A 72,089-nucleotide genomic window follows, 5' to 3' on the forward strand; every position below is an offset into this window, starting at 1 on the left:
GGACTAAAGGTTTTACCTTTTCATTCCTCAAAGCTGCATGAACACAGACAAGCATTTGGAGACCACTTAAAGTTACCACTTAAGGCAAAAATGAAAAAAGGTAAAGACATCCTTGAGTTGATCTTAGTTTCCTTGACTGCATGAATTACAACAATATGAAAATATTTTGCCATTGCATTCTTCTAGGGTGTTTTTTTTCTAAATTTCACAGTCTCATCTAAAATATTAAAAAGCATGGAATAGGAGACAACAGACAAAATAGGTTTTCTATTTTGGCATTTTATCATACAAATATGCCTTAATCATTGATAAAATTGCAAAGGGTTTACTTCTTTGAGTAAATACCTGCTGGTACTGATATACCAAAAAGGTGAGAAAGTTAAGCAAAAATAAGCTATATTTTATTTTCCCTTCTTTACATGATTTCATTCTCTCCTCTTCCAGCTTTTATTTCCCATAATGAGGCAATAACAACCTTCTGCAAGAACTGTTATACTGAGAAAGTCCTTGTATACATGCACCATCACGATGTTATAAAATTCAACTGCCCTGCAAACATCTCTCTTGGCTCCCTGGTTTCCCTGACCTTTTAACCAAATACATAATTTTAAAAAGTGGGAAATTGGCATGCTTTAAAGCAAAATCCCAGCTTTCTGCATCATTTAAGCACTCTTAGGGGGAAAATGCTGGGTGTCTGCAGCCCAGTACTTCCTCTGGAAGCATGACCATATATCCAAAAAAACAAAACAAAAAAGTCAGAGGCAATGATTGTATGGTAACAGTGAACCATAAACTACCCAACCACATTTAACCTATTGTATGGTAGAAATGCATTCCAGGCAGTTTGGATATATATTCATGGGAAGCTAGGCAAGTGATTTGAGTAAAATATGGTTAAGTTAATCATATGATAGCCATACAAGCACAGCCAAAAATATGCTTAAAGTAGTATGGAGTATTTTGAGGAGCGTGAAAGTGTTGGTGGGAATCAGCCTCACCAGTTTTCCTTTTAGTAAATGAGTACTTTGTGACTGGCCATAACCATTGCAGTAGACATTTCCAAATTTCAGCCATCTCAAAAACATCAGAGGACCATGGGAAAGGTTTTCCCAGCATGGAAATATACGGAAAGTTTAATGTTATATACCTACCTGTCATGAAGCTGTTGGAAATGGGCTAGGATTGCAATTAAAGCTCTGTATTCTTCAGTTGTTTTTTCCATGCTAATGTCATGCCACATATTTAACAGGCAGAGGTAAATAATACAGATAAAGATGGTTGATATGTATTCATTCAATTGCTGGTAGAGATACAGAAAATGGTTAGGTCATTTGCAGTAGGGTCAGAATCGATACATACGTGGACTGGGATTTCAAATTGCCCAGAACACACTTTTACACTTCTCAAAATTGCCCAATATAAAGGATTTTTTTATGTGCACATTCTGGTTCTGAATTTGGAAGGGTCAAAAGATAGATAGCTCATTCCAAGCATGGTTTCTCTGCAATAAGGCCACTAAAACACTCGATTTAAAGATAACACAAACAAAGATTGAGTGAAGCATTTGGCTTCACTTCTGAAGATCACTGAAGCTAAAATGTAGCCTTCCCAGTAAACCTCACAAAGATGAAAGAACCATGAGAAAGGACTATTCCCACCCCACCCCTCAGAATTGTACAGGGAGACGCAATGTGATTTGTTTGAGATGAGAGCAAAATTGGAAGGAAGAAGGGGAAAAACAAAACACCTTTTGGCAGAGTGAGAGTGGTATCAGTACATATGGTGTGTTTGTGAGAAGCAGATGGTTTAGAGGAAAATTTGAGAGGGCCCTCTTCAGATGGTGCTCCAACAGTTAAGTCCTATTGCCCAGGCATCTGAAAATGGAGGACTGGCTAAAAAGGAGACAATCTGGAATAAAAATCTAGACTGGGGTTCCATCAGACTACAGCTAGTAAGGCATGACCAAGGAACTTTCTGCAGAAAGGAAGTAGATCCCATTAAGGAATTTCAAGAAAGCATGCGGAAACACCCCCACCCCCACCCCCACCCCCACCCCCACCCCCACCCCCACCTGCAATTGAAATCATTATTTGTATACGTCTGTCTGTGAGGATGAGAATGGCTTTAATAGAAGCAATGGCGGGAAGTTCACTTGTGTTGATTAATCTTAATTCCTTCCCCCCACCCCCTCCGTGGCTGTTTCAGCCAACTGGTTTGGATGCATATGCAACTCCTTTGTTCACTTTTATTAGCTGTACGGGGAGTCCGGTTGCTAATGCGCATGTAAGCTGAGGACACTCACAGCTGTTGAGAACCTATAATTCATCCGTCCCTGTGCGGAGACCCAAACGCACCTGCTGCCTTTAGGGCAGGGCTGCCTTTCAGCTCCTTTCCCGCCGCTCCAGTAAGTGGCGCTGTGGCCTTTTCCATCGCTCCAAAAATGGCGACCGAGAGGCGGAAGTGAAGCAATAGGGCTGGGCCGTGCCGCGCTTCCCTCGACAGATGGCTCTTGTGTTCCATCATGACCTCTCCTTACGCCTCCCGGTTGCTAAGCGGCGGCTGAATTGAAAGCGAATCGGAGGCGCGAAAGGGCTCCGGGCCGGCGGGACTGGAAAAGAAGGAGCTGCCCTCTGGCGTGGCTCTTGGCATCCGATATAGGAAGCCAGCCTCGGACGTTACCAGCTGTGCCTTCTTCTGGAGCAGACAGCCCGGGAGCCACCCCTTGGCTCTGTAACTGCTGGCCCGACTGAAAATGGGCGCAAAGTCTGACCAGCTCCTCATTGTGGTCTCTATCTTGGAAGGTAACGTTTAGAGCAGCTCTCAGAGCAGGGTGTGTATGTAGCGAGGACTTGGTGGGAAAAGCGATCGCACCCGTTCTCCTCTCTGTGAATACCGCCTAAATCAACCTGGTTGCTCCCAGATGTCTGGCATTTTAAACTCTTAGGAGCCCCTGCGCATCTCAGAGCCACCCGGTTGGAGAAGGCTGTTAGGCTTTAAATCTGCAAGGGTGGAAAAGCAATCACAATCCACAGTTGGTGCTGCTGCAGTGTGGCAATAAAAGAATTGGACTTTTCTCTTCTGAAGTGTATAGAAGCCTTCCAGTGTGATGAAATATTTTGAAGCATCTGCACCAACTGCAGATATTCCATATATTTGCACGAATGGCAAGATCTTATGGTACCTCATTTGAATCAGCCAAGCAAATACTAAAGAGTTATTTCTTCAGCTCAATACTGCCCTGAAATATGTGTTATCTAATATAATAGGAGGGACACTGCAAAAATATCTTATACATTGTATGTTTTGTCCAGAATCACTTCAGAGTTGGGCAGCCTTATATAGTTAGTAAAATAACAACAAACAATTTCCTACACAGCATCTAACAGCAATAATTTTTTCTCACTCATATATTTGAGCTGAAAGTTGTTAAATGGTTTTAGTCCTCATTTATTTATTTTCATGTTAGTGGCAAAGTTCTGGCTAGTAGGTTTCTGGCTGAAAGAACTTGTATAAAAATAAGCCCAGGGTAGAATATACTGGAAAAGAAGAATATGAAAACAGGACAAAAAAGGAAAGAATACCCATATAATCTTTTCAGATGATTAAGTCTATGGTAGCAAGAATAGTGGTTGGTTGCATTGTTCACAGTGTAATTCAGACTTCCTGCTTAAGTACTAGTGTAATTGATGTCTCTAGTGTATGGGAGATTATTGTGGAACAGGAAAACATTACTCAAACAATATGCTAATCCTGTGTCGCTCTACAAATTGGTAAGAAATAAACATGGCCTGAGTTGCATCATTTAAACTTTTAGGCAGATATGGATTTGTCCATTTTTAGTTGTAGTCACTACAATAGAGTTAAGCATCAGGAATTCTTGTTACATTATGGGTTCCCACAATCAAGTAAACGCAAGCTTCACATTGTAGTTTGTGTAACTGCAAATGCTTTACAAATACTTTATTTTCTGGTTATACATTACTCAGACTTTTCAAACAATAAGGTGATTTTACAGATTGTTGGTGGTTGATCTGTAGTGCACTTATGTGCAATAGAGCTGCATCTGACTTTACACTGCATTATGTAATCTTATAGTTTAAGTGCTGTTTAAAATTTGAAATGTAATTATTGGAAAAACAAAAACACAACCACAGGTTAACCTTCATACTATATGAAATCTGTGTTAATATATGTAGAATAAAATATATTTGGTGTTAACTGCATTTGTCCTTGCTTTTTATTTCCTTTACCAGTAGGTCCCATATGTATCAGAATAAACAATCCATGTTTACTCAGGAATAAATTCTTTGGAGCCCTAAATATATATAAAATTGCAGCCGTCGTATGCGTGTGCCATCATATCATTTCAGAATTTCATAGATTATGAAACTTGGCTTGGCAGACAGTTTGGGTTTTTGCACAAGGGAATGGCAGAAGAATCTGTCTGATCTGTTTCTGTACATGTGCTCTACAGAATAAGAGATGATGGGTACAATAGCTGTAGCAGAAGGGCACCTTTGGCAGACCAGGGAGAGAATGCCTCTTCCCTCTGCTCCATAGATTACATACTTGATTTGTGTGTAGCCTGAAGATGTGCTGCCTTGCTTCCTAGCTTCAGTTAGTGGCTGATAAAACTGGAGAGAAATTTTAATCACATTCCTGATTGACATATTGGAAGACCCATAACAAATAGGTATAACGCCATGCTTACATTGGTTGTTCTTACAGTTCTGTTGTTGTCTGATACTGTGTTATCAGGCAGGGTTTGTATTCCAGAATAAACAAAAGTAGATTTTTTTTCTCCTGCAGGACTCTTAAAGAGACTATTGGACATGAGTATGGGCCAGTCTAGCTGAGGGATTGGGGGTACAGTTACAAACCTGTATTGGTTTTGAGATAATGTGAAGTGGTCCATGCTGTGAGTTATTCTGTCAGTGTTTTCCTTAACAGAGAGATGGAGTGGTTTTCTTTCTCTCTGTATTGGCCATATCTCTTGGAACTATTGTGTAATCTGAAGCCTTTAAAGATGTGACTGCTATAAACCCAGTCCCTGATTGCATTTGCACATCACTCTGAATTAGAATTCTGGCTTACTATGAATGAATTTGATCTCTCCCACTTCTGCTGGTGGGAGTAATGAAACGACCCATGGAAGCTTTGAGGTTGGTGTAGCAGTGTGCACAGGCAGGAAAGATGTACACTGGGAATTCCTTTTATTTGATAAGACAGAAACAAGACAGAATTTCCTGTTAACGTGTTACAGCATGCTAAACAAAATACACGAGGAATGTCTATGTTTGCTCAGAAGTAACAGAGAAATGGACTATTTATGCTGCATGTTACCTGTTCCCTTTAAGCCAGAATTTGGCTTAGCATAATGTACAAATACAAGCATTACATTTTTGAAGAAATTATCTGTCTGAGTTACTGTCCACTGCAGATACAATCAAGCACTGCTATGATTGGGATAAGCTATTTTTAATTTATTTGAAACCAGTCCCTGGAAGATGCAGTTATGTGGTGGTTAAGAACAGCTTTTGAATATTTGAGTCAGATTTGGTAATACGTTTTGTGATTGATGAAACAGGTTTTCAGTTTTTCTATTTAAGAGCTTCTTAAATGTATGTTTCTCTTTTTCTAGGGCGTTATTTCCCAAAACGTCCAAAGCGTATGCTTGTGGTAGAAGCAAGGTTTGATGGTGAACATTTAGCTACAGATCCTGTAGAACATACTGATCAACCAGAATTTGCCACAGAGTTAGCTTGGGAACTTGATAGGAAAGCGCTTCACCAACACAGGTTATTTCTCAAAATGTTATGAATGGGTTAATTGAATTTACTTGCTTTAGGTTTCTAGAATTTTCCTAACGATTATAGTGAGTTAATCTGTGACAGTGCTATAAAATTCAGAGACAAATTTTCAGAGAGATAAAGTTCAGTTGTTTCCCAAAGGAAAAAATGTTATTTTTTAAAAATGTATTTTCCATGGATAGATAGATTTAGTAATGGAAGATGTGATTGTTAACTGTTGTATTTATCTGAAATAAAGATAAAGTTTCTGCTCCCAGTTTTATTTTTTTTTTAAATGGGAAGATTGTCTTAGATTTGCCTAGAACAAAGTAATAGAGGGATCTGTTTTCTTCTATCTAATCTTCCTTTGGGGAAATATTATTTTAAATACATGGTTGTCTTTATTTTGAATAAAAATGGTAGTAAAATTTCCTCATTCTTGTGAGAGAGTACTTTTAATTGGTATGATTGTTTTTTATATAATATGAAGAATATTAAAATGATTTCATGCATACTTGCATTGTCCAAAAGCAAAGAATCAAAATCTGATATGTACACTAACAATTCTTGCATTGGATTCATTTTTTGTACAGATTACAACGTACACCCATCAAGTTGCAGTGTTTTGCTCTGGATTCTCCATCTGCACTTAAAGAGACTATAGGTTATATTGTGCTAGATTTAAGAACAGCTCAAGAAAAAAAGCAGGTACTTATTTTTATTTTATTTATTACTAAATTTATACACCACCCATCTCACTATAAAAGTGACTTTGGGCAGCTTACAAATAAAAAAAAGTCTGTTTATATCATGATAAAATAGGTTCCCTTTCAGGTATTCCAGATTAAGTTCTTTTAATTTGGATTAAGTATTGAATAACACATATTCAGACCTGTTTCTGTTTGCACAGAGTTGATACGTATGTGTTTGGATTATACAATTTAAGATTACTGGTCAGCTTTCAAATAACTTAATCCTTCATAAAGGAAAAAAAAATCCTGTAGACAGTGGTCATGTCAGAATGAATGCTAGGCAAAAACTTGACTTTCTATCATTTAGCTTTTTGAGTGATAGAAATTTTCTCAATGCAGGAACGTAGGATTCCACCTGCAGTTATGAAGGAGTATAGAAAACACATTGCCTGATTTTTCAGTGAAACTGAGCTTTAGGTTAGCTAAATTACATACGGCTATGTTCATACAATATGCTATGTAGTGGTTTAACCATGATTTACTGAAAACCATAGTCAGCTAAGTTGCACAATACATTAAACTATTAACCATGGAATTCAAACTATGCTGGATTTACAGGCTAAACTACAAGCAAAAACAGAGATAAGCAAATAATTTGGTGTGGTATGTTGAATGATTTGTAAACCATATTTATTTATGGTTTAGATTAGTGGGTAAGATCAGGCAAATGTGGCTTATTCTACAAACCAAAGCATACATTGAGTGTGATATGTAAGTGTGGTCATTGATCAACTTTACTAAACTTTTTTCCTATAAGAGAACTTTAAGATCTAATGTTACAGTCTACTCAGTGCTACCTTGGAAGAGACAATCTGCTCTCAGCAAAGTTTTCATGTTAATGGAAATACAAGCTGATGAGAATATTATTAAGCTTATGGAAAAATAGGGTAAACCATGAATAAAACATTTCTGGATCCCTTCCTCTCCACTGCTGAATTCAATTGATCTCTAATTTAAGACCAAAATAATGTCTTCATGTGGCTTAACTGTTTGTTGGCTTTGGGAAGTTGAACTAAAAACTGACTGTACATAGAATAGACTAAAATCTGCCTATACATATCTTAAGTTATTTTGGTATGCAGTTATTGTAATGAGAGTGGTATGACCACTTAGAATTATTTGTTAATTTTAATTTTTTGATCTCTTAAAATACCATTCCTTTTTAACTGTTTATCTTCTTGTTGTACTGTAAATGTATTTTCTTTGCTTTCCATTATTGCTTCTTCATTGTAAACATATTATTTCTTATCTCTTTTTAAATAAAATGGCTGCAGCCACCAAAATGGTATCCTTTACTTAGCAACAGATACACAAAATTTAAACCTGAATTACAACTAAGTCTGATGTTAGAAACTGATACCAAAGCATCTGTGGATGGTTTTAAAGCAAGGGAAGCACCCCCCAGAGAATTAGCAGGTTAGTAGTAAAATAGATGCTGCTTCTTTCATGGAAAACAGCAGTCTGTGAATTATGATAAATCCATGAAGATTCTAAGCCCAAAAACTGTTGGCAAATCTGTCATACAAATGTCTTATAAATTTGTTTCTATTTTATTGTTATTGTTTCCCATAAACACATTATTTTGGTGCCTAAAATGAACTTCTCAGTGTCATGTAGTTGCACTCTAGTTTATTTAATTTAAATATATGTCTGCCCAATTTTTTTATTTATTTAATTTTACTTGACTGCAGATGGTAGAACTCCAGATTAGTTTAAGTAGTTCTGACAAGCCAGAAGTCTGCTCGCTCCTATTTGAAAAGTTTGAGACCTGAATTCTGACTGTTTATAAGCTGTATTATATTCAGAAAATGAAGCAGTCTTATTTTTTAATTTTTATTTAAAAGTTTGTGTAGAGTTATATTTCTTTGTAAAATATGTTAAACTGATGTATTTATTTTGTTCTTGTGGTAAATACATTTCATTTTTGATAATGCTGGAATGTTAAACTCAGAACAGATCCCTTTCTGCTTCTTTTAATGGCAATTCTGGTTGTCTCTTCCTATATGTCAAAATCAGACAAATTTCTTTTAAAAATTAAGATTTTAATTACATTTTAGAATTAATTGGAGCTCCATATCTACCATTTTTTCTGTGTTGGAATTTTTAATTTTTGTTTTCTTCATAACAATCTTTATAATAGTTTCTCTTTTAAATAAAAGAATCATAATGCTGCTATGTTTTTGGACCATCGTTTGGTGTGTGTGCAGTTACTCTGCTTAAGCTTTATTCAATATTATGGTTTTACTCTTCATATTTTTTTATATTATTCTCTGTCCTAAAGCTTCTTTACATTCTGCTGTGAAGATCAGCAAAGTATAATCTCAGTGTGGTACTGTATTTCATATGGTGGAATTTCTTTTCATCTGTATGCTAACATTGTTTTCTTGCACTATTTGGGTTGTGTTAAATTTGTTTGATTTATGGGAAGTTTGTGTAGCATAAAGCCCGTTTATAAAACCCAGGCATTGTGCCCACTGTCTATGAGCAATGCTGTAACTTCTGTTTGTACTGATGAATAATTGTTGATCTTCAGTTAAACTGGTATGATATTTTGCTGCAGTTCTTGGTAGTTTACAGGAATGAATGTGTGGAAAAGCTTTACAATATAAAAAAATGTGATTTTTAGGAATCACTTTGAATACCAGATTATGCCTAAATTATTCCAGGTTGGTAAAGAACTGACTAATTAGGAATGCAGATTTATTAAAAGGCAGGGTTTAAAAATATGTAAACACCCACACACATACATACACATACACATAAACACACAACTGTGTGATAAATTTATACAGTTGTTCTTTATCTACTAGGAAATGTTTTAGTTGCCTTAAGGCACACCCTTTGTAGATTGCAGTGACCAAATTGATATTAGATATGTTCACAGCATAAAAGTCTGTTAGGATCTGCTAATGATTCTGTTATCTGTTCAACTTTCTGCTCAAAATATTTTCAGAAAGCATGATTGAATTAATTCCTTTTTTTAAAGTACCTCTTCAGATTCCTGGATTGGACCCCAAAAATCTTGTAGCAGTGCTGAATGAAGAGGAAGGATATCATCAAATTGGACCAGCAGAATATTGTCGTGACTACTTTGTTTTGTCTGTTACTGTTGCATTTGCTACACAGTTAGAACAGGTAATACTATTAATTCAGATTTTAAACTGCTGAGCTCTAGTGGTCATTGCAAACTCTATTTGGCTACGCAGAAGATCCTATAAAGTGGTGCATGATAACTTTGTGGTATTTTCAGACCTGTGATTGCATACACTGTTTGAAAATGATTGGGAAGAAATATTTTTGGACCTTATTGCTTAGCACCTCTCTCTGCTCATTAAAGCAGCCCATTTCAGCTTTCCATATAGCTCTGAAGAAAACTTGTGGCTGCTTTGTGTCACATTAACGTTAATTGCTTCCTTAAATGAGCCACATCATTTTTTTCCCCCAAGCTTGCACAGAAGCCTGGAAAAAGACAAGCTGCTTTAATGAGTGGCAGAGAGGGACTGAGTTGTGCAAGTTCTGAATCACTTCTTCAAATTATGTTTGCAGTATGCATGGCCCTATTGTTTGTGTGTACTGTGTGTGTGTATGTCTTCGTTTCTTGAACAAAAAATCTAAATGAACTGCATCCTGTCCTGATGGGAGTAGCTAAAAAAATGAGCAGGCACTAATAGTTACTCTTATCTCTGAGTCCTTTGATTTCATTTATATGTGCTAAATATTTAAATACCTAAATAAATTTAGTAGAACACGGAAGAACCTTTATAGTGGAAGTGCAAATGAACATTCATAGTTTCAAATGATCAGTCTGAGGATGCGTAGTCTATTTGTGTTGTTCTCTATGTTCATAATAGCTAATACCTACCACAGTGAAAATTCCAGAACGACAGCCTGAATTCTTCTTTTACTATTCACTGCTGGGTAATGACGTTACCAATGAACCATTTAATGACCTGATGAATCCAAACTTTGAACCAGAAAGGGCATCTGTTAGAATACGCAGCAGCATTGAAGTTCTAAGAGTTTATTTTTTGGCTCACCCCAAGTTGCAGGTAAACAACTTTGACTATTTTTGTTGATACTTTAAACTTTAATAGTTTGTTCCAGAATCTGAAATAATCCTATGGATTAATCATAATATAATCTGGCATGCATGCAAAAGTTTTGGTCCTACAGAAAACCAGTATTATAATTCAATAGGGTCGTGCACCATCAGAGTTACAGAACTTCTCGTTATACTTTCATGGCAAGCAGTACTTCCCTCTGCTTGTGGGGTAGTAGAGCTTTAAGTAGAGCTGATCCAGCAACTGCATGTAATGATTAAGCCTTGCACAGTTTAGTAATATGATGAATCTCTGGATCAATTTGAAATTTTGCTTACCTTTGTATGGGTTGTGAGTTATGACTTATGTTCTATAGCATGATCAGTTGAAGCTATTGCTAAATTTTGACTTATTAGTCAATAAGTCAACTTAGTATTAGGGATTTTGGAAAATCAGAAAATAAGACCATCTGGGGAAAATCAGATTCTGAGGAATCCTTGATTGCATAAGAAGTTAATCTAAGATGCATTACAAATACTTGTATGTCATTTTTAAAGAACTTGATCTTTACATTTGGAGGTGATTATGTAAATTGTTTAAATAATTACTAATCAATATGATGTATTTATCTTTTTTTTTCCATAATACTCTTTTGAATTCTAGATTCATCTTTGCTGTGGGGACCAATCTCTTGGAAGTACTGAAATTCTTTTAACTAGCTTACTAAAGAAAGGAAATATGGAAATTTACCAGCATCCAGTAGCTATAGAAGGAGCATTTATTCTTATTCCACCTAATAGAGCTCGGCAAAAACTGCCACCCATTCCTATGGATATGGCACCTACTGTTGGGGTATCGGTATCACTTCAAAAAGATGGCAGAGTTTGTCAGGTGCAGCTCACTTGTTCTTCCTCAGTTTTTGTTACTATTTAAAATGTAGAATACAATAAAAAATTATATTGATTATCACTGTTACATGAACATGAAAATGAAATTAACGTTAATTATAAACATTGCATTTTATTCAGCCGATAGTCCAATCAGCTACCAAGGCTGAGGCTGAAAATGTGAAAAAAGGTTTGTCTCCAAAACACGATAAAGAAATGAGACCTGAAAATGGTTCCCAAAATACCCTACCTCAGGCCCACCATTCTCCTCCTGCAAAAGAGGATGCTACAGAAAGTGAAGTGGAAAGTATTCAATATGACAAGAATCCAAAATTACAGAAAAAAGGTAAGAATTGCACAGATCCTGTTTCTTGTAACTTAGTTATTATCTCTCCCCCCAAGTTATTCTTGCCATGTATCTTGTTTTATGATTGGATGGCAGCCTGACAGAAAGAAAAAAGTTACTTTGCACAATGATTTAATCCAATTTAAGATATTCTAAAAGCTCTGAGTAGATGGAAAGAATCAGCAGGTGATTATAATCTGCCTATGGAGTTCTTTTCATGTTTAGCTTGAGATCATCAGTTTACGGCTGTAGGTTTCATATTTCATCTTAAATTGCTAGTATAAAAACACTAGTTCTGTGTAAACAGAGTACAGTAACTTATGGGTGCTTTATATGATTTTGCCAATATGTGGAGATCTCTTGAAATGTGGAAATATATTTTGGAAATATTAGTCTGCCAGGTATATTAACCTTAATCACATGAATTGTCTTCAAGATGCCACATGGAATCTTTTCTACTAGTGTATAATTGTGTGTGTGTGTGTGTATCGGTTGAGAACTGAGTTTTAAAAAGGTAAAACTAGAGTAATAGCAGAGTAACTTACACTTATTTGAAACTGTTGAAACTGCATATCAGAGATTGAGAAGTCTGGAGGAAACTGCTTAAAAACCTATTTATTGGAACAGATGCTAACACTTTTTTAAAAGTGAATTTTGTGTTTATATTTGCAGCTTTGAAAACCCAACTGCCTGCTTCTCAGACTCAACATCTCAGTACTTCTGAATCTACTACAGGACAAAAAATTGCTGTTCCTGCAGCATCCCATCATTTTTGCTTTTCAGTAGATTTAAGAACTGTCCATAATCTGGATGCTGGGTTTCCTGTCAATTGTATATTAAGGTATGAAAGCTTTAGATTGTAATTCATTGGGAAGGCATGATCCGGTTTTGCTATATAAAAAAATGCAAAATCTTAAATGTAGATCTAGACCTTAAGTAAATATGTGTAAAATGATAACTTTTATGAGTTACTTTGTTTAGAGGATATTCTGCTTTTGTTAATATGTATTAAAACCTGAAATACACTGTTTCCCCTTGGAAACAATGTTGAGATTGTTCATACCCATTGCTTTTTGATATATTGTAACAGATGAATATTTTTGGATACTAACGTGTCTTCTGAGATTCATGAACATTTTGAGATTAAAAAGCAGTAAATTGGCCAGCCAAGATGCTAAACTGGAGATTTGCTCCTTAACAATGGGATGATGCATAGGGAAATCATAAGAATAACATTCTAGTCATAGCTGATTGCATTTCTCTTTGAGTCATAGGCCAAAGACTATTCTGATCTGGACTTCTCATACTGTGGCTGAGTTTACTAAGCTAAATCATAATGTGCTTTGCTAGATTCTGTTCTAGAATATTATATGAGCCATTATTAGTAGTAAACTATAATTTATACCTTAGGTTAGTTACTAGTCAAGGGGCTAATTGTGGCTGATAAAGAATGCAGGTCTTTTCATTTCTTTTTGTAAACAGTTTTCCTGAAAATTCCTTTTATTTTATGGTACTTTTTACAACTGAAAATATTGCTGTAGGCACTTCTATATGCAGCTGTTTCCAGATAGAGGGCATCACTAAGTAGTACTTGGAAGTATTAATTAATTTTTGTCTGGATCCCTTTTGAGATTCCGTTGTTTGTGATGTGATTTGGGATATGACTATTCCATTAGACGTTGAATACCACTTGGGATACAAATACAGGGAAGAATAGTTTTTATAGGAGAGAAGAAAAGTCCAAAGGAAACATATATCCCTTGAAGTCTTTAACATTAGGCTGAATGATGATGTGCATATTCAAAACATCACAATATATTTCCAGTACAAACTTTAGTTTGATCCTGTTTTCAACCTGATAGAAAATGTGGAACAGATGGTGATGCCATCAGATGATGTGCTAGAATTTATATGTCAACAGTTTAGAAATAGCCATCAACAGCAAGAAGAGCTTTTAGTACCCACTGCAATAGGAATGATAGGCTTTAATCCCACCCCATTTAGAGGGGAGATGACATCCCTTCAAAATGGTGCCACGTTGCAATTTGATATAGAAAAAGCATCACTGTCATATAGATTGATTTTATATATCTAACTCAACCATGGTTTGCATATTTTTATCCAGTTCACAAATGAAATTTGTGCTCAGTATTCACTCAATATGAATGTTGAAGGATTGTTCATGTTGTTCCAAGAATCTATTTTGTAGCATGTTGTGATTGGAGATCAAAATTATTCTTTTAAACATGCAGAATAATAAACTCATTAAACCTTTTTTAAAATATATGTTTGAAACTACATTTGTATTGGAAAATCAAATGTTAAATAAAACGTTTACTGATATTTCATTTTTGGCAAATGTGTAGTGAGGTTACTATTACTTCAATCTCCCTGACAATTTTTATAATAAATATTGAATTTTGCAATTTTCAAGTTCAAACATGTTATTAAGCCATTAGTACGGTGAGCTTGAAGTATATTTGCTAAAAAATGCTTAAAATTACCAATAATCAGTTTGATTTGCCATATTTTTTTCTTCCTCCATAGGTATTCATATCCATTTTTTGGCAGTGCTGCACCCATTATGACAAATCCTCCTGTGGAAGTAAGAAAAAATGTGGAAGTATTTCTTCCACAGTCTTACTGTGCATTTGATTTTGCAACTATGCCCCATCAACTTCAAGATACCTTTTACAGGTAGCTTATGTACTGAGATACTGTTTTAATAAATATGTTCATTTTTATGCAAATTAAGTTTCCAGTATAAAAAGTTTACAGCTTAAATTCTGTTCACATAATAAGGGTTGAGGGTGGGACCTCTCACTCCCAATTAACACTGACTTCTGCCCTGCAGAAAGGAAGTGAACCAGCTCAATATGTGCTGCCCGCTCCCAGCCGATGGGGCCATGGTAGTATTTAGTAGTATCTTCATTCCTGACTGGAGAGTATCCTTAGTACATATATCTTACCACTGCTTCGCTAGGCAGAATCAAATAATTTTTCCTTGTACCACCTAGGAGGCAGTAGGGTTAGGGGACTTTCTGATCATATCAGAATTCTCTTAACTGGCTGGAGTTGCCATTCCCAGAGTTAGGCCCTTCAAGCACAGCCTTACTAGGAGGCATGACTACCCATCCAAGTAGCTAGCTAGCTAGCTAGCTTGCTTGCTTGCTTATTTATTTAAAAAGTTTATATAGCTGCCATCTCACAAACAAGCGACTCTGCATGGCATACAAAAGAGCTAAAAACAATAAATATATTAAAAGATATAAAAAACCAAACTAAAAGAATAATAGATGAAGGATGTTAAAAATAAGCCATCTCACTAGTTTACCTGTCCCCTGGTGTCCCCAGGCCTGCTGGCATAACCAGGTCTTGAGGGACCTCCGGAAGCTCAACAATGACGAGGCCAATCTCACCTCAGGGGGTGAAGATTCCCCAGCGTGGGGGCCACAGCAAAAAAGGTCTGCCGCCAAATGTAGCTCCCTAGGTGGCAGACCCTCCACCATGCCCTCTCTGCTGGATCTGGTAGGACAGGCAGATGAAATTGGGGAGAGGCAGTCCCCCCATTCCTCCTCACCCCAAGAAGTATCTTCATCAGTTGCATAGAAGGTGGCATGGGCCACATGGGCTGCTTCCTTTGGCTGGTACATTTGTTAATACTTCTGGGAAGCCAAGTGATCAGATGGGTTGGAGCAGCATAGTGGAGAATATTTCTCCTATCATGAGATTGATGGGACCACCCTCCATCTGGATTTCTGTTGCTAGATCAGACAGGTAGTCTTCACTGATCTTCCTCTGATCCCGGTGTTCCTTCAACTCCCTGGGGGTCTGAAAGGCAATTCCCTCTTCTTCCCCGGAAGCCAGCTCCATGACTGAACACATGGTAGGCAGATGATTGAACAGGACATTGGCTCAGTCCTTTCAGCATGAATCCTGGAGAGTGGATCCTATACCTCCAATGCTAATGAGATCACCATGAGGTTTGTCAAACTTTAAATAGACCTCTTTGCATTGGTAGTCAACTGCAAGCTATACTAGTTCATCTCCTGATTCTTCATAGAAGAAGCATCAGCCTTGGATGCTCTAAACACAAATGATCAAAATATCTACTATACATCTTCCTATTGCTCCTCCTCCTAACATACCTGGAGAAGGCAGAAATCATCCTGATGACTTCCAACTGGCCCAGAAGGCTTTTATATTTAGCTACTGCAGCTGTTCATAGGCTCTTCTCACAAGGCTAGACCTCGTAAACCATGGATGCCATTTTACCTAGATCAAGTTTGCTTACAGCAGTTAGGCTGGAGGTTGATTACAAGCATTGTGGACCTTAGGCTACAATACAGCCTCCATCCAAACTATTTCAGGCTCCTGTACATGGTCAAATTGTCTGGATCCTCAAAATCATTAAGCATACTTTTTGCTGTACTTTTGCCCACGGCCATTGCAATTTCTCAAATGGCTTTTTTTAAAAGCAAGCCTTAAGTAGTTCTTTGAGAATTCAAGAAACCACTCTTTTCTGCATAGGTTATCTCAGGCTTCAAGGACTAACTTAAACACACCCTCGCATCAAGAGATTCTTACACGGAGCTTCAGGCTCCTTAGCAAAAGCTTCCCAGTCATACAATTCAGTGCAGGTAAATAAAAATCTCTATTGTCTAGTGGAACAAAGCCACTTTAAGCAGTTAATTTTTCTCTGTTAACACATTGTGGAGACCATTCTTATAGCCATGGCAGTTTAATTCTGGCACTTCTTTCTCCTGCTGTTCCAACAGTTTAACGGACATTTGGCTTTGTACTTCTACGTCTTGGAGAGAGTAGGCTTTGGTTGTTGACATATCAATACTGCTATTCTACTCTGTGGTGCTCTTACTAATACTGCTTATCAGCCCTTTAACTGGCTTAGAGGTAATTCTTTTTTGTAGCCACTAACAAGCACAAATTTTTTAAAAAGGTCATGCTTGCTGGAGCAATGGGAGGAGTATCCCAGCTATGGAAATTCATGGTGGAAAGAAGGACTTTGTGTTACGTCCAGCATTCCAATCTTTGCCATTGTCAGGGAAAGGATTTCTGTATTTTGTCATGTAGTGACTCAGGTTAAACAATTGAAGCCTGTAAAACTAGTGATGCTTATTTTAAACTGAGTGTACTTTTAGGAAATAATACTTGTCAATCGAAAAAGTAAATATATCAGGGTGTGTTTATGAACTCTGACAGTTGTTGTGACAATGCAAACTATGTTACAGGGAGCTCTCAGGTGTCAATAGCTAAACATTTAGGAATGGAAAAATTAAAGTAACGACTACATTGTAGCTCCAACCTAGAATTTTTTTCCTATTTTTAGAATCATAAAAGGTACAAGGGCAGATGAAGTCTAAAAATATAGTTCTTTTATTTTTTAGGATAAAAAAATTGCCCTAGCAATTGGGTAAATCACAACTATGAGTATCCTTGCACTTCAAGTGATTGTACTTTTAATGCATGCTTGCATTTATTTGTGCTTATCCATTTATACCAAAAGCTAAACAATATAATTAAAATATTTTCCCTCCACCTTATGGACAAAATATAGTTGTTTACTGCATTCTTGTTTTTCCTCTTACATATAACTGGGTTGGAGTCCTTATGGCATTCACCTTAACTCCATGCAAAGTGGCACAGAAAGAAAAAAAGATTCGTACTTCCACTGAGTCAAGTAGGAGAAGACAAACAAAAAAGTAGTTTCCTGTAAATTACCTATTTTCTTCCTGTATTTCAGGTTACCATTGCTGGTGGAACTGTGGCACAAAGATAAAACAGCCAAAGACTTGCTTCTAGGAGTTGCAAGACTCCAACTATCAAAAGTTTTGGCCATGGAAAAAACACGTTTTCTAGGAAGAAATGGGGAGCAATGCTGGCGTCAGACCTTCAGTGAAACTATTCCTTTTACAGCAGCACAAGGGTAAGTGTTTTGAAAAATTGGTGTTCTTATAGTAAAGCCAGGGACGTGGTGGCGCTGCGGGTTTAACCGCTGAGCTGCCGATCGGAAGGTCAGCGGTTCGAAACCGCGCAGCGGGGTGAGCTCCCGTTGCTCATCCCAGCTCCTGCTCACCTAGCAGTTCGAAAACATGCAAATGTGAGTAGATCAATAGGTACCGCTTCGGCGGGAAGGTAACGGCGTTCCGAGTCATCATGCTGGCCACACGACCCAGAAGTGTCTACGGACAATGCCGGCTCTAAGGCTTAGAAACGGAGATGAGCACCGCCCCCTAGAGTCGGACACGACTGGACTTTACGTCAAGGGAAACCTTTACCTTTACCTATAGTAAAGCCAACTCTTTTTAATACCATAGACCAGTGTTTCTTAATCTCAGCAACTTTAAGATGTGTGGACTTCAACTCCCATGCTGGCTGGGGGAATTCTGGGAGATGAACTCCACACATCTTAAAGTTGCTGAGGTTGAGAAACACTGCCATAGACATATTCTCAATTGTTATTTGAACTACAGGTAGTCCTCACTTAACAACCGCCCTGTTTAGCAACGGTTTGAAGTTATGATGTGGTGCTGAAAAAGTAACTTCATGAGCGGTCCTCACACTTAAGACTGTTGCAGCATCACCATCGCAGATCAAGATTTGGGCACTTCCCAACTGGCTGGCGTTTATGACCATCGCAGCATCCTGCAGTCACATGATTGCCATTTGCGTGCTTCACAGCTGGCTCCCAATAAGCAGGATCAATGGAGAAGCTGGCAGTAAAATTGTAAGTTGCAGTCACGTGATCTCTCCCTTAACATCTGTGGGTGATTCACATAAGGACCGTGGCGGAAGTCACGCAATGTCTCACTTATCAACTGCAGTGCCGACATAGTTGCTGGTGCCAATTGTGGTCATTAAGAGAGGACTACCTGTAATTAAAATGCAATTAAGTTTTATGTAGATTAGACTGAAGATTTTACTTTTCTGTTTTCCAACCTTAGAAATCTGTTTCTTCAATATCTGTGTTCTAATTGTGTAGATGAGAATACTGTCCAAGGAGATGAAAGAAACAGTAGTATAGGAAGCATATCACTAGCATGTTACACTTCTTACAGAGCTTACAGAATGTGTAGCTGAATTTGCAAAAAGGTGTGTGCATAAAGCTTCCAAATATGGTCTTTTTAGGATTCTAAAAAACATTGTCCCTGATGCAGAAAATACACAATTACAGCATAGTGTGTTTGTTTTAAATAATGTAATATTTATTAAATTATTACATTATTTAATACTCATTTAATTATATGCACATCAGATTAATATAATTTAATAACAAGATGACACATTAACACTTTATATATCTTTTTCATTTTAGAGAAATATATTTGAATTCCAAAATATATTTGACCATTCAGATTTGATATTCCAGTATTATTAATAAGTTAAACCATGGATTACAGTGTAGCCAAATATTACAGCCACTAGATGGCACTGCTTCAAATATAATTGGCTTTAGCCATTTATTTCAAACCTCTGATACAGGAAAATAATTATTTCCCCCAATTCTCTAATGCAATGAAGTGGCTATAGTCCTCTGGTCTGTAAGTTGACCTAATTCAAATATCATATTTATATTTGTTTTTCCTTTTGTATCTAGAAACTCACTTGATATTTTATTTTATTTGCATATAGAAGTATTAGATACTAATGAAAATAAGGGGAAATTTGCTCTGGGGGAAAAATGTAAACTGCAGATAAACAATGTACTAAGTGAGGATTTAATTTTTTTAAAATTTCTGACTCAACCAAAAAAGTTAAAAGAGCTTATAATTAATCAAGATTTGTCCAACCGATATCCATACTTGCCAGATTTTATAGGATGTCACAAAAATTTGGTTTGGATTTTTAAACTATGGTTTTCCTAGTTGTGCAGGAAAGCAAAGAGTAATTTACAGAAGGCGAAAACCTTTGTTCTTAAAAACAATAGTTATTAGAGCTTTTATATGGACTAATTAAATTAGGCTGAGTAGCCATATACAGTTGAAGCATCCAAGGTGAAGAAATAGTAGCAGAATTTGAGGAGATACTTGATACATTATCAAAAGCCTAGCCCATGTATAGGATTAATAGTTATCATCTCAATCTCCTGATGGAGCTGGACCAGAGAATCTGATACAAAATAAATCTCTGTTTTTTTGTTTAAGTGTAACATATCTTGCAAGACTTACTGGCCTTTCAGCATGCACCAAGTTATCTCAGTTCCTTAAAAATCATTTTGTTATGTCAGGATGTAGGAACCTAAGCTCTTAGAAGAGTCTGGGCAAACTTCGGCAACCTTAAGAATGGCAAAATAAAACAACAGAATAAAAAAATAACAACAAAAATATACTTGCAGGATTAAGAGGGAAATCCTGTTTAATGTCAAAATGTGATAGTGCAGTTTTACAATTTTAAAAAGTTTCTCTCTCTCTCTATTGTTTCTGCAACAGCTTGCTTTTATAGCTGAATGAAAAAAGAAACGTGTTATTGCTTTATAGGCCAAGCAACAAGATTGCAGATCTTTCATATATAGTGACTCTAGAAGATTATGGACTTGTGAAAATGCATGAAGTTCTGGTGTCTGATTCTTCTCAGGTAAATGAATATGTATCATTTCAGGCTGAGAGAGAAAGCATTTCATTAGAAATCATCTGAAAGTATTTCCATGTTTAGTGTTTAGGAGCTGATGAGCTACTAGTAGTTCCTAAAGTACAGCCTGAAGTCCATACTGAACCACGAGAAACTATGGAATATAAAGCAGCACTTGAACTAGAAATGTGGAAGGAACTACAAGAAGATCTTTTTGAAAATCAGGTTATTTCATAATTTTTATAGCTGTATATAAGTTGTGGATCTATTTAGATAAGTTTAAAAAAAGTAATATTAAGTCCAGTCCTTTAGCTACATCATATATCTGGGTTTGCTATATGGTTGGGCAACCACAATGAAATGGATACCTCACGTGGTTTGAAACTTTTTAGTATAAAAGATCAGGCTGATACATAAAAGTTAGCAAAGTAGCACAAGCAAATAGGAAAACACTGGTCCCGACAGTGACCCAACGCAGAGCGCAACTCTAGAAGCTGAAGGCTCTTAATGTAGTATGCCCATAAAGAAAGATTCAGGGAACATCAGAATGTTTCAAAGGGCTTTCAATACTTAAAGGTAGAGTAATAATGAAGTATAGATAGAGAGCACAGAGGAAAGCCAGTGTGGTGTGTTGGACTAGGACTTGGGAGAGAGATTCAAGACTATCTTCAGGCATTGTAGTTCACTGGGTGACATCACACATCCATGCACTAAAGCAGCAGGCTGCTTTTCATATTGAACATCCTGCAGATTCTTCTGCCAGACACTATCTCTCAATTCAAACTATCCCACAGGATTTGTTGTGGGAAAAATAGGAGATACTTTCATGCATGCCAAACAACATTTTTCTCTCTCGGGCGAAAAGCAGGGTATAAATCTAACAATTAAATAAACTTAGACATACCCAAGGTGTGGTAAAACAAAGAGATCCATGATGTAGTTCTGGGGCATGAATAAGAGCTTTTGAGGTCACCGACCACTTGATTAATGTGGAGTAAAATTACAAAAGCCATTCTTCCAAGAGAGAAATAGGCAGAATACATAATACAAAATTGCCACAGTGGATATCCAAATGATTTTTACCTGATAATACTTCAGGATTTGACCAGGTTTTAAATGATCTAATTTACATTATTCTCATGAATTGCTTAACCAGAGTGGGGACTTAGAGGACAACTTCTCTTACAGATCATGGTTTTTCACTGTATAGTAAGTTGGAAAGTGCAGAATATTACCGTTAAGAACTTTTTGATCCCAGCTGCTGTAAATCTCCTATTCATGCACTCCTATTCATTCTTTTTGTGAAACAATATAATCTATATATTAAACTAAGTACCAGGATGAAGCCAGGAAAAATACAAATTATAAAATGTCCATGCACATGCTGTTCTAACTGAACTTGTCAGTAAAGATCTCATTAGGTTTAGTTTTTCATCTAGAGGAACTATCCATTGATAATGGGACTTATATATCTAAGTATTCCTTGTTATATCTGATAACAGACTGTATACAAATTTATAATTGGAAACAAAGATCCACAGATTAATGATAGAATTGTGTAAGTTGTCTTTTTTCTTTCAAAATAAAATAAAACAGTGCTTTTTGTAGTTGAAGAAGAAGGAGATGGCTCGTATGCAGGCACTGGCAGAAGAGTGGAGAAAAAGGGATAGAGAAAGAGAAGCCTTGGTAAAGAAAAAAGTAAGTCTTTTCACTTTAGAATACTCATATGTCATTGTCTGATAAGACCATTCACCACAGTGAACTTTAAATACTTACCAAAAGCAGTACCAGAAATATTCTGCAACTGATAAATTGCATAAAAAAATACTATAGGTAGCTCATTTGAGAAATACAACAGAATTTATTACTTTGCACAGGTTAAGCTGCATTATTTTTTTCTTCCTCTTAAACATATAAAAAAGACAGCTGACACAAGTCTCATAAAATCAATGTTATACATGTGCATTATCCATAAAGTCTTTTAGCAATAACAGAGGTGCAAGGAATCCATTTCTGTTGTACAATCATCCATTTCTGTGTAGTAGGTATAAAATTCAAATAATATGGACATCCAAAAATACTTAATCCTGTCTCAAAGTCAAATTAACATATGTAATGACTTCTTCCCAGAATATAACAATTTCAGGATATGGCAAAACATATGCTTGAATGAAGCATTATTCCCATTGCATCTCCAACAACAGGATGTTTTATTTGTTCTTTTTATATAACCGCAAAGGGTCCACCAAGTCCGAAAAACTATTTTCTGTTGAACAAGTCATACACAGACTCATAGTCTAAAATCTTTTGAATTTTTTGATACATAAATTAAGGTACTCTGCCATTGTTTAGACAAAATAGGAGTCTCTAAAACAAAGGAACAGAGTATCTCTAATGATACTTCAGAATTTAGTCTGTCTTGAAGAGTCAAACTTTGCATCTTTAATGAGGTTTCATGCTTGCTTAAAATCAGGTTTCTTTTACAATGATGAAAATGATGTACCATCAAGTTGGTGTCAACTCTTTACAACCACGTTAAAATATTTTTTTTCCCCAGGATTATCTGGTCCTTTAGGCCTTCCAAAGGTGAATCCACCACTGCTGTAATTAAGTCCATCCACCTTGCTGCTGGTTCTTCTCTTTTTCTCTTTTTTTCCACTTTTTTCAACATTAAAGACTTCTCAAGAGATAGGGTCTTTGCATAGTATTTCCAAAATAAGATAATTTGAGCCTGGTCATTTGTGCCTTGAGTAATAATTCTGGATTGTTCTATTCAATGTTCCATTTGTTTGTTTTCTTGGCTATCCACGATATTCTCAGGAGACTTCTTCAACTGCAGAGTTCAAAACCATCAATACTCTTTCAGTACTGCTTCTTCAAAATCCAGCATTTGAGAGTATCAGAACCATTGATATATTGATCTAAAAGGGCAATATTTGGGTAAAAATTTTAGAAATATTTCAGTATTTCCCTTTTTGTCTTACTTCTGTATACACTTTAGGTTGCAGAATATACAGTTTTGGAAGAAAAACTTCAAAAAACTTTAACTGACTTAGAGAAACGTGAAAAACAGCTTGTCAATGCTGAAACTGAGGTAAATAGATGCCAAACTCTGCTATCCATTGTACAATACATTTTAAAAAAACTGAATCTTTTTGTCACCGTGATTTCTGTTCATTTTCAGTGTGCTTGTATTACACTTTTTATCAGCTATATGTATTTTCTGGTATACATTTTGGGATTTTTCTTTTCCCAGATCATTTGCAGACTGGTATGAAAAAATGATATTTTATTTTGTATGTGTCAACTTTTGTTGATTGACATGGTATATCTTTGCATACTTTTATTAAATGTTTTAAAATCTACTTCAAGCTTTCTGGATGCTGTGGAATGTTGCCTAGCTGGATAAAATGATACTGCAGTTTATTTGTTAAAGGGTAGCTACATGCTGACGGTGGTTTTGAGAGTAGAAAGAATCAAATGGCACATTTATGAGGTAATGCCAAATATCCAGTTGTTCAGATGGAAATTTGTGTTTTCAAATTGTTTTTATAAAAACTCATTTTAAGCTCCAGCGATTAAAGAAGGAGCTCCAAGCAGAGCATGAACGAAATCAACATGAAGTTCAAGATGTGATACGACGAGTCAGACAAGAATGTGCACACCAGATTGAGCTGGAAAGGGCAAGAATTAAACAATTTGAAGAGGACAAGATCCGTGTAAAGGAACAAGTACATGCTGTTTATATTTTCCAAGTTAGCTAAATTATTCATGAATACTAGAAATAGATACAAATTTTAAAAGTAAATGTGGTAGTACTACCAGGTTGATTAATACACATCTAAATTACGCTAGTGAGCTATCTAACTATGGCATTGCTTACTAAAGCATCCCTTTCTTTAATATTGAAGACCAACTATATATTTAACACTGGTTTCTCAATCGTGCGATGACAGACTTTGAGGGGACCTCACAAAACAGCATTTTTGTATCTGTTACATTTTTGCTTGGTTTTTTGGTCACTTGGATTTTATCCACATTTTCATTTACTATATCTTTTCTGTGTGTGTGGTGGTGGGGGGTTAGCCTTGTACCTTCTTGGTTATAGGAATTATTATATATTTTTTTCTAGTCATAAGTTGTTTTAACCTTTGTGGCAGCCAGTAATAATTAAAACCATACATTGTGTTAATATTCAGTCATTAAATTGTTACTATAAAATGTAAGATCCAGGATAAGACAACATAAAGGCAGCTGATGGTAACACAAAAAGGAACAGTAGAGCAAAAAGCAGTACATTTTCTCCTCCCTCCCCACCTGAAACAAGAACAGAGTTACTGTGTATTTCCTAAGAAGTTCCACACACAGGCAATGTCAAAAACTGCTCTTTTTTCAGATTTTTAGGGGGGTTTTTTTATCCCACCTTTATTATTTTTATAAATAACTCAAAGCAGTGAACATGCCTAATACTCTCCTCCTCCTATTTTCCCCACAACAAGAACCCTGTGAGGTGGGTTAGGTTGAGAGAGAGTGATTGGCCCAAAGTCACCCAGCCGGCTTTCATGCCTAAGGCAGGAGTAGAACTCACAGTGTCTGACTGTACTATCTATAATAGAGTCTTTAAGTTAACTCCCTTGTTCATACCATGACACTTTTACCCTTTTACTTGCTTCCTTTTTCATATAATGGGGCAGTTTTGAAATTCTCTGCTTTGACTTCAGATGTGCATACACACAAACACACACACACAGATACAAATGCATATACATATACAACAGTTTTCCAATTTGTATCATGAAGCTAATGTCATTTTGTGGGTTTGGGGACAAAGCATGCTTTATATGAAAGTAAGAAGCATCACAAACAGTGCAGAAACTATATAACCCTGTAAATTAATCTGAACCAAGATTGACAGTTATTAAAGCCAGTTTGTATTTAACTATCCTCAGTGCAGTTCTGTGCCACAGAATTCAACAGCAAGCATACACATCAGCCACCCACAAAATCTCTGGGTTCTGTTGAGCTTAGTTTGAAGTTAGGTAACTTTCAGCAGCAAGTGTATGTACTGTTCACAAGAATGATTTTATTCCACCTAGTGATGAACAAATCAAGGAACTAAATCCATGTTACCAGAGGACTGTTCTTGATGTAGTGTGACTTTCACTTTCTGACTTCCCTCTAAATCTGTTCTTCTGGAGGACCTCTTAAGCTCTCGAGCAGTTTTTGGGGCTATGAGCATATATTATAAATGTAATATTTGTTGTGTTGGCCAAAAAATGTTCCTCTCACCTCTATGTTATGTTGTCATCTAAGTGTTAAACCCATTCAGATTATTTGTTTTTGAAAACAGCTATATGAGGCAGAAAACAAGCATAAGGCTCTGGAGAAAGAATTTCAGCAATATAAGGAGCAACAAAGTAGCAAACCAGAAATCCGACTACAATCGGAAATAAGCATTCTAACTTTAGAGAAGGTACGGCTATCAACTTCTAACCCCACCTCCTTTTCAGTTGTATTCATTCCTAAAGCTCAGCATGCATTATAGCGTTTTATCGAAGAGACAAAAAATAACTCACTTAAGAAAAGCAAGGAATCAACTCTATATTTAACAGCAGCCAAAATGTGAACAAAGCAGAGTAATAGTTCTGTACTGGGAAACAGCCAGTGAGTGCACCTCTCTGTAAGCTTTGATAAATAATTTATTGATGTATTTGTCAAACTATTTTATTATTGATAACTACAAAATCCTAAGTCATTCTAGGTCAAAGCTTTATTTTGATGTTTTAGTTCATTAGTTTTCTAGTTATTAACACAGTATTAACAGCATAGAATCTAGAAGCTACCAAAAGTATAATTCAGCTTTTCAAAGCTAAAGTAGAAGTAGGTTTAAGAATGGAGTTTTTGAAGTCCTAATGGCAGTACTTACTATAAGAGAGCAAATCAAAGGGTGTTCCATTTTCTGCTAATTTTGAAGTCAGATAGTTATTTATTACAGAAATGTGATCTTTCAAATTGAAGACTTAACATTACAGTCTGAGCAAACTGAAAACAGACATTAACTACAATTCACTGATAATACATGCAAAGACTTTACATACTTAGCTAAGCTGGAAAATGAATAGCTAATATGTATTATATAAAAATAAATGTTATCTAACTCCTTTGAAGATATTTAAAAACTGTTTATATGAACTGTCTTGGAGTGCAGACTAATCTGGTTTTGCTTTGTTTGACAATAAGAATAAGGTTCTTGCTTAAACAAGAATATTCTTTTATGTCACAATATTTACATCAAATTGCATAACAGTTTAATGGTGCATATTGTACCAAACAATTCTTGTAATCCAAGTCCTGTGTATCTGATTGTGTAAAGATTATTACTGCTGTTTTACTGTACTGTACATTGATAAGATTGTATTCTTTACTAGGGGGATCTTGAAAGAAAGTTGGAATCAGCTACTAAGGCAAAGCTACATTACAAGCAACAATGGGCACGGGCTTTGAAGGAACTAGCAAGGCTAAAACAGGTGTGTAACAGAAATAAAATAAATGAATGCACAAGGGATTTCTCCATAAGGGAGGTAGAGATTGCTGGATAAATCCAATAATCTAGTCAAGCATCCCTGCTATGATGAATTCATAGAAAGCACATCAGGTGTAGAGCACTTGTCTAATAAGAAATATCCATTATTCTTTTCATCAGCTTTTAGTTTTCACACACTTTGGAATAAGAAGTTTCATTAGATTGTAGATTATATTCTGAATTTGCACATTTCTATTCATATACTGTACATTTGTTGTATAAATTTCTCTACAGTTTCTACTGTAGAAAAATTATAAATGGCAGGATGTCAAAAGTGGTGCCTAAAGAAAAGATGGCTTGCCATTTTTATTAATTAAATGACTTTGTCACAAGAAATTTATCCAAGAACAGATGTAGTTGTGCCTTTCAAAACATAAAATTCTAAATTTTAAAGAAAAATTATAGAGAGAAGTCTCGATAACATAACATAGCAAGAACATACATTCCTTCTTATTGGCAGAACCAAAGCTGCCTCTCCGCGAAGTTACTTTTTGGAACAACCTATTGGAGATACTAGCAAAGTAATGTTTAAAGCAGTGTTTCTCAACCTCAGCATCTTAAGATGTGTGGACTTCAGTTCCCAGAATTCTGGGAGTTGAAGTCCACACACCTTAAAGATGCTGAGGTTGAGAAACACTGGTTCAAAGTGTTGCAATAGATTTCATGGAGAGAAGAGCAGTACCTACTGACATCCTGTCTATGCCAAAACTCAACACAGAATGGTGTTATTTTTATGATGCAAATTATAGTCTGGAGTATTGTGTCACTTTTGAGATATTTTGGTTACAGCTCCTATAAAACTCAATTGATATGCTCAGGGACCATGAAATATGGAAATTATAGTTCAGAACATTTAAAGAATCCTAGATTGCTTGTCCTCACCTGAAATAGTAATTTGAAAGTTTAATGCTGATGTACAAGTGGCCTGTGATTTTGTGTATCTGCAATCAGAAAACAGAGTAGACTTTGTTATGCATGGTAAACATATCTGCCAATTTGGAAGGTATTTTATGGATGTGCAGAATAGTGAACTGACCTTTACATACTGTATGTGTAAAGTACATTTTTAACTGTCTTTTTACCTATGGTCTTGTTATGCTTGTTTGGCTGGACTAGAACCCCTGCAAATAATGAAGGCTGCCTGCATGGCAAATATTGCAGCACTCGTTGTCATTGGGTATATTTGTGAAATATAATCTGGATACTTATATATTGAAACTACTGCATCTAGGAAAATAAGGTTCTGAGCTATTGGCTCCACTTACTTTTTGAGGACTTCTCATGGGATTATAGACAGATCACATAGATCAAGTAAGTTACTGTAGATTTGTTGTTTTCTGTGCATTCATGTGAGCAGGTAAATAAGTTTTAGTTGCAGAGCAGGATTTCTGGATCCAGTAAGCTTAGCTTAGCTTTATTTCAGCTGTTGATGCCTGAAGATTGCATTGTATGAGCTGCTGCTACACTTAAAAGTATATTTTTTTCTGAATCTAGCGGCATGCCTAATACCATAGTTAGCATATTTGATGCAATTTTAACATGTAAAGGAAATTGCGGGAAAATATAGATATTTGTATGTTTATCATATTAAAATAAGTTGTTTAAAACCTGTGTGCAGTTTTCTGGAAATCCTTTAAGCATATCCTTTTTTCTTTTGCATTTATGCTAAAGTTAAGCTGATTTAAAGATTTTTCTATTATGCTTTGAAATTCAAATTTTGTGGATGTTAAGGAATACTAAGACTACTTAAATTTTGATGATTTGTGTCTGTGTGTTTTTGTTTAAATTGGATTAATATAATTAATTTCACATTGATTCCAGTGAATAGCAATTTGTGCCAAAAACATGTCACACCAGAGCTCTCTGGAGAACTATACAAAACATTTATATTGTGAGAATTAGACACAGAAAACAGTATCTTGAATTGTTAATAAATGTTAATGATAAAACCCAGCTGACAAGATTTTGGAAAGGGGATCAAATGCTTTGTGGCCATTGCCAAAGAAGTGTTTAGAAAGATTTCTACTAATAAAAAATGAAAAGCATAATAAAGATAGGAGTTACAGGAACATGTAAAATATGCAAATATTTAGCATAATACCCTTCTATTTAATTACTAGCCTCTACTCCCAGTTTTCTATGCTGAGGGCAATAACAGACCTTTCTGATAGAAATATTAAAATACAAATATAAAATTTAAAATCTTCATCTTTCTATTGCAGAAATATGTAACACAGTACTAGCTTTAATTTAGGCAAAATTACAGCAATTGGTTTAAAAAGTTGATGCCACTTCAATAAGCATATTCCTCTGTAACTCTGAGACAGGATTTTAAACCTTGATTTATTGAACAAGCCAAGGATAAACAATGTTATGTATGAGCCGGGGCAGTAGGTAACCAAGAAATGCATGTACGTTTTCTGGCAGGAGGAATGATAGATTGCTGCTATAGGAGGAGAGCCATGTTAGTCTGTAGTGGCAAAAAATCAGGAGTCTGGCAGCATCTTTTCCAACTAACAAATGTTACTAAAACATGGAAGCTTTTGTGAGCTGCAGCTTGGTGTAATGGATCTGATGAACTCATGAAAGCTTATGCCTTTTAACAAAAATTGTTAGTTGAAAAAGGAGCTACCAGACTCCTGATAGATTGCTACAGAATTGCAGCTACGATGTCCTTAGGGATGAAGATGACATTGCCTGCATAAGGAATGCTTCCTGTATTTGTTTTCTTAAACTGAAGCCTTCTAGCTGCTTTGGGACGGCAACTCCTAGAATTTCCAGCCAACATCTAGAGGGCACAAGTTGGAGAAAGCCTAGATGTTTCATGAAATTGCACTAGCAAATAGGCATGGCTTACATGATCCTAGAATGGGGGTAGGAGTTTGTAAAGGCTTAGGGAGACTTTTCATGTGGTGGGCCTTGGAGTTCTGATCTAGGGCCTTCCACTTTCCCGGTGTATCTTGGCTTGATCCTGGCCATTGGTAATAGGGTACTAGTAAAATAGAGTAGGCAACTGACAAGGTTCTTATTCAAGAACTCAAATCTGCACTACACCAACTTTGGGGGAAATTATGAGATTAATAGGTCAACAAACTGCAAGCAGAGTAAGGCTGGAAACATACAAAAGGACTTTGCAGAAAAGTTGGTTTTTAAGATGATCATGACAAATATATTCTATAGGGAATGGCAAACTTCCCCTTTCAAAATTTATATGATCATACCACTTTACATTGAGGAAAGGTAGTTTGATCTTGCAGTTTGAATCTGTACTCTTTACAGCAGTTGCAGAAATTACTATTTTTAATTACTGAGCCTTTACTCTGAAAGTTTAATTAAAATGTTCCAAAACATTTGTTATTTTTTAAAATTCATCAGTTTATTGCTTCACTAGGAATGGAACTAATGCTGTATCTCCTATATGCTGTAGTTATGCACAAAAGTGCACATTTTATAGAATTGTACCACATGATGTTCCTGTATATGTATAATGCATGTGAATTCCTGCATAAAAGGCACTTGCATTTAGAACATAACAAGAGATCTCAGATAATCAAAGTGTGTGTATCAATATATAAAATTAAATTTATTGCAGAATTTATGTATCCAAAATAAAATGGATTCTCATACGCACATTTATATTTCAGCTTGAGCTTTTGGCAAGGAAATTACTTACATTTGTTAATATAAGAAATCTTAAATTAGAAAACTATAGCATACTGCTTTTGAAGTTATAGCTAGAAAGAATGTTGCAATCCAACTTGGTGATTACAGAAGGATCTGTCTGGATTTTGAATGTTTCTGTAAAAACTCAAAGTATGTACATTTGAGATAAGTGGTTATTAAAGAGTTTAAGTCTTACCATTTTTGTACTATATGGGGATTTGTTCACAGCAAAACCAGCACATTTGTTTTAAACAAACACAGACTTTATTGGCTGACACTGTCTCTATCTTGTCCAGCCTCCTGCTTATCCTCTCAAAGTAATTAATGTGATTAATTTACAAGTAATTTAGCCAAGGAGAGGATGTAAATCTTTCCTTAAAAAAAACAGTTAGATGTCCAAGTCTTAGTTAAAAACTGTGTCTTGAAACCATCCAGACCCTCCTACTAACTTGTCAGCTCTAGGTTATTTTCAGAAAACTTGAGTTGAGTTGCTTCGACTTATTTGTACGTTTTTTCCCACAGATTTGTTTGGTATGTGCAAGTGGGAGAGTGAATAGTGGCTGCTATTTAGCCATTGTTTAGTCTAGTGTATGTATGTTTACATCTTCCCTCTGGATTTATAAGCTGCTATGAAAAAATAAAGATCATTCTCACTTGATTGAAGAATCTATTAACTGTGGCACCTGGTAGCATGCAAGGATTGTTTTGTAGACTTTTTTTTTACATATTAGTGATTTATTTTGTGTTTAATTTGTTGTTGTTGACATACAGTCTAGAGGTCCAAATGAGACACGGTTGAGGTAACATAAAATACCTTGCTTTCTAATTTTGTATAACAGAGTAAATGTTTTAGAAAATTTTACTCTGTTGGTTAAACAGAGAAAACAGAAACATAACAGAATTATAACTAAAGATATTACTCTGCTTCTTTCTACGTAAGTAAAAACCCTATGTCTAGTTAGTATACTGTGTTTTTAATTTTTTAAAAAAATTAATTTAATTTTAATTGGTTCAGTCATGTCCAATTCTCGGAGACTGCCTGGACAAGTCGCTGCAGTTTTCTTGGCAAGGTTTTTTGGAAGTGGTTTGCCATTGCCTTCTTCCTAGGGCTGAGAGAAAGTGACTGGCCCAAGGTCACCCAGCTGACTTTGTGCCTAAGGTAGGACTAGAACTCACAGGCTCCTGGTTTCTAGCCCAGTGCCTTAACCACTACACAAAATTGGCTCTCAGCGTACTGTGTACTGTCCTGTAAATTTTACCTTATTCTAATAGAATAGGCTAGAATATATAGGAAATAATGGAAAGAGAGAAAGAAAGTTGTTCAGGTATTCAAATGTCAACTTGTATAATGACAAAGCTTCATTTCTGTGTTCAGTCCTTTTGAATCTGACATGTACTGTTATTGAGAAAGTTTCTTATCTGATATTTTCTATTGCGGTAATCTTTGTTGCTGGAATGAAAAGCCTGTGCTTAAATATAAATAAGCCTGTGTTATACCATGCCTCTGCAACCAAAGAATTTATCTGATGTTTCTACAGACATATGTTGATATGCCAGTCAGCAGTCCCATATCAACAACTATTTCCATTCTTCAAGTTCCATTCTTCTTCATGTAATGAAAATGAGAATAATTTCATTCTCAATCTTTTAATAATTGGAGAAGGACCATGAATTATAGCTCTTTGGCGGGGTGTATATACAGTATATATATATATTAGTGGAAGAACAGGTGAGCAGTGCATCAGGGTTCTTGGTGAAGGAGATTCCATGCCTTTTTAAGATATCTCTGGAAAGATGCTAGATCAGATTTGATAGCCTTGCACGGTTGTAAACAGCACTAAAATGTTGAAATAGAGCAGGTTTTAGAAAAGGAAAGCCTAGCACACAAAACCAACAGGACAAGAGTATTATGCAATAACCCATGAAGTCTAATTTTCCCACAGCAAGAACTTTAAAAGCAGCAATAAATATATATCCCAGGCATGCTGTAGTATTTGCTCAATGTTTGCTAATTAATGTTTTGCTTCACTGACATTTCCTCGTGCACTCTGTCTCAACCAGTGTTGGATAAAGCACACTCCAAGTCTCTATGACTTGGATTAATTTTTTAAAAAGCTAATTGCAGGATGTCAAAACAGTTGAAATGGCAACAAACCAGCCTGTTTTTGTCCCAAGAGAGAACACAGGAACATAATGTTTTGTCCAAGCTTGAAATAAAGCAGCCTTTCTAAGCTTTGAGTGCTTTGCACATCCTTACCACAAATATGTAGAGAAATAAACCATGTGTGCTTCTGCAGTTAGGTTATTAAGATCTTCATTACCGTATCTTGTTATTATGAAAACAAATAGTCCATAAATGTTGATGTTTAGAGCAAATCTGAAGTGCAGTTCAAATCCCTTTGAATTGTTGCCCAACTAATTAGGACACTTGGTTAGTGTGGCTGTAAAGTTCCAAGAATACCTGGGATGGGAATGAAAGATGTATAACAGGCAAAAGCAGACTCAAATCATGGACTTTGGTGCAGTTTTCAGTGATTTAACATAATCACTGAAACATAATGTACTGGGTGGTACATTCTGTAGTAAATTGTATGAAACTAAGGTATCTGGAAAAAAAAAAAAACTACTGAAATGGCTCTCATTTCAGTACCAAACATGGATAAAAAATCTTTTCAACCCAAAATCTGACTTACAGACAGTTCATTCTTTTTATAAACCTCTAATCATCATAAATCTTCTACTTCAGACATAGTCTGGGAAGTTTAGAATGGATCCTACAGTCCTATCAGACATGTAGAACTTTAAAGTTGAATGCTGGCTAATTACTTTTGCTCTTTTAACAAGAATGTAACATGTGCCTAATACCATGTATCACATGGCTTTCTAGGAAAATTATTTTAATCCTTATAAGGACTTACAGCCCAGGCAGTTTGTATTTGCCTTATTCAAACTTTGAACAGACGTAGTATCTCAGATATAGAAAACAAAAGTTTGTTTGGATTATTGAAAGAAGGAAAGTTGAAGACAGTAACACATGTTTTTAATCCAAAACCACATATTCTGTAATAGTTTCAGCAATGCAAAACTATTCAGTATTAAATCCTATTGAGTTCAATGGAATTTGCTGCCATTAATGTACCCATAAGTTTGCAGCCAACAGAAACACACACACACACACACGCACACATATATACATATAGTAGTGTATTTAACCCAACCTATATTCCATTACAGGTAGTCCTCGTTCAGAGACTACAATTGGGACCAGCAACTTGGTCATTAAGCAAAGCAGTCACTAACTGAAACCGCTACAATGCTTATGATCTTACTTCATCATTCCTTTTTCATCACCATCATTTATTTATTTATTTATCTATCTATCTATCTATCTATCTAATTTATCCCCGCCCATCTCCTCCCGTCAGAGGCCTCTGGGCGGTTTACAACAAAACTGTGAATGGTCACTGAACCAGGAGTCACTAAACGAGGACTACCTGTACATTCTTTCTTATGTTACCAGCTGTGCATCAGTTCAAGAACATAAATCTATTTTGTGTGTTTCATCTAGATTTTCCTTTTGCTTGGGGATTTAGGAAAACTTTAATATGCTGTTTTAAAGCATTTTTTCCCCCCAGAAGTGGTATGTATTCAAATAAGAGATATAATTGTTAGGGCTTATAATTAATCAAAATACTGGGGTGGAATATGCCCCAAAAATAACATTTGTAGCTTATGGTGTTTTAATGCATAGACAACTGAAGGGACTATGAAGTATAGGCCATCTTTTATTTGTAACTTTTAATATATTGGGTCCTCTGTTTTAATCTTTTTATGCTTGACATGGATGAATGGGTGCCCCTAGAAATTAATTAATTGTCATTTAATTCAACTTCTTTCATAAATTATTAAGTGGGAAGAAAATCTAAAGTTATATAGATTTTAAGTCTGTTTCTATAGTATCCCCATTTCTGTATGTAACTCAAGTAAATGGTTTCAGTACTTGCTTTTAAATGTAACTATCTCTAATGTAGTGAAGAATGACAAACCTCAGCAGATTGTGCTATCATCTGTGCTGCTTTAGGAAATCTATGTTGGTATCTTTTACATTCTTAACACAGGAGGAAGATGCATAAAACTACAGAGCAATCACTAGATGTAAAAATTATCTGCCTTTGGCTATTAGAAGTAGCTTCTAAGATGAACTGACCTCTCTGTACTTTCAGATGAAATAATTATTGAGACATCTGAAGGTGTTTGGAAAACATTATTCAGTTTCAGTATCAAAGAGAGAATTTGGGAATATTACCTAAGCATCTTATGAAGTTGTAGCTTGCTTTCATTATTTTGTGTCCCTTAGTTTTAATTATTAATAATTAATTTAATTGTTACATTTTTATTACAGATTATTTAAGACATTAAAAAAGTGTTTATAGGCCTATGAAAAAGTTGCATTCTGGAATGTAAATCAAGTATGGGGATTACAGTATATCTGCTTAAATCTGTAAAGAATATTCTTACATTAAAACTTTGGATTTAAGAACAGTAAATCTACTTTAAACTCCAGTCAATTGTAACATAGACTTTTTAACTTCTAGAACAAGATATACTTGTGCTTGGAAAATGCCAAAAAGTCCTTCCAAAACTGAGGGTATTATAGAACTAGTTTGCTGAATGTTGATTCAGTTTGATCTGTTTTTTTGTTGCTTGCAAAATATTCCCTCATGGTCTGTCTCACTTGCATATACACACAGTCTGAATTCATAATCTCTGATTAAATAAGGTAAGCTGTGAAACATGGTGGAAGTGTTTCTGTAAAATTGAATGTAATTGTCTTTTCCATAGCGTGAGCAAGAGAATGCTATGGCCCGCCTTAAAAAGCAGCAACAAGAACTTGAACACATGAGACTGAGGTACCTTGCAGCAGAAGAGAAAGAATTAGGGAAGACACAACGGCAAGAGCTAGAGGATATCAGAAATGAACTGAACAGGTATTGTACCATTTGCTGGATTTTTACTTCTGCTGCTGAATAGGTGAAGGTTCAGCTAAGTCAAATTTAATTGGCTGTCAGTCCTGTAAAGGAACACAGCTTTCTGTCCCTTAGGTAATATTTGCCCATTTATAAAATGTAGCAACCTTGTTTTATAGGAAATCTATGCCAAAGGCCACTAGACCTAGTTTTTTATCTTGACTGTAGCAAATAATACAGCAAGACTTTTTTTACCTCCTGTTCTAAGCAAACCTGTTTGCTACATAAAAAGGCACATTAATAGTTCTCACATCTCTCATTGCTGCATAAAAAGGCACATTAATAGTTCTCACATCTCTCATGAGCATAACACTTTCTCTTTTAAATGGCTAAGTATTTCTAGTACCTTTAAACTATATATTTTTATAGGTTTTCCAACAGTTTAATTCTTGTTAAAGATCAGTCCAATTTATACACTTGAGAAAAGCGCTTGTATCTTCCAGCAGTGGGCTTATGCAATAAAACTAGCATTAAGGCTCTTTTGATTGGATAATAGTGTTGGTTTCTTTTCATTTCTACTAATTTCAGTAGAAACCTAGCTCTCAAAAGCACAATAGCAGGGTGTAGAGTAAACTCAGTGTATTTTTCTTTTTAGATTAAAACAAGAAGACGACAAGAAAAGGCCACAAGATGCCCAAGAGGTGTTGGGAGTCCAACTTCAAAATTCTCACACGGGGAAAGGAGAGGAGGCTTTGGATGACTACCTTGCACGTCTGATAGAGGAGAGGGATACCTTGTTGAGAACAGGTGTATATAATCATGAAGATCACATTGTAAGTGAGCTTGATCGTCAAATCAGTGAGGTGCTTGCAAAAAGAAATAGAAGCAAGTAGCAGAACTCAGAGAACTGGACATAATTTTTTACTTCCAAGATCCAAGTTTTAGTGAATGATAAATTGAATCCGATTTTGAAGGATTTGTGTGTATGTTCTTCTTCTGTCTCCCAAGACTTACTGCAGTGTCGGAACAGCCCTACACTGCTCCTGAAGTCTTAAACGCAAAGAACCATTGACTATTTAGACCATTTTATTATTTTTTTTACATATTTACCTATTTATTTTTGTCAGTTGGTGAGTATTGCAAAAGCTTTTTATTTATAGAAGCATTTCTTGTCAGGATTTTTGCTTGCTTATTTTATTATATGCCTGCTTTTTAAAAAAAATAGATTTATAACAAAATACCATTTCAATAAAGCTGCATTTAGGAAAATGGCCTACAGTAATTTGTACTAACTTTTAAGCAAAATTGAGACTATATTGCACCTTGACATTTTTAATACTTTTCCTCATATGATAGATTTTGCTTTAAACAAACTACTATAATTACTATTCAGGTGATCAGTTGTTAATATTTCTGCTGAAAAGCACAATTCTTACTGACAAGGAGCAGGATCCAGACCAACTTACACTTCAGTTGTTCCACTGATCTCAGTGTTCTGTATTGATTATGATTAAGTTCAGATCCATCAGGCAGTGGCACCTGGTGTGTTTGGGCCATATTAGTACTGAAGTAAAAGGTGAAATAGTATTTGGAAAATTTGGTAGCAAATAGCCAAGCTTTTAAGTGCATCTACCCATTCCTCTGATCTGTGAAAGGAGATGGTTTAAATATTATTACATCCAGTTTGCATATCAAATAGCTGTCAGGATAGATTAACGTTTTCTTTACACCAATATTATTTTCATACATATACTAAAATTTGTATGGAATTAAGTGAAGGGTTATCTGTGTATTTGGAAACTACTGCCTATATCAGTTGTCCAGTCCAACAATAAGCAAGCACATCGTTGTTTGGATATTACCATGCATGTATGTTATTACACAGAGATTTTACATATGTAGGATTATTCAAGAGAAATTTTCTACTTAAAACCAACTTAAGTGTGGTATAAAAGGTCTAACATATCAGGCTGTAGCTCTGTGTTACAAATTGGAAAATAAGATGGTTAATTCAACAGTATAATTATTAAATATTATCCATCCGTTATAAAACCTTTAAAAACATGATGGTAACTTGAGCTATACTCAAATAATTTATCTCCTATATGATATGTAATATAGATACACACAAACATATACATATATATTCTAAACCTAACCCTTACTTCATCACACTTGCCGTCTTTTATCTTTATTTTTTATGTTTTATTGATTTTATTGTAATTTTCTCGTTTAATTGTTGTGAGCCACCCAGAGTCGTTGAAAGTTGGGTGGCATACAAGTTGAATAACTCATCATCATCTTATATTATATTCACCACAAACGAGCAAGTGAAAAGTAAAAATGGAAGAAAGCTTCAACGTAGATTTTATTTTTGACTCAAAAACATATGCAGTTTGCATCTGCCTGAATTATCTATATCAACTGGGGTGATGCATAATTCTCAACAGGATATTCTGTGTGTGCTTGTTATGGATGAAATGTAAAATGTGCGTGTGAAGTATGTGATCATTTTATTCTTTGGTTTGGATGGGAATCTGCATCTTAATCCATTAATAGGTACTAGTTTGAATGTTTCCTGGCCAGAACATTTCTTTGTGCATACAACTGGAACATTTAGCAGGCATTTTTCCTCTCACAGATAAATAAGGAACTTAGTTTATCTTTTGTTTTATATTCATAATTTAAAATAATTGGGGATACAGCATAGTTTATCAGGATAGTGCCAGAAGTAATAGAATTCAGAATGCTGATGATCCAGAAAGAAAACAGGAAAATACCACTATCACTTAAACCCTGAGCAGCGTATCTTCAGTAATAGACCCATTTCCTTTCCCCTTTTCTTATCTAATGAGGAGCTCAAAATAACTTAAAAGATTTGTGACTTTTAATGCTCTAATATGAACACTTTTTTTTCTGATGACAGAATTTGAAATCTTTTCTGTCACCTTAAAATATGTTCATATTCAATATGTCCAAACGTGTGATGTATGAAAGCTTACTTGAAAAAAAATGGTCTTGAAAATTGATTTTTTAGTAAAACGTGTACTTCTACTACATGGTAATAATGAAATGACCTCAATTTTTCAGTATTTTGAAACAAATATACACACATTTGTATTTTCCACATTTATTCTGTTAGAATATTTTCATGACACTTCAAATCTTACTTCTACACTGAAAAGCTTACATTTTATGCTATTTGTCACTTTGTTCATACTACAGGATTTAAAAAGGTATTTAAAAGATGTATTTACATTGTAAGTCAATGTAAATAACCACATTTGGACTGATTATTCTTTTAAAGGACAAAAAGGGAAAATAATAAAAATTAACTGAAGAAGAAAAATTAACTGTACCATTTGTATTTAAAGATTTTGTAACATTTAATGGTTTAATGGTATATGTGAAATATTTGCAATAAAAAGCATTAATAATTGCCATCCTAGAATTTGAATAATGCAACAATGAGCAATTGTAATTTGTAAATAATTTAATTTATTGCATCACTACATGTCATAAAAGAAAATGCCAATAAACCTGAAATATTCTTTTATGTTCCAAATAGTTAAATTGTATTGGTCTAAAATATAAATACTGAGTTTGCAGCTATCATTCAAACACTAGAGGGGGCCTTAACATTAAATAAAGGCCATTTTTTCAATCTAAAGTGTATTTTAAGGTTTGGTGAGCATGAGTTCAACACAAACCTTTAAATACATGCTATTTGATTAATTCCTTTTACAATAAAATTAAAAACAATTTCCCTTTAAAGATAAAATATAAAAACGAAATCTATTATGCTGTTTCTGAGTATTTCCTTTTGCATCTCTATGAAGCACATCCAGCGCTTGATGCCTTGCCTGCAGCTCCAAAGGTGGCTTTTCACAAGGGTTCAGATAGCAAATGAACTTTAAGAGGGTCAGTTACCACAGAGGAGAAAGTGGGCTAGTGTCTATTGGCTTCCGTTATTCCTCCACAAACAGGTGATGAATATGGGCACGTTTGGTCCCATCGTCAGTTTTTCTGTGGTCTAGAAGAGATCCCTGTCTGTGCAGGATAGAGATTATGCAACTCTTAGCAACATACCGCTTCTATGGTGGAAAGTGTTGATGCTTCTTAATAGTCTGCAATGAAATAATGAAGTATTTATGACTGTGTTCTTACTATTTATAAATTGCCTTAGATCCTTTATTGTCTTGATTTTCATTCCAAATAGCAAAACAGCACCTGAATTTAACTCATGAGTCATTATGGACTTCATTTTTTTCCATCTTCATTGTTAACAGCTACACATATAGATGAAGAGTAAAAGAAACTTAAGCAGTATAAATAGAGGCAATAAAATCTATTTTTAGAAAGAAAATGTATTCTAAGGTAGTGGAATAAGGAATCCTGCTTAAAAAAACTATTGAACACATCCTTACAGTTATATATTTAATAACTGCTTTGAGGAAAGATGTAAATGGGTTTAGAATGTTTGCCTTACATTTAATACTTCTCTTAATAAGAACTGAGTTCTTCCCTTCCACCCACTTACCCCTTTAAAATATGATTAACATTTGGAGGTCATTTTATACCTACTGTTTCATTAGAATGTTTTTAATGAGCATAGTATATCAGGGATTGATGTTGAAGGAAACCAGAAAGATCATTTTGATGGGAATGAAATTTGCAAAATTGGCTAGAAAAAGGCAGGGAAGCTATTTAGCATCAAGAAGCTATTTTTCCCTCAGTTTTCATTATTTGCATTTGTGAATGTTTCGGGCACTTGCCACTTTTATGCTCTCCCCACCCTGGCAGCCCTTAAATAGAATAAATTAGAAATCTAAAAAATTTCATAGCTATTGAAAATTAGGGCTTTTGGAATAACAGTATATATGTGGTGTCAAATAATATCCATTCCCCAGCAGAAGACATTGCTGGCAAAGTAGCTCCTTTCTAACCCTCAAAGCCTCCATATGCCCTCAGTTCTGTAGGAGTAGGGAAAGGATGTCATATTGAACAAAAGTCCATTCACATAATCTTAGATGGAGTCAGTATGCGTTCTGCGTATCTCGATCATCTTTGTTACCAGAACTGTAATCTCATAATGATACTTCCTTTTCCAGGCAGCCATGACAGTAAAAAGATCTATTTATCCTAATTAATATTTTGTACCAACACTTGGTAAGGTTGAAATGTAAACTGCTTCATTAAAGTTAACTGTTGGTACAGCCGTACCTTTCACCTGTAGGACCTTTGGAGCCATTTTAGTATTCTCTTTAGTTCTGCCTGTTTCAACATTACTGGTCAGCTGTCATAAAAGAACAGAAAGCTCTTGTTTGAAAATCAAGGATGCAAGTTCCTGGTTTAATGAAGTAAATATTACTGCTGTTCCTTTGTATAGGTAATCATACTTCGTTTTATTTTGCTACTGCTATTCCAAAATAATCATGACCTGTCTTTAGAATGGGAAGTCCCAAAGATGCTGTTGTTCAAGGAAAACCTAGAAAATGATGGCTCCATATGCTTACATCTTATTTCATTTACTTCTCTGGAGGGTTGCATTAGTGTTTTCATTAGAAATGTTTTTACAGATGTTGGCTCTCCAGATATGAACTCTCTGGTGGAGAGGTGGTCAGATATTTGGCATCTAGAACAAAAAAGAAAAGAAAAGAAATCAGCTCTGAAAGCCTAATATAGAGAGAAATAATTTACTGTCTTTATGATGTATAAATGTATAACAGCTCTGCAGAGGCTTTAAGACTGAGTAATTGAATTTGAGCTAATACAGAAATGTTTGCAATTAGCCTTTTAGAACAAAATCTATCATTCATCATGATAAAGGGCTAAAAAAGCACCCATAAATAACACTTCTGGAAAAGTTGTGCCCACTAATTTATATTATTTTCTTTTTCATTTGAAATAATTATACTAATCTGACCATATATCTAATAGTATGCAGTGCTTTGACCTATGTTTCCAATGTGGCAGTATTGATGTATGTCAAATATTTGAGCCCAGGATACCCTTTGTTGAGGAGAATACCATTTTTTGTGGCAAATTTTAAATGACATTACTAAATAAACTGGAACAAATGTTCCAAATGGTGATGGCATTCCAGACTAATTTGTGCTACAACAAAAAGAAAACATAATTTGAAAGGCTTTGTGCAGGAGAATTTTGACTTCTTTTCTGTATTCTGTGAAGTGATGACATCTGTAATTCAAATTTAACTTATTTCTAATTGAAGCAGAAAACTTACATTTCCTTTGGATGGAATAATGTTTACAATTTCAGATTCTAAAACTATTGGTGATATCCAATATTGTGTGAACTTACTAACTTACCATCAGCATTCCAATTCTCTGGAGCATTTGTAACTGAGGGAGGTTTCAAAGATGAGAAGATGGAATCTATATACCAACAGGGTCTGTTCCACTGGCCAATGGGGACTAGATTTTATTGCCTAAAAAAATAAAAACGAACATAACTCTTAATGAATGTATCCAGGCCATTGTCATGGTACTTTTATAGAAGTGGCTTGCTACTGACTTCTGCTGAGACAATGTTCGACATTCCAGTCTATCAACAACCGTGGGATTCTCATGTCTTACCTATCTGAAGTATGGTATGTAGTTATGTGATTATAGCTGTATTCCCTATATTCACTTATTTGGGATTAGGGTTGTGCAAGGACTGCCTGATATGTTCATGGCCAGATCTCCAGCTTGGAACATAATCCAAATCACATTATGTAGGTCTGCATTTGAGAAGCAGATCATCCCAATTAGTTTCTGATTCTGGTATTCTCTGCTTTTCCAGGATCCAATATGCAAAATATAAATGCTTAATAGTTTCTATAACTTTTGTTTATTAGAAGGGAATGAGATTTTCAGGAAAATTGGAGATGAGCTGATTAACTGATCAATGAATTCTATGCAAGAAATGTTAAATTACAGTCTTTTGACCATAGAACTCATCTACCTACTTCTGTAAGACTCTCAGTAGTCCAACATGAGGATACGTGTAGGGTCTTGGTCAATCTCTTTAGTGTCAGTGCCTAATATAATACTAATATATACTCAGAGCTATAAGAGGGAGAACTTTCTTAAGAGTAAACTATAGACAAGATTACTATACTATTTACATTTATTTACACAGTAAACTAGAAGTTAATAAATAATGATTAGCAGAAAAGAAGAATTAAGAGAACTAAGTAAAAGAAATTACTACAATTTAACATATTTATAAATCAAGTGCATAAGCCACCCAACTCATAATGATTACATAAAAACACATTCAGTACAATGAAAACAAGATGATAATTGTTGCCTTTAAAATAAGTTGAACTATGTCATGAAAGGGAAGGGATGGAAAAGGAAGAAGGAAAAGCTGGATAAACTTAACTAAAAGAGGATCGTGTGAAAGTGGGAATGAGGATAAAAATGTGAGCACTGTTTGCAAAAGTATTGCTGTGAACACAACCATACCAAAAAAAAAAAAAAAAAAAGCCCTGCTGATGTGTGAGTGCAAGAGTGAATATGCATCTGTCTTTCTTACAGCTGCTCCCCTCCCCACAAAGCAGGGGTCACACTGACTTCAGACCAATCTAAATTCAGTACTCCTTACCTTCATTGGGAAAATATGTGACCAGGCTTCTGGAGAAAGAAATGGTGGACTGACAATGGCTCTGCGAAAAGCAGAGCCTATGACCATGGCGAAGAACAAAGAGCCAGTGAGTAGACCAAGTCTTCAGACCTCTCCAGACAAAAGAGAATTGGAGATTGCCCACAAGTGCTCCAGACAGCTGCTTCTCACAAGGAGACTGCAAGACAGCAGTCTCTGGCAGGTTTTGAGCATTGGGAGATGAGGGAATAGCCATCTTGCTCAAACCTCAGTTGGCACCTTTAAAAGGACACTAAGTTTCCTCTGCATCTTTTCTAATCACATCTGGAAATTGCTTATTAACTACTTTTCAGCTATTAGAAATTTCTGGATCAACAAGTCTGAAAATACTGAGTGAGTCTGCCTTCAATCCTTAATGAAAGAAAAATTTAACTACAAACTTAAAAACTTAAATTTGGAATAAACAGCAAGGAGAGCCAGTTTGGTCTAGTGGTTAAGGCAACAGGCTAGAAAGCAGGAGACTGGGAGTTCTAGTTCCGCCTTAGGCATGAAAGCCAGCTGGGTGACCTTGGGCCAGTCACACTCAGCTCAGCCCAGCTCACCTCACAGGATTGCTGTTGTGGAGAAAGGAGGAGGAGGAAGGAGTATTTGGTCTGTTTGCCACCTTGAGTTATTTATAAAAATAATAAAGACAGGATAGAAAATAAAATAAAAATTTTATTTTTAAAAATTTTGAAGTCTAAAATTAAGACTTTAGTTTTAGAAAATTATAAAAGAATTAAGGATCCAGATAAATTTGAAATAAGATTTTAGAATTAATTATAAAGAATCCTTCCTCTGGGAAAGTTGATTTGTTTTGAACTTTTTCTATGATATAAAAGAGATAAACATTTTTTTAAAAAATGGATACTAGAAGGAACCAAAAATTTTAATTAAAGGAGAAGAATATATAAACCTCATTAACAGCTACAGAATGATGCAAAATATTATAACATTGGAAATAAGGATATTTTTGAAAAATGGAATCAGAAATTAATATCAACAATGTCAATAGCAATGTTTGCTTCTATGGATAGACTATGTCCAAAAGATGTTTTGGAAGAAATGGCAGAAGAGGAACAAATTTTATCTGATAAGACAGACTGAGTTGGCACTGAAAGTGGATCTACAAATGACAGTCTACACGAACGCATGGAAAAAGATGTTTCATTGGGCATACAAAAGAAATCAGCTGATGCTTTAAAAATTAAAAGAGAATTACAAATAATAAACCAAGATAGTGACCCCGATAATTCTTTTATATTGGTTTTACAAAAGAGGTTTGTTAGAGCTTGGATGACTCTTGTGCGAAAGGGTAGAAAAGAAATGAAAAGAAATCAAGTTCTATGACATTACTTGAATGGACTAAAGATTAAGATTGTTAGAAGTAAAAGGAAGGAATATAAAATTGATTTATTTGATCAAGGTTAAAATTGATATGTTGTTATTTCTGGTAACCGTTAACGGACTTTTGCTGACACCAGGATTGAAATGACGATGCTTTATGGATTTATTTATAGATAAGAGATGGGACATGGGATGAAGAGATTATTGGTTGTAAATTAAGAGGAGGTGAAAAGTTACCAAAATTGTTTATACTTGTTGTGTTGAAGATTGGAAGTCACTTCTTTATATATTTCTTTTCTTTTTCTTTACTGTATTTTCTTTCTTTCTTTCCTTTCTTTCTTTCTCTACGTTTTTTTCTTTTCTTTTGCACATTTTACTCTTTCTATTATTTCTTTTAATTTGTATTAATTGTTATTACTGCAATTATAATCTTTAATAAAATTACTAAAAAAGAGAGAGAGAAAAAATATGTGATCAAATGCTAGAAAAAGACATTTCAACCATACAACACTCCTAAACTACATATTGGAAATGGAGCTCCACAGAGAATTTTGGATATAGGCAAGGTTAGATCCCTTCATCTTCCCTCAAATGAATTATAGCCCAGCTCCTTATCATAACATTCTGCATCAGGTTCAGGATTTGTGCCAAGCCAGAATACAGGTTTTTTTGGTGATAACCCCAACTCAGGTTAGTGGGACTTTCTTCTAAGAAGATACTTATTCGATTGCCCTTAGGGTCATCTGTGGAGGGAGGGTGGCAGTTAAAAATGTCAAGTTGTGTGGGAAAAGCAAAACTGTTCCTACCTTCTGAAAGAACCAAATGAAGACTTTTATTTGGGGGGGCATCAAAATGTGTGTGGTAGCTTTATTTTTATTTAAAGCTTCAACAGCTTTTGCTTGATGAAGTGATGCCAGCCATTTTGGCAGGGAATCCTATCTGGTTTTTTTTTTTTTTACATTTATCTACATCATATTGTTATGAACCTAAAACAAAGAGGGAAAATTATTCTTAATTAGCTTTCATATTTCAATTTTTCATTGTATAACTGTCTGATCCTAGATGGAGGAAAAAGGATTTCCATTCAAACAGAGCTTACTGCTTTATGGTGGGAGCTACAATTTCTAAACAAACCTAGTATCCATAGATTTTGTAAACCTTTGTTTTATCCTGGAATGTATAATTACATTTTTTTAAATATCCTAAATATCCTAAGAAAGGAATAATCCAAAAATATTGAGGACATCGGATGTTTTGAAGAACCACTATTACTTCTCTTATTGGGAGAGGCAACCTTTTGGCTGCATACAACCTCTTAGCACCCCAAAATTGTGCTGCTGAAATTCAGTGATTCCAAATTACTGATTTGGAGCTGAGCAACCTTCTGGTTTGACTTGTGTTGTTGTGAAAGGATAGAAATGGAAGCAGGAGGCTTCTGGAAGCAAATGTCCATCTTTAATCCACTCCCAGACAGCCCCATTTGTACCATCATCTGAATGTCGGTGATACAATGCCAGGCCATTGGGGTTTTTTCAAGATTGGAATAGAAGCAGTTGGCCTCTCACCTCCTATTCCCAGGCTCATTTCCATCCGGTCATGTCAAGTGTGGTCAGGGAAGTGAGTTCTGGCCCCCAATTCTGGACAAGTTGCCTTCCCCTGGTCTAGATATTTGACAAATTACACAATGGCTGATGTTAAACCAAAATAACAATCACTAACCACTGAAAAGTATACATATCTGCATAACAACATATGCACATATGTACTACATATAGTTTTATCACTAGCAAAATGAATAAACATATATTGAAGGTCCTATCTTTATCTTACGTGTTTCTCATTTTGTTACCAGCAGGTAATAGAAGCCACATTTTATAGTTTACAAAGTCTGGTTGGTAAAATAGTTGTAACATTTTGAATGGCGTGTCCATTTTTAATTTTCTGCAGACCCTTTTTTTCCCCTACCATTCTGAGCATGCCCCTAAAACCACACAAACAGCCTTCATATCCCACAATTTTTGATCCAGGACAGGGAAATGTATTAGCACAGGACCATCTCCTTGCAATTGTCTCAAATGTATGCAACCCTGCTCCTGCCCCACCAAAGGTCATATCAAGCATTGTGTGACATGTTGCATGCCATAAATTAAAATAAACACTTTGAAAAGATAAGTAATAGAGTCAATAAGCCATTTAAACAACAATGCAGTTAATTTTTAAAAGAATTTATATTCCATTTTTCATTCTCAACAAAAATCCCACAGTAGAAACACACCATAGATGGTAAGGATCAGGAGGAAGAGGAGGAGGATCCTCATCCTCATCCTCACTATTACTAGTAGTTACATTGACCACCAGGAGACACTACATGACCAGTTTTGTCCTATTTGGGACTTGTCAGGCATGGCTGCCCAGATGCTATTCTATGGACTTCAAATGCTCTACCAGAAACTGAATTCATCATTGATCTTTGCACTTTAGATGACTATACTCAGTGCATTAGTTTTAGGAACTATCAAGGTCCTGGTGCTTAGTGGTTGCAGGAAGTGATATATAGAATCTATCAGAATGATGCATACAGTCCATTTTCCCTTAAGCTCTCTGGGGAAGAGAAATACAGATGTCGCATTATGTCATGCCCCCATGTATGTGTTTTACATGACTTCCATCCCCCTGTTGGAAGGTGGACTGTGCATACCATTCTAATAGATACTACTGTGGAATGAAAGGGTTTCCAACTATAGACAAGATAATACCACATTGCCATATGAGAAAAGAGTACAGCAAGGCTTTTAACTAACAGCAGCATTACACAGATACAATGTCAATGAAAGATATATCCTTAATTATTTTTTGAAGGCCAGAAACTCTGGTGAAAATCCCTCAGATTATAGTCCCTCACTAAAATGTCCCTGTCTTTAATCCTTGCCAATATCACAAATCTGAATGATAACCAGAGAGGTAAGCTTTGAACTGATCTTACGGCAATTTACTAAAGTGTTCCACTATGGAACCGTCCCGCGTGGATTCGGAATAAAGGAGCTACCACCTATCGCTGTTTCATAGATACTGTAGTCTCAAAGTATTGTGAATTTTTCTCCCCCTTTACAACTTCTTAGAGGATTTGATAGGGTGGGATTAAAAAGGATACAGTATTCCATGTTCATTCATCCTCATCAATATATTTTAAGAAAACAGCCTAAACTGATTTCTTTGCCTTCCATTTTTGTTATCATAATAACTATTGTAATGGCTATTAGACTACAACATTCATACCTTATCTTTGTCAGTTAATGTATCTAATTCCACCATTCCTGGAGGGAATAAAGCTGAAACTAAAGCCTGCAATATATTATAGAATCAAAAACGCTTAGGCAGAACAAACAGAGGATTTGGCTTGGATAAACAGCAGAAGGCCCTGGTCTTTTATGTCCAGAGCTCAGAACACAAAGAAGAAAATGACTATAAATCATTCTGGCCAAGCAACATAACATGAATGTATGTTTATTTAAAACTCTGTCCTATCATTTATCTGGCTATTGTTGAGTTTCAAAAAATACTCTGCTACAGTGAAGCAAGCAGTGCATAATGCAGACCATTTTACTGTAACAAAATTAGCTTATGAGAAATGAAATCATTTAAATGAATCCAACATAGTTGTACCAAGGCTCAAGCAGTGCAATAACTCAGTAATAACAAACTTAAAAGATTTAAACAAAAGTTCTTTTGGTACATCGCAATTTCATTGGTCTGAAATCTAAAGAGGTAGCAGTATATGCTGAAGACATACAATGATCAAGTATAATGTTGTTTTCCAAAACGGAAATGTTGATTTTAAAAGATTTCTTTAGTTTAGTTTTTTTTAATTAGCAGCCCTAATTATTTAAAAAAGAGTAATAATAAACCTAATAGTACTAGTATTATTTATAATTTCTTGTTTATACTTTTCCTTCTAGAAGCTAAAGGTATAGATTCTTCCTTCCAGTGAGAAAATAGGCAGAGAGTGATAATAATTAAGCTTACTACATAACAACAATAATAACTTTACTGCCCAACTAATAAATCATTATGTAATATTCATAACACATAAGCAAACTTATCAGAGAGCCAAAATGCATTCTACCATTTTCAGCAACATAGCCAAATTTGCAGCAACATAGCCAAATTTGTTTATCTGTGTAACTTTTTAACAATAGATGTCATAGTATACTGTATGCGGCTAAGCCCATGTTTCCTGGTTCAAATTCAGCACATTAAGCACTGCCCCGCAGTGGCTTCCATGTCAATAGCAGATTTCATTTGAAATCTGTCTTACACATTTCGCCTTGCAAGAATGATGGGAAGAGGGTGAATAGCATCCCTACTACACATGAATTGCTGTGGCAGGAAGATAGTATTGCACAATATCAAATCTGGTTGCCTCTGATGAAAATGCAACAAGCCAGATCGATCACTGAGGTACAGTTTCCAACAAGGTTAGTTGAAGACACTTTGCTGCCTGAGGGGAAGGAAAAGATGGAGAAGTCTCCCATTTCACATGCAGAAGTTGGCTGGACTAGCAACTGAACCTCACTTTAGCATTGGCTTGCACTACATTTCACCTACCCTTTCTGAGGTGACCTTTGATCCTGTTGGACCCGAGGAAGTGGACAGGATCCTCCAGATTGTGAATGCCATCACCTGTCATTTAGATCCATGCCCCTCCTGGCTGGTGAAGGCAGCTCAGGAGATGACGTGTGGTTGGGTCCAAGCGATGGTAAATACATCCTTGAGTGTGGGGGTGTTCCCGGTTGCCTTTAAGGAGGCACTGGTGCGCCCCCTCCCCAAGAAGCCATCACTGGACCCAACCGTGCTGGACAATTTTTGTCCAGTCTCCCACCTCCCCTTTTTAGGGAAGGTGGTTGAGAAGGTGGTAGCATTGCAACTCCAGAGGTTCCTGGATGAAACAGATTATCTGGACCCCTTTCAGTCAGGTTTCAGGCCAGGATATGGGAGAGAAACTGCATTGGTCGCACTTATGGATGATCTCTGGCGGGAGCGGGATGGAGGGAGTGCATCCATTCTTGCTCTCCTTGACCTCTCAGCGGCTTTCGATACTATCGACCATGGTATCCTTTTGGGATGGCTCAGGGAGTTGGGGGTGGGCAGCATAGGTCTGCGCTGGTTCACCTCCTTACTCCAGGCCCAGTCCCAGTTGGTGGTGATAGGAGAGGAGAGATCCGACCCTCGACCCCTCCATTGTGGGGTGCCGCAGGGTTCGGTTCTCTCTCCTCTCTTGTTTAACATCTAAATGAAACCACTGGGTGAGATCATCCATCACCACGGGTCGAGGTATCATCAGTATGCTGATGATACCCAATTATACATCTCTATCCCGGGTGAGGTAAGTGATGCAGTGACTGCCCTTTCTCAGTGCCTGGGGGCTGTGGGGGTCTGGATGGGGAACAACAGGCTTCAACTGAACCCAGGTTGAGTGGCTGTGGATTGATGGTGCTTCATCTTCCAGGAAATTGTCATCCTTAGTTCTGGATGGGGTTGCACTGCCCCAGACAGACTCAGTGCATAATCTGGGGGTTCTCCTGGACTCATGACTCCTGCTTGGAGAACAGGTGGCAGTCGTGGCCAGGAGGGCCTTTGTGCAACTTCAGGTTGTGCGCCAGTTATGCCCTTTCCTGGATCGAGAAGCCGTCCGAACAGTCATTCACACCCTGGTTATCTCCCATATAGCCTACTGCAATGCGCTCTACATGGGGCTACCCTTGAAGAGTATCTGGAAGCTTCAGCTGGTCCAGAATGCAGCTGTGCGGGCTATTTTTGGTGCCCCTAGGTTGGCACATATAACACCGTTGCTGCGCAAGCTGCATTGGGTGCCAGTTTGCTTCTGGGTCCAATTCAAGGTGTTGGTTATTACCTTTAAAGCCCTACATGGCATGGGGCCAGGTTACCTGAGGGACCGTCTCATCCCCATTACATCAGCCCGCCCCACCCAATCATCCAGAGAGGGCATGTTGCGGACCCCGTCCATAAGAGAATTTCATCTGGTGGGGTCCAGGAAATGGGCCTTCTCTGTAGTGGCCCCCACCCTCTAGAATATCTTGCTCCTGGAGGTGAGGCAGGCCCCCTCACTCCTGACCTTCCGGAAGGCCCTGAAGACCTGGTTCTGCTGTCTCGCCTGGGGTGGGAAAGTGAATAACCATTCTTGGGGGTGGCTCGCACCCTAGAGTGCCTCCCACCAGCCTGGATTTTATACCTTTCTTGGATTCTATTTATTTACTGTATTTTACTATAACTGTTTATGAGATTTTAATGTTTATATTTTGCACTTGATTTCTTTTGGGGGAGATGGGTGGTGGCTAAATTTGATCAATAAATAAATTAAAGACAGCCCTCTTTTTCAGACCATGTTATACCAGTCATGTCAACTGCACTGATTTCCAAACCAAATGTGGGTGCCAATAATCTTCTACAATGTCATAAATAGCTTATGATGAGAGTATCTAAAAGATACTTTATGAAGTTGCCTCTGGATCAAAATCCTCTTCAAGGATCTTCTTGTATGTTCTGATCAAAAATGTTGCATTTTCTGGCCAAAATGTTGCTGTTAGGAAAATAACTCAGGGCCTTTCTAATGGCAGCATCTCACTTTTGGAATTTTGTCATGTAAAGCAGTGAAAAGATTTCTATTTCACCTATATTTTAATAATTTAAATGAAAACTAATTTAAAACTAAAAAATATGCTGCTGGCTGTTTTATTTGATAAATCATGGAAGTGGGCTTGTTTGGAGTAAAATGTGGGACTAAATTGTACTGCCTATATGTCAACTTTCTTTATTTCATCAATTTTTATTTGATAAAAGTTATGCTGCCTTTAAAGTCAATGTTGAGAGCCTGCATCTGTTTGGTCAGAGCTTGATTTGCACAGACTATGTAGATAACATTTGTCTCTGTACTAATGGTTTTAGAGTTACAATTGGAACACAGATAAGGTCATACACCAAGCCTGAACCTGAAGTTCAGCTTCCCTTCCAATCATATTTTGACACAGAAATCTCTCCCCACACAAACACTTGCTGCCTTTTATTAAACCAAGCCCTGGTTCAGTCCTACCAAGTATAGTTAATTCTTGATAGTTTTTTTTATTAAGTACAGCCTGATTGTAGATACTACATAGTTGAGAAACCCCATTGTCAAAGAGGAAGGGAAAAATAACTGAGCAGTAGTAGGGGTGTAGCTAGAGAAGGCAGGAATAGCACACGCACAGCTATCAGTGGACTTAAGAATGGCATCTGGAAAGCTTCAGAGGATGCTAATCTCAATTCAGGTTTTTCTTTTAAGGAATAGCAATAAAAGAGGCTGATGAGATAGGAGAACTGTTTCCATCCATTTTGTGCACAACCCAACTAATACTTCTTCTCTTTAAACATCCAGCTATGAAATGTCATTGAAACTCATGGGGAGAAGGGAAACTGGACATTCTGATTAAGGTATCTATTTTGTTCTAGTGAAGAAAAAATGCTATTATACCTCAACAGTCTCCATGTCTAGCCATAAATTTCGAAGAGGATTTATTAGTAGTTCTGATGCGTTGAGGGTGGTCTGTTTCTTGTTGGATTCTTTTTTAATTTTCTTCTCAAGGGAAAACAGGCTTTCCAAGTAAAGCTTGGTATACTTGCCCCTCCCTTAAAACACTCTGAGCCAAGCTGGGGTATAAAATCTGCAGCCTACAGCAGCATGGGCTACCACTAGCCTGACAGAATACATTTCTTCAATATATTTATTTAATTGGCCTTACAAAACAATTGTACAAGACACCTCCATTAAACTTAAGAACAATTAAGCCATGCACTCAAAAAACTCCTGTTCCTAATGCTGAAACTAACTCTTAGATAATGGTGAGCCAAAAGAATGGCTTCTAATGCCAACATTAAAGATTAGGAAAGTTCAAATGGGTTAAAGCAGTCCTTAAATTAACACAGGCTGTTTCTGCATTGACATAATTTATATCATATCCAGATAACACAAGCACTTAAGAAGTGAAGGCTTTGTTTCCTCCAAAGCAACATTTTCACAGGAAGATTTCATATTTCTTGCCCTCCCCCTTGCACTCTTACCCTCAAGGAATTCTTGCCATCATTCCCGCCCAATCAGCCATCTTTCTATGAGCAAATATCTGAATTTGCCAAATTGCAGTGGGTGTCAGGTAAAGGGCCAGGTGATCAAACACTCAATTTAAAAAGTATCTCAAAGTCCTATTCTTGTATAAATTAGAGCCTGTGTTTAAAAATGGCATGATGAATGCAACCCTGATTGTACAAAAAGCTGAAAAGAACTGTGGGAGCTTTGATATCAACCTAAAGAACAAGGATACATTTATTTGAAAATAATGAGTTAAGTGACTTATCTGAAGGTCCAAGAAATCTAAGGGAGGAAGAGGTATGCAAAAATTATCCCAATAGAGCAGGATAATGCAAGCAGGAAATTAGAAATGGTGCCTGGTGACACAAGCATTTCTTCCCTCTTTGCATTTGCAATGTTTTCTGGTACGTGACCAAGATCAGCAATTATATCCTGGTGAAATTTTGCACAGTGTATCCAGTACAATTCAAATGACAAACAACATACACCCCCTCAAGTTAATCACTTAAGAAGCATTTCTGATAGGGACTGAAATGTTTGGCTAGAAAGAGGACAGCTCATCACAGGCAGCTTTGTTTCTAATGTATACAAATGCTGGAATGCCTTTGGTTTCATCATGAAGGCCTGTGAGCATGCATTGGTTGCATCTTAAATAAATGTACTATTTTGCCCTTGAGTTTGGGTAAGTTCATCATGCATTAGATATCTCAGAAAAACACTCCAGGAAAAATTTGATTCTTATGATCTGAAAAGATAAGCGTGTGGGTGAGAGAAAGGGAACTTCATATTCTAAAGATTCCCAGGAAGAGAGTTATTCTGGATTAGGTCAGAAAAGTGACTAAGGGCTAGATGGCTTTTTTTCCCCTGAAGATGGAGATGTTCAAAGGATTTACATTAGATCCTTTATTTCCATTTCTCACTTCTGCCATTAACAATTTATTTTATTTATTATTTTTATTTATTAGTCAAAATTATATAGTTGCCAATCTCATGGAAAGTGACTCTGGGTAGTGTATACCAACAATATACCAACAATATATAAATAAATAAAACAATATACCAACAATAATGAGAGGTAAAGTTTTCACAGTATGTATTACAGCAAGTTCTGATTGTCTGTAACTGAAGTTCACTGTCTTAGATAAATAGAGTAGGGCCCAATTCCCACCAGTGGTGGCCAATGTGACCAGCCATTTACTGACAGCTGCATATATGTTGCTGACCTATGAATGGACTTCCCATGACGTTGAATGTATTTCACTGCTATCAAAACCTATGGGAAAAACATGTTTTCAATTTGCTGATACATCATGGGAAGCCATTTTACTTATACCATTCTATTTATCTCACAATACCATTCTCACATCTGTACTGATGTATCTACCCCTGTGGGTTGTTTTTTGAACTAGTAGGATCTAGAGCAGGCCAAGAAAAAGTCTTTTTACTATATGGGCAACAGCATACTTGCACTGGATGCCAATGCTATAAGCAACTAGATTCAGACATCATTTATTCCACTTTTGCCATAGAATATCCAGCACTCAGTGCCACCTATGTAGATACTTAAAATTTAAAAAAAAGAGAGAGAGAGACCATTGGGCTACAATTACCATTGTTTCTACTATTGGTCTTCCAGGCTGAAGGTAATGGGAAGGTCCCAGGTGCCTCTCCTATAATAACACATTCCTATGCATCCCCTCCACTCAAGCAGCCCCATAACAGAATTATCATTTGCTCCATCAAGAAACTTCTCTCTGAAACAAGTTATCCTCCTAAGACAAGACAGAAAGTGGCGATTGAACAGTTTAGTATTGCTTCCACTTCTTTTCACTTGTCACAGGGGCAACAATTATTTACACTAAACAAAATCCATTATGGTCCTCTAAGGCTGTCCTGTTAAATGGTCATAACCTTGAGACTGAAATGACTACAGTATTCGCATATTGTCTCAGATTCTCTCTTTTAATGAACTATATACAAGGAAGAAAAATAACCTTATGGCTAAGAGCAAGAACTGTATTAGATTTCAATTTAATTTCCTATTAGATGTTCCAGAACCTCCATAGCAACTTCTTTGGTAACAAGGAGGGAAAAGCCCAATGCTACAACAAGGACTCAGCTAAGCAACTACTGATTCTCCCTTTCTTCTAACCCCTCCCTCCTTTACAAAAACTTGTAGCCCCCTTTAAATGCATTAATGCATGCACTCAAGTTTGGCAGTATGTTCAGTAATGCCAGAGTTACTAGAAGGGCATTTATATTATACTCTGTCTTCTGTATCTTTCATAAGGGAGTTATTATGTGTCACTTGGAAATACTGGATAACACTCTTTATTAGCCTCATGATACTGAAGCCCATCAATACCTGTCTAAACCTGATGAGATCATGCTATGATTGTTAATCAGACTGAAAGAAAAAAGTGAGAGGATGAAAAATATCTTTAAGGGGAAAAATCAATTAAAAACTGTAGAATACAGGTAAATATACTGAATTTCCTGTGTAAAGTAAAAGACAGCTGATTGGCTTTATGGTTAAAACAAGCAGAGTTTTAGCACTGGAGCTACTGTATTAATTCAATGCTGATGGGAGAACATGTGATTTTGCAATGGTGTTTTATTCCCACTTTAAAAAAACTGTTGAATCAGGGAAATATTTCTATTTGAGCAGTGGAATTAAAATATAGTTGTGCTCTGGTTGTTGCTGTCTTTAATATACAGGATACTTGCAACACTTTGCAGCATAAACATTCTTATGTAGATGTTACCCGCTTTTCATCCTTGGGCGACTCCTTTCTGTTCTCTGGATCTGCTGCACCAATTTGCATCTCCATGCAAATTCAAGAGAAGGCATATCTTTAAACCTTACTTTTCTTTGCTCCCCATAGTCAAACTCCTGCTAATACCTGAGCATCTATTTCCTTTCCCACTATAACAGCCATCCTGTGAACGAGCACTTTCTATGGTAGCCATTTGGGAACAGTATCACAATATTGTCCTCAAAACCTCAAATTAATCTACTGGCCATTCTCATAATCATAACCCTTTAGGCAGGTTAAATCTATCAATAAATCAGAATTCAACTTCAAACTGATAGCATTAAAAACAAATAGCAGGAGAGTTAACGTAAGTAAAACCAATGCAATCAGATTTCACAGCACAAACATATCTTAATGTCTATCAGATATCAGAATCTTTGGATCTTTACATATTTGCAGAAATATAAAAAGTTTCCTAGTATCAACTGGGACAATAAGCACCTGGGAACCTCTCTGAAGCAGACCTTCCATCACTGAAAAGTCCCCTTCCTTCTCATCAACTTTTCCCGCCATTCAGCAATTCAGTTAACAGCAATGGAAAGTGAGCAAACTCCAATGGGATGCTGGGAGGAAGCCACATTGATTCCTACCTTGTTCTAATGCCCATCTGAAGATCATTGACTTTCCTTTGCTATCACAGGCAATCATTCACTTTTGTCCAACCCAATTTGAAAATCACTACAGTCCTACAGCAGGAGGCTGGAGACTTGTAGTAAGGTTGCTGAAAGTAGGGACGAAGCCTCAGTGTATCTCATCCCCAGGCAAGACTGCTCAGAATTATTGGAAAGGAGGGGACTAAGACTCCAATTTCCTCCCAGAAAATCTTTTTCAAAAAAGTGTAGAAGGCAAAAACTAATGCAAAGGAACAAATAACAGAAAAGAGTTTCCCAGATAAAGGTATTCAGCTGTCTACAAGATAGTCCAACTACATTCCAGATTAATGAACATGCTTTCTCATTATTAGGAATTTGGCACATAAATTTATTGTGAACTCTATATTATGAGTACAGTTTCACTTTGTTAGGTGGTTCAGCTTTATATCAACCAATGTGATTTTAAGTTTCCGCAGCTATAGATTTTAAGAACAAAACATATGGAGGACGTCTGTCTGGAAGATCTCAATAATTTATTGTGGCCTTCTATAGTTTCAAATGGCCTTTCTCAGCCTGACTAAAAATTGCTTAGGACATAATGAGTTTTTTATATGCAAAGTCTTTACTCTGGTTCTGCAAACAGATAATTTTAAAAGCAATACTAGCCATAGTTAGAATTTCATGAAGCTTGATGCTGCTGGGCAACTGCAGCTTGTTTCTGGGAGGGGGGCATGTCATGACACACGGACCTGTGCAGAGGGTGAGGAGCCCTCCCCCCACTGGAACCAAACTTGCATTTGCAAATGTTTCTGGCTTGCTCAGCCTTCTGGCTTCTGTGCTATGAGCTCAAGCTGTGCTCCTTCTGCTTGCATGCTCCTTCTCTCTGCCCTAGATCCCTGCACATTCCTCCTGTGGCAGCCTTCTCAAACCCCCTCCTACCTGACCTTCAAGGCACAAGTCGGGCAGGTGCTCCCATCTGCTGGCTGGCTTGGGCAGGTGGGCATTATCCCCCACAGGCAATGGCAATAGGATGAGAGAGCCCCAAAGTCGGAAGGTAGCTATTCCTGCAGCTAGAAACCCCAATGCCATCTAGCTCACTAAAGATGGACAGATGGTTCTCCTCCTTTGGCTATGCTCACCTTGTGGAGGTCTCTGCCTGCTGGAGCAGTGGGGAAAGCAAAGCACTGGCTCAGACCAAGGGTGCAAGGGATGGCTCTGGGGCTTACCAAGCCCCACAGGTCCCACCATGCAGAAGAACTTTAAGCAGGTCAGTGTGGTACAGATTCAAAATTCCTGTTCCCTGATACAACCCCCCAGTATTATACAGTACTGCTTCTATTCTAAAAATGGTGTACTTAGCCAGTATTTAGCCAGTAATCATTGATAGATCTAGCTTCTTTGGATTCATCTTTGGGCTTGTCTTATCTTCTTTTCAAACTAAGTGCACCTGATTCCTGCTTAGAGCCTTTCTTCACTCATGAGTCTTAGAGGAACCCAACCTTTTCTGTGGCCAAATAGAGCTGCTAACAACAGGATGTGTTATTCTGGCTTTCTTTGCTCTTGTCTATGTTTTGTACCTGCCAGGTGTTTTGCAAAGTGGAAAAGAGATGGGGAAGAGTGTGTAAATCATAGCCTGGGGCTGAAACAAGGCCAGAGTGATGGAGAGAAGGATAAACCTGAACAGCCACAGAAATCACTTATGAGATCACTAGTCTTGCCTTGACTGGATTGTCCTGATCAGACTGACATGTCCATGAAAAGCTCTATTTGACTATTTCCCCTTTTCCTAAATACTCTAGCCACAAAGTTTAGATGTGGACCTTCCATGTGGCCCGCTATATAATCCTACCTAGGGTTTGTCAAGAGTGTGTTCTTTTCTATAGTGCCCAGAAATATGAGGCGCTTCATCGCAACTAGAGGGTTCTTTTGGTTTCTGTTGTGTTAAGGGGTACGTTCGCTAACATGTGGTGAGCTAGTGCCTTCTGGAGTGCTCACATTTTCCAAAGTATTCCTCAAGCCTTGAACAACTTAAGCAAACTAAGAATGGATCAAGCGAAAGCTGAAGCTTTGTCATTAAAGAAAAATAACCAAGATTGGTGGTTCAAGAGGTTTGTTGAAAATTGTGGGCTAAGTTAAACGTGGCTAGTATTAATTACAGAACACTGAAATAATCTATGTGTATATTCTGTTTGAATGTTCTTAATTATGTTGGCTAACTACCTGGGAAGACTGTTTTTTATGGCCCTCATCCTTCAACCCCAAATATGCAAAGCACACTTCCTGGAAGAAAGGCACTTCAGAATTGCAGATTAGGATAAATCAACATTCCTTTGGGCATTCATAATGCTAAGTGTTGGAAATATTAATGGATAATCTGGAAAATAAACTCTTTTTGCCAATTCCTTCCTTCCATTTGCTCACCTCACAATACGCAGTTCACACTGCAGAAAATCTAAGGGGACGGCTAACAATTCATGCATGTTAACTCAGGATGACATCAGACTAATATATTCATAATATGCAACAGCAGGCAGGAGAGCAGCATCTAAAATAAATTAGATTGATGGGCTGCTTTGGGGCTCTTTTAGGGAGCAAGAGTCAGTGGCTCCTTTAACCTTTAAAGCAATTTAACCCTTAAATGAAGGACAGGTGGAGAAATATGACACATGAACTGTTTGCTAATTGCCTTTATAGATTCCAGTCTTCCAGTTTACTAGTTCAGTGTTCACAGAGGAGAGAGGGGCAAAGTCACTAGCCTTTGAAAGCCATCTGTAAGCATTCTGCTTAAAATGAATGGGGCTATTGATTTCAGCCTTGATTTTATTTTCTCACTGTATCTTCTACACAAGTTCCCATTCTCAGTCAATGATTTCTTTCTTCCTGATCTCCTTTCCTTTGGCAGCTTAAGATGGCATACATTGGCCATTCCCCTCATTTTATCCTTGCCACAATAGTACTATCCTCTTGACTGCACTGAGGTAGACTGGGTTTCAACATCTCACTAAGCTAAAGGGAATTGGTTTGGTTATGTGGACCTAGCCATTCTGGTTTGTCAACAATAGTTTATAGCTTCATGTGAAGTGTGACAAACAATGATGAAACCATGGCTTAGCATAATATATGAGCGCAGTCACTTGGCTCATATATTGGGCAGATACTTCATCATGCAGTGAGCCCCATGGTCAAGTGGGGACTTGAAACTGGGTGTTCCCAGTCTCTGTCCAATATTTCAACTACTACACCACACTGGCTATAATTGCAATAGTGGCAATCAGTTATTGGAAATTTGGTCCATAAGAATGCAGCATCAGATTAATGTGAAAATTAAAATGGCTGGACTCAGCCAAGTGGTGCTCCTCAGACCAACGATCCATCCTAAGTACCTAAAAAGAGCCTTGAGGGATCAGACCAAAAGCTCTGCCAGCTTAATTGGGGATTAAGAGTTGCCCTCTGCTCACAAGCATGCAGTAAGCAAAGAGAGAATGGGGCCCATTAGATTAATTACCCACCATAGCCTTCCCCATCTCTGCTGCTGTATATCTGAGAGAGTTTCCTGCATTATTCGTGGAGATGTGCACAATTAATGGATTATGTCCTTCCTATTTATACTGTACTGTTTTAAGTATACAATCTACAAAGCCCTTCATATGGGATATTTTAGGGGGAAATTAAAATGCATAAACATTTAACATGCATATATTTCAGCCCTGTTTCCTGTTTTAATTGTGAAAAACAGTATGTGGAGTCTCTTTAAATGTCTGCTGATGAGTGTACCTTTACCCTCAAGTAAAGCTGCACAGCACTTCAGATTCAGAGGCTAAAATGTTCTTTGGAACATGCGAGGGTGTTCACATGGCATTTATCTGCAGCTCCTTAAAGCACCTGTGATTCTTCCTGCAATTGTGCAGCTTCATCTGCAGAAATGCTTAGCTTAAGGAATTGGAGATAGACGCTACATACATGCTCCCTCACACTCCAAAGCAACTTTCTGCCTTCAAAAAGGAAATTTTTGAAAGCCTTACTCTCTAGGCATGAAATAACTGGGACTCAGTGCATAGGACAAGGGAAATAGTTGCCCTTTTTTTGGAAAAGGATAGTCATTATGAGTTGATAATTCTATGCTCCATTAAAAGTTGATTATAAAGCATGTTATTGTGCTATAGAGAGCCAGTTTGCTTTAGTGGTTAAGGCATCATGCAACCAGGAGACTGTGAGTTCGGGGTGAACTTGGGCCAGTCACTGTCTTTCAGCCCTAAGAAGCAGGCAATGGCAAACCACTTCTGAAATCTTGCCAAGAAAACTGCAGGGACTTGTCCAGGCAGTTGCCAGGAATCGACACTGATTTGAAGGCACATAATTTTTTTTTAAAGTACTATAAGCAACTAATACACTGTTTTAATTTGTTTATCTCCATGTCCTTTCCTGCATGTCTTTTGTGGCTTCTGTACTGATGTGCAAAGTTCTTTACCTACACCTGAACCTCTCAGGAAGGAAATTCTAATCTTTGCCTTATAAAAATCACAAAGCTGTTGTATGCAATACAGAAAGAAGGACATGCATACCCTGTAAAAGTAAATATAACAGCAGCAACCACATATTTATTCATTTATTATTAATTTATTAATAGATAAATAAATATTATTTAATAATTAAACTCGCATGCAGTTCAGCTCTCAACGACTCTGGGTGGCTTACAACAATCAAACAAAGAAATTACAATAAAATCAATAAAAGAGAAAGATAAAAGATGGCAAGTGCAACAGGCAAGAGGGAATGAAGTGAGGGGTCTCATTCTTCCTCACCAAAGGCCTGGGTGAAGAGCCAGGTCTTTAATAAAAGGTTCATGGCAGAAATAGTGGCAAAGCAAACAATACCTTCTCATCACTTTTTTCATCTGTAAATTCCATGAAGAGGTTTATAGCACTGAAGTAATAGTTTGAATTCCAAGTCTCAGAGGGAGAAAGCTGCCCCAGGCCCAGCTCCATTTGCTGAGCTCCTTTCTTGTTGGTATGTAGCTCGGGACCCCGGGGCAACCACAAGGGGTGTCAAAGCAGTGAAGGTTGTGGCTGCAATCACACAACCATGACTGCCACAATGGTTTTTTCTTTAACAGTTCACACTGTTGACGTTACCTAGTTGGGTAATGAAATATCTGCAAGCAAACAGTCAAGCTCAGGGGCCACCAAGAACTCCACAGTTCAATCCTGAGGTACAGATATTATCTTTTATCGTTCATCTTCTTTGTATTGGACAGCCTATCAAGGCCCAGGCTGCCTTTTTACATATTGACATTACTCTGCAATGTAGAAAATACATTTAGAAGCCCCATATTTGCTACCTTCCTTCCTACTAATTTGTTCTGAGCACTTGTGTTTAGTTCTGAATTGATACAAACACTGAGCTACAGTACTGAGGCTGTTAACCACCACATTACCCCAGCCATAGCTTAAGGCTTTCACCTCCTGAATATAAGTTTGCACTTGCATACCCACTTCCCAGTATTTCCATATGGGGTCTAGAAAGTGGATGGGTGACACATTTCTCCCCACTCTGATTGGTTTTCCTGTGTAATGGCTCTTCTTACCATTCAACAACTACAATAGTTAGAAAGCTGATAAAAGGACAGTAAACTAGGAGAGTTAAATACACTGTGGCATCAGGGCTGCATATGGTTCCCAAATCCCATTTTTGTGGCCTCTGGAACTCCTTCTATTCACTATAGTTATTTCTGATTTCCTGCCATTTTTATGGCAACAATCCCATGGAAATAGGGTGGCCATTAAAATACTATAAAACAGGAAGAATTGAAGTAAGGAGAGCGGTGAGGAGGAATACCTTTTTTTTAAAGAATGAATGCTTCTCCAATTAAAAACAAACCTATAACAATAAAGAATAATGTTAAATGTGTACTCACCAAACCTATTCAACCTTTACAGCACAGTCCACATTTCTATATTATTGGTGATGTTCCACAGCATGACAGACTTTATGAAGTTCAGCTCCATCTAGCGGTAGTTGGGACTTTTTCAGCCCAGATGTGGTAGCCCTGATGAAATGATCCCATAAGTCATGTTTCCATTTGTCTCCAAGTTATTGTGTTATTTCAATATACATCTTTGGTGTTAAGTATGTAACTGTATATTATTTCAGTGTTTTGTTCTTATAACTCATTCTCAAGTAAATATTTAAAGTGTAACTTTATTACACTTTATGGGTGAACGATCAAACCTTAGCACATAAAAAATAAAAGGTCTGTAACACAGCCCAGGCCAAGAATGCAATAATAAAGTATTGTTCAGTTTATTTATGATTTTCAAGAAAAGCGGGAAAAACTGGTAACAAACTCTGTTTATATTCTCTGTCGCATCCTGTTTTACCTTTCTCCTGACCCATGCAATACCAATTAATGTCAATTTAAGGACACACAGTTTCTCTGGGGAAAAATTCCACACCTTAAAAACATAGGAGGCTGGGAAGAAGAAAAGATAACTGACATTTCAGCCACTGTTATCACCGCTAGTGCCCAGGGAGTTCAGTGTGTGGTCACTGTCAGTCGATCATCTTCATGCACCAGACAGGCAGCCATTACTTTGTTGTTCAGCAATTTTACACACAGGGCATGTTTGCATTTCTCATTAATTTGTCAGCTTCCATTTTAGAGACATTCTTGTTTAATCAGTGAAAGTCAGAAGGTAAACCAAAATATTTTTGCAGACTCTATCTAATGAGACTATTTAGTCAGCTGTTGACAGCAAATGTCATGAATGACAGGAATAGAAGTAGATGCTAGAGAAGATTTATACCAATTTATACAACTACATGCTGTGTAACCCAATCTAGCTGCATCCTCAGTGAAACTCCAGGCAGAAAATGCCACCACTTCTACAGTTCAGTAACTAAGGGACTATACTTTACCTACTTTGTTCTCAGAAGGTCCCAGGCTCTCTAAGTATTGCTGTAAAAATTATTTCCTGAACTTCAGTTGCTGCTGCCAGTCAGTGTGAACCACACTAGGTTAGATGTGCCAATGGTCTGACTCAGTATAAGATGGTTTCTTTACGCTCCTCTATACTTTTTAAAGCTTCTGATAAATAATGGATTGATGCTTCCAATGCCTAACAGTACCTATTTTTTTACCTGAAGTGATTATTGTCTTAGGTGTTCAAGATTGCAATACCCACATGGTGCAATTATGATAAAGATAAGGCCACAAGGTGTGGATACATGGCAGGGAAATTATAAGGCACTACCTCATATTCATCTAAAATTGAAAGTGCATCATCATCTCAGTGGGGCAGAAAGCCTTTGAAGAGAGCATGACTGGATTCCCTGCCCCATGCAGAAGACATGAAGGAAGAAGAAGCTATGCACATAAAACTGCATGTGAACTGATTTTATGTGATAACTGGAGCTTTGTGCTTTTAAGATATTTAGCTGAGTGGAAGCTGAGCATGTAGACCTCCTTCCTGATAGCCGAGTATTTTCTAGGCTGAAGAAAGGGTATAATGGAATAAACAACAAGAACAATAGCCTGTGTAGTCAGCCAGCATATAAATGTCCTATTTCTTTTTTATGAGTTGAAAGATCTAATAACTGGGCCTAATCCACCCAGCCAGGACAGCATGGGATGATGCAGTTATTCTCTTCAATTGGTATGGTTGCCTCCATATACCTTTCCACCACAATTTCTGTCTCTTAATCAGCAATATAGAAGCAAGGCCGAAAGAAGGAAAATGTTTTCTTCCTTCTGAATAATTGAAACCAACCACTAAAGAAAAAATGACAGTAACTTGGTAGTCAATCTGAAGCTGGTTGTGGGCTTAAAAATATTTCCTTCCCCACAGCCAGGCTGCTGTTTCTTTGGGAAGACTCAAAGAACAAAAGCATTGAGTAAACTCCTCCCTGGCTATTTAACCTTGGAGTGGAATTGTATTTTCTCAGAGATGTAGCTGGTAAGCCTTCTTAAGCATTGGTAGTAGATGTAGTAAATGCAGAAGGGATAATAGATGTAGAAGGGATTAGGTTAAATGTCAGTTATGTATACATTCTCTAACAGAGGACTCTGGAAGCTTGCCTTGCCACAGGAGCCTCTTATGTAAGTTAATTGAGATCTATTTGTACATTGTTCAGCTCAGATAATGGTGGTGGGGAGCAAAAAGTTATATGTGGGCAGTGAGAATCAAAATGAACACTTTGCATTTTTCTGAGCATGAATAAATGTGTGTATGCACTCACAAATCTTTCTCAAGGATTACAGATACAATGTCAGACATCAGGAAGTGATTATTCTTTTAGGCAACTCAATCCAGTGTAAAAGAAATCACTTTGGTACAACTTCAAGTTCATTTGTGTTTTAATTAACACTTTCTGGACTCTAATCATGATGTTAAAACCTGTAAGTGAGTAGACCAATATTTTGAATATAAAACAAAGCTGTAGATCTCCCCAACCAGGTATTCTGTAGATGTGTTGGGGCTGCAACTCCCATCATGATAGGAAATGGTAGTCTAACACATCAGGGGGATACTAGATTGGGGAAGTCCTACCTATCCTTAGCTGCTTGGAATTTGGATCCCCCAACAGGTTCTGAAGCTAAACCCTTGATCTAAATTCAGGAACCTCCATTCTGATGCTAGATGAACAAATTTAGCTTGTTGCCGAGAATCTGCTGTCTATTTTTTCAGGAATCAGAAGTCTTTCCCATCTTACAGCTCTGTTCCAGCACTAAAGGCCATGAAAAGCAATGTTTATAAAAGCTTAATGCTGTACTAACTATCTAATGTAAAACCTTGTTCTTAAAAAAATTGATATGTCATTTTGTGAGCCGTAGGGTAAAATTTCATTTCAGGGCCCTCTTTTTCCCAGACCACGTACAAAAGAGATTAATGTCTGAAATTTCAACTGTATTTGTTTTACAAATTTGTCTGACTCCCTTGAGAAGAATTGTCTTGTATAATTTGAAGACTAGTAATTCCATTGCAATGACCTCTAGTGTTATAATTATAGAAAGCAAACTTGCACAAAGTCAGGCAAAGTGAAAATTAATAGTCTTTACTTTCAGACTTTGATTTTTTTTTTAACTTGCATATGTTTGTGTGTGTATGTGTGTATGGTAGTCACTATGCTGCCATTGCTATGCTGAAATGTTTGCAAAAAACACCATGTATTCTGCAGTTATAAGCATTAGAGGTATTCCTGAACAGTCACTTCTTCTCTGGATCTTAAAAAATACTATTTTATCATACCATCCATTTTTATGACCCTACAGTAGTATAATAGTAAATCCTTGTGACCTGGCCTTTACCAACTTCATGGATATTTTATTAATCAAGTTTATATAATATAAGCAAATGAAATGATGCTGGCATCACTAGAAAAGATGAGCCATAATCAGTAGCTCACCCCCTTACCCACTGTAGATTATAATTTGGTCACAAGCCAGGAACAAACACTACTCAATACAAGTAAACTTATTGCTTTAGATGTCCACTCAAAATCAACAGGATGTCCTTCAGATGAAATAGGTGGCAATATCTGCTATGGTCTTTCAGCATATTAATATATGGTTAACACCTCCACTCACCCACCCCATTTCAACAAGTTTATTCTTTCCCAAAGCTACCTGAAAACAATGACTCGTTGAACTAGGCAATTCTTGATTTTAGGTACCAATAATTCTAAAAGTGTGATAAACAGAGAGACTCCCATATCAGTATCACATGGTGTACTGTCTTCTACCATCATGTTTCTTAAAAATTGTGTTAGAAGAACAATATTACTTTTCTGGCCTAAATGGTGCAATGGATACAAAATGGCACATGGAACAATCCATCATGTTCTAAAACTTCTATCAATCTATTTTGAATGAACCACGGATCTGTGGAAACAAAAGCTTTAATGTTTCCTTTATTCTAGGTTTCAGAGGAAACAAAAAACAGAAGGATCCTGAAAGACTTTTCAGGGAAGGAGAGCCCCACACTAACCACCCCCAATCTTCCCAAGTCTTCCCTTTCCCCTTCCTCAATTAATGCAGATGGTGCCTATGCCCAATATTTTACTGCAGCGTATCCCACCAGCCCACCCCCAATTTTCCCCTTCCCTTTCCTTTCTCACTGCTGCAGCCTATAACTATCAATAGCAGTGTACCATAGCCCCACTCTTGTTATTTGTTAATAGTGGCCTCTGAACGTCATCATCCTTATTCATATTGCATTGCAGACTTTGTCCTATAGAGTTAAGATACTTGCTTACTCTTCTCATCTGTGCTCTGCAAATCACAGGATTTGGATATATTCTTCAGTGTCAAGTTTTTTGGCCTCTTTAACCAGGTCTGGAGCCTCAGCAAGTGCCCCATAATACCAAACTGCAAGCACTGAATATAGAAAGATTTGCAAAGCATCCACATTATCCAGTCATTGATCTACATTTTCTGTATGAGAGCTGTCTCTTAGTCATGGTAACTATTGAGATAAATCCATGGTGTCAGTAAGCACACCCATTCAAGGTCATTGCTTTCCCTATCGCTGATCTAAAAGAAGCAAAGGCGTTAGTCAACTAGAGCACATATCATGTACCTCTCCAGATAAACTCTTGTTGCTAGTAGCGAGATATCAGCTTTCCTGCAGGCATTTACATATTTAACATGAATGTCTGCAGGACAGAAGCCACACTGATTTCTACATGAGCTAGTACCAAGTTCTGCTTACAAGAAATTCATGATGAACATACTGAATTGTTAAAAACTGAATTGGGCTTCTCTAATCCAATGGATAGAATTTTTTTTTGTCTAATATAGATGAACAATGACCCTTCAAGTACTGTTGGATTCCAACTGGCATGGTCAATGGTCAGTGGTGTTTGACATTTGGACCACAGATTTTGCAGCAGAGCAGTTTTAGGTTCATTCTGCTAGGAAAATGTTTGTCTTTTGTGGAAGTCCTTACAAATGTTCACATAGTACTAGACTAAATGAAAGCTCTGTGCATACCCTTTATGATATTTTTGTTACACTAAATTTAAAATGGGTGCAAATGAACAGAAAGAAAGAAGACCATCTCCATGGTGTTTGTGTTAAGTACAATGGGTTCCTAGGAAGAGCCCTGCTGAATTAGACCAAAGGTTAATATACTGCAATATCCTGTTCTCTACAGTGGTTAACTGGATACCTACAGAAAGCTCACAATAATCTGATGAATGCGGCTCATCGTTGCATATACTAATGAAATTAAGAGACCTGTGGCATCACATGAGTTTTATGCACAGCAGTTAATTTGATATATTCTACTCCAGTTTTTAAATAGCATTTGTTTTAGATGCTGTTCTAAATTTGTGTGACTGCTGCTGCTATGGGTATTTTGATTCCTGCAAATGCCAACCATTCAGAGCTTGGTGGTTTTGAGAGTAGTATGCCGTGACCCCACACAGACATTCTCAGTGCTAGAACTTGGAAAATCAAAAATTCTCCTGGAGATCATGAAGAAGGAATGTTTTTACTTGATGTATATGTTGGAAAAAATATGTAAAGACTTGGCTGTGTTAGCACAGTTGACCTAACAATTGTTCCCATAGCTTGATACTCCTGAATTCTCACACAAAGCAGTAGGAAGTGTGAGCAAGGCCAAAGAATTTAAGGTTTGGCAGGAAGGAAAAGAAAAAGAAAAAAAATAATACTTTTGTAGTTGGTCAAATTCTTTGTTGTTTCAAAAAACTGAAAACTGAGATGTTGAGGAGGAGGCATCATAGTAAGAGAAGCCAAGCAGGAAGAGAAATCCTTAAAACTATAATAAATGCAGACCCTGAAGAATCTTTGCTTAATAGCCCCACTGTCCCTGCTGAATTCTGTATCTCTTTGTATTACTGTTAGTGCTAGGCAGTCTAGAACACAGGACTGGGATGATAGGCTTTTTTGATTTAAATACTGTGCAAGTCAGAGGTTGAACAGTGTTTTTGAAGTTATGCACAGAGGGAAAAAATTAAAAGGAACATTCTCAGCCCTTATCATTGCAGAGGGAGCAAACAGTCCATTAAGAACAGCCCATGAATAGCTGTTGCAATGGCACTTCTACAAAGCCTCAACTAGTGCATGCGCCTACTATATAGGCGAGGAGACCAGGAGTGAGGGCTGGTGACTGCTAGCAGAACAAATTGTCCTGAGGGAATGCAACATTGGCCAGAACAACTGCTTAAAAGTGTTGGTAGTGCTACCTTATCTCTCTGCAATCCTACTTGTGAAGATCTGCTCTATCTCTTTCAACTGATGGTCCCATTTTCATGTTCATACAAGGCACATATGACGATTATGTGGCTGATATAGCGTCAACGTTGTGTGATACTCACTTTTGTCTGTCTTTTCCTTTTATCTTGACTTTACCCTTGTCACTAATGGTTGAGTCTCAATTTGTATTACACAATGTATTGTAAAGAAAATAAAAGAACAGTCAAGCTTTTATCATGCAACCTAGCAACTCATCATGCCAGCCTTGAGAGCTTGAGTAATGTTATTGGTGAGATACTTTTCCCATGGAAACTGAGCATTCATGGCACACGTAGATTTCTTCAGCCTGCTATCCAACGAGCCATGGCAGGAAGGGTTTCAGATCTGTTCTTTTCTTTTCCCTACTTTGCACAAAAGTGGGGAACTCTTTTTCTGACAGTTCTTTATTTATTTTGCTTACTTCAATTACTTTTTGCCACCTTTTTGATTACCAAATCTCTGATCATACAAGTACCCTCACAGGTAATCTAGTGGGAATGGCATACAAGGAGGGGAAAGGACCAACCTATTTTTTCAGGTGGCCACCCTTAGATATAAACAGGTTCTCTCTATAACTTCTTCTTCTTCTTTTTTTTTTGCTTTCTCATCCTCTTCACTAAGTGGGACAAGGACAGGCATATCGTAACTTTGTTGTATGCAGATGATATAGTACTCCTATCACAAACACAAATTGGACTCACACGAGCCATGAGCACTCTGGCCAGTTACTGCTCTGAAGAAGCTTTCAAAATCAACTGTAGCAAGACTAGAATTTTGGTCTTTGCAAAGAGACCTAAACTGCACATCTGCAGGATAAACATCCAGAACATTGAACAAATTAAATCCTTTAAATATCTGGGCACGTTTTTTCATAGCTCCACTAAACGCAGTGTGCACCAAAGCTATGTTATACAAAATGCTCAAAAAACACTGGCAGCAATCCAATCCTTTCACTTTACCAAGGGAGCACAGCACATTCCAGCAGCACTGAAGTTATACTCAGCTAAGGCCCGCACACAATTACTCTTCGGTGCTCAGCTAGGACCCTATCCTTCTTTCACACCGTTGGAAAGGGTTTAATCCAAATTCTTAAGGGCCATATTTCAGGTACCTTCCTGTACCCCAAATGTAGTATTAAGGAGGGAAGCAGGGTTGCCTAAAGTTGAAACAGGTGCATGGACTTGTATTATAGCACATTGGCTGAAACTACTGTTTTTCCCTACGGGTTTGGGTTCTTTCCTTTCTAAGGATAATTATAAATCAGTATTGTTCAGGACCATCTCATAAAAACTACAACATCTCGGCTTTTCTAGAGAGGCACTCCTAATGATGGGCTATGAGCATGTACTTAGTGAATTCAAGCAGTGTATCAAAGACCTGGAAATCCAGCAAGACCAGTCAGCTTTGCCTAAGAATGTTTTTTTGGGCGACCAAGCCTCTTCTTATAAGACAGCGAGATACCTAAATCATATAACTGTCTCCAAATTTCGGAGGGCACTTACTTTGGCATGCTGTAATGTGCTTCCCACAGCAGTTTTGGAGGGCCGCTACAAAAAAGTCCCATATGAGTTGAGACTGTGCCCCTGTGAACAAAGGGCTATTGAAACTAGAGAACATGTCCTGCTATACTGTATTTTCTATAAGGATTCATGAACCCATTTAATAACCCCTCATTTGATAAAATATCCAGGAAATTCTGATCTCTTTTATGTTCAGTTGTTGCTATCTGATCAGAATGACTTAGTTTCCCTGAACGTAGCTAAATTTTGCTATACTGTCTGCAAATTAGGCAGCCCTCAACTGCCCATTGACGATTCTATTAATCTGTAAATATATTATCATGCTTTGTTCATTTCATTTAATGTATTTTTCATGTATTTTCATGTATTTCAATGTATTTCTTTCTTTTTTTAATTTGTAATTCTGGTCTGTGACTGTACTAAAGATTGATTGAAGCGGGACAAGGAAGGGAACAATCACTTTTGCCAGAGGCATTGGAAGTCCTGTTATAAACCATCATTAATGTCTTCTTGTCATAAATGCTCCAGAATGAAATAGGTTTTTCCTTATTATGTATGAGTTAACCAGAAAAAACACACTTTTGCCAGCACTGGAAATCATAACTGGATCATAAACTGGAATTTAAAATAAGGCTGCATATTTACTTAAAAGTCAGCTTCATTAGAATCAAAGCAATGAAATTTCAAAGAAAATATTTTGAGATGAGAACATTAAAATGAAATGTAAAGTTATTTCTTTTACAGAAATCCATCATGAGGAACAAAGCATGCTCCCTCAATATAGTTTGGCCTTTCTGTGCCACGCTTCAGTACTTGTTAGGACATAAAAGTAATTTAAAATCTGTCCATTGTATCATTCATTTTAAATCTAGTCTAGATGTACTTATCATAAGCCTTCAATTGTCTTGAATTGAGGGCCATACATATCCTAACAAATAATTTCTCTTCAGAAATATCTGTATTTGAAGTGATGCTTCTGCATAATCTATTAATAGTATTTGTTTAAATAAATATACATTAAGAGAAACTTAATATTGATATTGGTTTGTAAAGAAAAAAATATGTGAGCCAAATTAATCTGATAATTTATTTGCAATGGTATTTGCAATACTTCAGCCAACACAGTTCCTCTCAATGCCCAGCCACAGTCATTGCGAGTAACGATGACAGGTGAATGATCAACCCTGAGCAGTATTGTCCTCTGTTCATAATTCAAATCTTTATATCGTAATGGAAATGGAACCTTAAATTATGGCTGGATGGCTGATTGGAAGTTGCTGTACCTGTTTTCAAAAAATGTTGTAAGTAAAAATTGATGGGATTTTGAAAATGGAAAACTATTGTATGAGAGTCTTTAGCACTGAAAGAGCTCATTGGAATAGGGCCATAAACTGCATTTATTTGAGTCAATTTTGCATTAATCAGTGTGTCTTGAAGATTACGTTCTCTCTTGTTATATTTAGTGGTTCATATATTATCAAAAGTGCCTTTAAGTGTTTTGAAGAAACACATTAAAAATCCACTGTAGTGCCTTGGCAGCTGACAATTTTAATGTATAGCAGGTACAACTTGCCTTTGAAATCTGAGTAATCTGGGAGATTGTATTATTATTTTAATTCTTTTTTTAATTTATTTTAATTTCAGAAACCAAAGAATTAATTCATGACACTCTAAAATAATAATTACTTTTCTTCAGTAAGTCCACTAATAAATAAAATGGTTAATATCTGAAATATGTCATATAAACTACATTTTTGTTCAAGAAGTAAGAAATAGGAGTTTGTCATATTGGAGATAATATGTAAAGTATGGCAAAGGCTGAAAAGGTGTGGAGCATGTATAAAGCTATATCCATGCTCTGAAGCACATATCCTCCTTAGTAACTGAATAAAAGAAATCGAACCGAAAACTGAATATACCTAAACAGTTATAGATCTGCAGTTTTGTCTACAGAGCTTTTAACAAGAAGAATTGCTGTTCTCAGATCACAGTAGTAAGAAAAATCTGTAATTTATGTTTTTTTAAAAGCAGATACATTACTGATGCTATTGTTGAACCTATTTACAAAGATAATTCCCATTTCTCCTACCTCTCCAGGTTGTTGAGACATATGCAGGTGCAATATTATTAGCAATCTAGAGATTGATCTTAAACAATTTC

The 72,089-nt window shown here is 36.6% G+C and overlaps 1 protein-coding gene across 1 annotated transcript; it reads left to right on the top strand.

The window, feature by feature from the left end:
* Nucleotides 1-2,489: 2,489 nt before the first annotated feature.
* CEP120 (centrosomal protein 120) lies at nucleotides 2,490-37,016 on the top strand. The gene is made up of 20 exons (XM_063295283.1): nucleotides 2,490-2,801; nucleotides 5,642-5,798; nucleotides 6,383-6,497; nucleotides 7,816-7,957; nucleotides 9,528-9,676; nucleotides 10,393-10,590; nucleotides 11,245-11,472; nucleotides 11,610-11,814; nucleotides 12,487-12,655; nucleotides 14,362-14,511; nucleotides 17,576-17,758; nucleotides 20,310-20,406; nucleotides 20,485-20,625; nucleotides 22,009-22,098; nucleotides 23,402-23,494; nucleotides 23,970-24,131; nucleotides 25,751-25,873; nucleotides 26,829-26,927; nucleotides 35,489-35,634; nucleotides 36,269-37,016. The coding sequence occupies exons 1-20, from the start codon at nucleotides 2,753-2,755 to the stop codon at nucleotides 36,504-36,506; spliced, it is 2,934 nt and encodes a 977-aa protein (XP_063151353.1). The 5' UTR covers nucleotides 2,490-2,752; the 3' UTR covers nucleotides 36,507-37,016.
* Nucleotides 37,017-72,089: the final 35,073 nt, after the last annotated feature.

This window comes from Candoia aspera, chromosome 2 (assembly GCF_035149785.1).
Source record: "Candoia aspera isolate rCanAsp1 chromosome 2, rCanAsp1.hap2, whole genome shotgun sequence".
Classification (NCBI taxonomy): domain Eukaryota; kingdom Metazoa; phylum Chordata; class Lepidosauria; order Squamata; family Boidae; genus Candoia; species Candoia aspera.

Excerpts from the sequence above, each read along its gene's own strand:
- CEP120 (XM_063295283.1), top strand. The coding sequence starts at position 2,753 with ATGGGCGCAAAGTCTGACCAGCTCCTCATTGTGGTCTCTATCTTGGAA. Across the intron at positions 5,799-6,382 it reads AAAGCGCTTCACCAACACAG|ATTACAACGTACACCCATCA; the intron begins GTTATTTCTCAA and ends TTTTTTGTACAG. Across the intron at positions 10,591-11,244 it reads TGGCTCACCCCAAGTTGCAG|ATTCATCTTTGCTGTGGGGA; the intron begins GTAAACAACTTT and ends TTTGAATTCTAG.